Source organism: Tauraco erythrolophus, chromosome 1, assembly GCF_009769465.1.
Source record: "Tauraco erythrolophus isolate bTauEry1 chromosome 1, bTauEry1.pri, whole genome shotgun sequence".
Classification (NCBI taxonomy): Eukaryota; Metazoa; Chordata; class Aves; order Musophagiformes; family Musophagidae; genus Tauraco; species Tauraco erythrolophus.
Genome location: NC_141465.1, coordinates 41,421,994 through 41,494,082, shown reverse-complemented (window position 1 = coordinate 41,494,082; position 72,089 = coordinate 41,421,994). Strand labels below are relative to the sequence as shown.

Here is a 72,089-nt window from a genome sequence, read left to right as displayed (position 1 = left end):
TCAGGCTGACCTGCTAATAAAGGCAACCCCTGGACCATGGAGAGACTACTGAAGCAGAGCAAGGTGTAACAGCTAGATGCAATATTAATACTAATTGTGAATTACATATATTTAGGCCAAGCAATAACATAGAAAAGGGTATTTCCACTGCTGGCTAAATGAGGAGAGAGAGGAGGAAATTGCTAACTTTAATCATGACTTAGTATGCTGAAGAAATGTTTCTCTTCCTATGAACAACAGGAAAAAAAAATACATTTCTCACTTAAACCTATCAATATGAAAAAGACAGACTAAGACTCAATAAATATCAGGGTGATACATCAGACTGGTGAGTTATTTCAAGTAAGATGATGTTTTACTGGGAATTCGAGTAAAGCAAGATAGAGACAAGGAATGGTGGGAAGTGGAATCAGGACAACGATGCCAAAGCTTAGAGCTGTATTCTCATTCTAATACCTGTAGCATCTTACCATCTGTAAACCATACGTACCAAGTATGTGTGATGTTAAGGTTAGCCATCAGTGCGAGGCTTGTAATGAGTCCCTTGGCATTTATAGAGCGACCTGGCCTGTCCAACTTGTGGTTGGAGGCAAAGGAAACATCATTAAAAAATGCAGTTCACCTTAATATACTTTAGTGCTTCACTTCACCCAGGAAACATAAGGCTCCTCTAAAGAGTATGGTATTTGTACTATGCAGTATTAGTAAACTTAGAAGACTCTGCCCATGTACAAAAAGAATTTGCACCAGACTTTCATGAAAAAAAAAATATTTTCAGCACTAAGCAAGCAAGACAGCAGAAAAGCTATGGGATAAAGATTTGAAACAGTGCACAAAGCAGCAAAAGCTATAAAGTCCTAGTTAATATACATGAGAAAATAATTAGTATGCATTGAAGCCTTGGGAAGAAAGCAGATGCACAAGCATTTTTACTGTAGATAAACGCAGTGTGGTTGCTGCTGAATGTAAAATACAGAAGACAACTTTTTTCTTATTATTCTTCGTCATGCTTGATGATCTTGCAGTAGTTTGGGATGGTAATTAAGTAGTGAACTCATGGAAATTAATGTTTTACCCAGTCTATTTAACCTCATTTCCAGGATGTGACTGTATGGGTTGGAATCAAGTATCCCCGTTATATCCCTGTTGTCTGAAGGATACTATTGCTGTATACTGAGAAAAGATGCAGACATAATAATTCTCCATATTTAGGATATGAGAAAATTGTGGGAAGGGCGTGAAGAAGTTCTGTACTAAAGACCAGCGACTAGCCCTGACAGTCATCATCATCATTACAAAAAGCAGTAATAATAATTTCCTTTGATTTTGCTGCTTCCCTTGCTTTTACTGCTCCATCGTACACATTGTTCACTAGCACTCTTCTGAGGATGGTTCAAGATCTCACAGTCTTCTAGCCTTTTGGAAGAAAAGTGAATAAATCACTCTAGCACCATAAAAACCTATGGAGAAGACAGCATCCTTTCCTATTCACAGAAAATTAATGTGCAGGCTACACCAGGAATAGATATTCCGAGGAACTGCTGACATCTTGGTATTTAAACTTACTATAGATATTCACAGTATCTGGAGTAAAATATGATCTTTCCCACTGTCTTCACTGTAACTATTGGATCTATAACTAAAAAGTGGTTAAGCCATAGCAGCTGTTATTTTCTCTTGCATTTATGGTATAGAATATCCCAAGCAAAAGCAGGATTTGGCTTGTTTCAAGATTTGAAGTGCAAAAAATTCATTGTGTGCTGTAGTAGTGGGAAATTTTAGAGGTATAGATCCAAAGATGCAGCCTATGACAAGATGAAATACTCAAGAACTGTTTAAGGCTGACTTTTCTGATACACAGCATAAAAGGAGATTAAATATTTGGTCTGTTCTTTGTCTTTGTTGAAGAAACACTGAAGAGAAAGCAAATTTGGAACCAGATCATAGCCTACACTGGCAATTAGGGTGATTGTTTTGATATCATTTGCAAGTGTTTATGTTTGAACTTCAAATTAAGTCTTAAGGGATGAGACTGTCCAGAATCTAGCACAAGAGCTCAGCTTTCCCCCTGCACGACTGATGGCCACATGCTGGAGGAAAGGTACAAGCCAGCAGAGGCAGAAGGCTTCTGGCTGGAGGAAAGAAAGTGATAGCATGCAGTTCTCTGAAAGGCTGTATAAATCCAACCATATTTCTAATTTCTTAGCAGCCCTGGCAAGAGGCTGAATAGAGGATGTTGACCTGTCTTCCTGTGAAAAGCTTTGCCAGTGCCACCCACAGTCCCTCTGAAAAACAGCTCTGAAACGCGATCACTTGTCTTGCCAAAAGCATCCTTTTCTCCACAGTAGTCCAAACCTTCCTTCTCTCTCTCCTTGTCATTAAGTGAACATTACAAGCCCATTCAGCACTTTCTATTGTTCCCAGAAGCACATTTTTACTACTGAGTTATACAGCAGAAGAGGTACAAGTAGCCACATGTTCATCAACCATCTTAATTTACACTCCCTCCAAAAACAGTGCATTTCTGAAACCTCATCAGTTTCTAAACCAAACTACACATCAGTTCTGACATATCAAAATTGAAGCAAAGCTCAGCAGGACTCATAAATTCTCAGCAAAGACTAAATAGTGAGAGTTTTAATGTCTGTTTAAAGTTTTTTTTTTTAATATGCATATGAAAACCTTGAACTGACATATTTCATCATGAGCAACTAAAGGCAAACTGCAGTTGTCAAAACCAGAGAACAAAGAACAGTTTTGTCATATGTTAATGTTTTGTGATAAATTTGCCACTAGCACATATTATATGGATCTTATCTTTTTGATATTTCGGGCCAAATTGTACCTATAGGAACTGAGCTCCACTGTCATTTTTTGTGCCCCTTCAAGCATTAGGAAAAATCTGTCCTGCTGCTCTGGGGTACAGAGAATTTTTCAGTTTCTTGAAATAAAGTGAAAAGTGAGGAAAGAGGAAGGAGCTATCTCATGGTCTTTGTGCACGTATTGCAAAGAAGAAACTGCAATTTTAATTCAAGATACTGCCTATCAGAATCAGATGCAACTGGAAGAGAAGTTCAGTAGCTTGTCCAAATGTTACCTGCTCTGTATTTTCTCTTTAAAAAAACAAAAAAAATCTACCTTAAAGTATCAACGGAACAAAAAGATATAGAGCACACATATTTAAAATCAGTGTCTTCACAGAGTCAGTGTCCATTCCCCATAGTCTATACTTTGACATGAGAAGTCTCTATCTTCCTTCAGTTTTAGAGTCACCTTTAGATTCTTCAAACACTGATGGAGGTGGCTGAGAAGAGAAATTTCTGCCTGTTGGAGAAGTTCCAACCAGACTCAGTCATAGTACCAAAGGATACCACTTCTGATGTCCCTCATTTCTTTCTCAGCATCTGGTGGTTGATCTGCCAAAAAGGATGGTTTTCTCTTCAGCTGTACCCCTGAAAGCTGCTACTCCAAGGCACAACTCATTGGGTACTATTTGGATTAGCATTTAAGGTTACAGTAATTTGGGGGCTACAGTCATATCTGTGAAATGTCATTCTAAGATAATGGGAAAAAAATTCCATCTAGCATGGAACCATTTCTGCCTCAAATTTAGTTTTTTAAGCCCATATGCTATAGGCAGCCCTGAAAGTCAAGGTGGGAGGATCTATGCTTGCACATGCCTCTATGGGTACACACAGACTGGATGTAACCCCTCCTATCTGAGGTGATCTGCTAAATTAAAGATTGTAGTTTTGTTCTATGTGGTTAGGTTCACAGAAGAAAAGGCTAGGAAGTAGCTACAGTTCATTTGGGCCAGAGAGAAAATATTATTCGCTTTGGTCCAGGATTACGTAACCAATTTACACTGATTGTGCAACGTATACTTCACAGGTGTAAGCTGCTCTGAAAACCCCCGAAGTCAAAAGAAATTTTTCCATTGACTTTAGTGGCTTTGAATCCAGTTCATACTCTACAGTACAATCTGTATTTCGCCCTCAGATCAATAAAACGTGAAACAAAATATTCACTATGTAGTGTAATCCATCCTGCTCCAGCTCCGCAGCAGACAAATGAGGTGCCCTTTATTGAAGTTCACAATGAATAAATGAGACTTTCTATAAGTTTTATATGTTCATCAATGTTCATTACTTCTCAATTGATTTTCTAAGGTCTGAAATATTCTTCTACCGTCATTTAATATATGCCCTTACTTTAGTTTCTTTGACTGCAATTGAAAGTCAAAGGCTGAAAGTTCCCTATTTTTTTACGACTGTAAGATGAAATAGTGTTAATTGCATCCTTCACTAAAGAAAGGTGGATACTTTCTAACTTATCAAGAATTTATAGGCCAGTGAATGAGTTTACTGAATTGAGTATCTCTAGCAATGAAAAATTTCAAATTAATATTACAGAATATTCACAATAAAAACCAAAACTGAAATCCAACTTTATAGGACTGTATTTTAGAAATCCCTTTCTATGAATTATGTGCACTGAACGAAAGTGCTGAAGGAATGAAAATGTCAGCACTATGAGCCACACAGATAACTTAAATTATCTTGAAATTTCAAAGCCAAAATTTCAGGATGGCTATCTGACTTGGGCTCTCTAGAGCAACATATAGTCACAAGAATTATTAATTAATTATTTTGGAAGATAAGCTAGTTTCCACATTTTCATTCACTGTACAGTTTGTGGAACTCACTAATGCAATAGGATATCAGTAAAGAAAATGATAGGTTTCCATATGAAATATGTGAAGCTTTCGGGAGGGTATGTGGTGCCCTGCAGATGGTTAAGACAGTCATCACAGGTTTCCAAAAGTGTGGCTCACAGCTGTTCCTGCCACAATTTGAAATATCTGCAGGCATCTTACAAACTCCCAATGCTGGTGCTTGCTGAGGATCGTATTTCAGCCAGTTGACCTCCCAGGGGTGAAAAAGTTTTGCCTGAGGGACCTACCTGCAAAACACTGGGATCTTCACCCAGCTGTATGCTGCCACTCCTAGTCTTTTTGTTTGGCTGTGACAAAGCTAAAATCTTTAAGCCACTGTGGATGTGTTTTCACAGTGACTTCAAGCCTTGACTCATCGTAAACAGGAGCCCTGCCGAAATCTAACGACTGTGGGTTTCGTCCTCTCTGGGATGAGGCGCTGCAACATCCCGAGTGTGCAGGAGCACAGATGTGAAAACGTGGGCACACGAGAAGGTGACTGAACAGGTGGCTGCTGCTTGATGGCGACTGACGCTTTGGCAGCAAATGAAGATTTAAGCTGATCATGAGTCTACAAGTAAGAAAGGTGTTGCAAGGTTGAGCCAAAGCCGCTGGGAGCAATGCCAGAGGCTGGAGGTTCTGCTTAAACAGAATTTAAGCAATTGCTGCAGAAATTATTGGGGGAGCCTTCTGGGTCTGTTATGAGGTCAGACTATATCCTCATAGCTGATTCTTGCTTTAGACTCTTTGATTTTTGCTTTTTAACATTTTCCAAGGCTTCTGACTCATCTGGGCTGGAAAGCAGATATTATTTGGGACTGGCAACAGCTGCCATGAAGAGAATATCTGCACGTGTCAGTAAGGGATTGCAATACAGAGGCTGCAGGTGTGGTAACACGATGCATTGGCTGCAGCAATGCAGCTGGTGCCAGTTCTCCCCTGCCCACTTGCTGGTGCTCATCCCTGCTGGTTGTTGCTGAAATGGTCCAGGATGAGAATACCTCCCAATTGCTTCATTAGGTAGTGGATCACTTCAATGACTCAAATTTATCATGCAGGCCTGGAAAAATATTGCATTAGAACAACTGAGGTTGTGGATATGGGTGTGGTGAGCAGGATCAAGAAGCTAAAAGGAAAACTGTATGTCATTACACCCTTGGAGACAAAAATCTGCCTAAAGAAATCAAAGAAAACAAGAGGCTCATTTTGTATATTTTCTCTTTTAACTTAAAAGGATTTTTTCTCTCCAGAAGGTAACTAATTAATACCAAGTAAATGTCAATAAAGGTAGCTAAAATGCTTTTTGGAGCAGTCAATCCACACACAAGTCACTCTTTTAATCCAACACTGTTCTCCTTGGAGGGTGAATCTCACTGCAATCTTAATTATGAAACTTTGACAGAAAACTCCACAGTATAGAGGGACTGGAAATTTTCAGGAGCTTGTCTTCGGTGTTGGCTCGGTGTTAAACACTGGAGTCCTCATCTCAGTTGGAATTCCTAGCTTTGATGAATACACAAGTAACTATACAAATATTAATTTCAGTAATAATAGTACCCTTATTCTGATTGACCTCGATCCAAGAATACAAGTCCCAAAGATACCAGAGGAAAATTTAAACGCTCTCTTTTAAACAGTGCTGTATTGTGCTGAAAATAGATCCACACAGATACTAAAAATACATTCGGCATAAGGCTGTGGCTTAATGGTCAACAGTTTCTATCATTGCTTTATAAATCATTTTAGCTATGCTGCTGTCTCCTGAAAGTGAAACCAAATTAATTTTAATTTTAATTCATTTTGTTCGGAATGATTTTTCAGTATAAAGTTTGGGGTTTTTCTTTTCTTTTTTTTTTTTTTTAAAGCACTGCTGTTTCAGGTTTTCCTGGCAAATAGTGCTGAACTCATTCAGTCTGTTTGCCAGAGTTAAGGTCACTGCAGCTTTAGTTTTACAAAGAACACCATTTTTCTGTTTCTCTGTTAATCTTGGCCTGAAAAGACCACACATTACCCTTCCCAATTGAACAGTTTAGCCTTTGTTCTTTTGTTTGGGTTATACTATTAATCTGCTAGGTCGATAGCAAAAATGTGTGAACTGCTAGTGTGCCAGGTGATTGACAGGCAATTAGCAGCTTCTAGAGAACCGTGCTTTGAATTCCCCAGATATGTGACTGCATTGGGAGGCAGAGGCTGCTGATCTGACTTTTTTTGTAAACTTTTGCTGCTATACTAAAAATGAGATCTTTAAAAGAACTAGTGTAACTATTCTCAGGAGCTTCAGCTGCCGGAGACTCACAAAATGGAATCAGAGGTGTGGAGAGCTTTACTGTAAGCAAATAATTAACTTGTATCTATTCAGATCTCTCAGAAAATAAGGTTTGTAAAGCAGCATTAGCTTTAAACTTTATCTGATAAGCAAGAAAATTTCCTCACTGAATTACAAATTTGAGAAACATACTCCTCCAATTGTCAATTTTTGTGGAGAAGATGTAGAACAGATGGGATTAGCCCATGAATAATGAAACTTTCAGCTTGCTAGTTTTTTTGTCAGGTTCTCATTTTTTTCTTCCTGTTCTTAATTTCTTACTAAGATGGTCATGTACTATGTCTTCCGTCAAGCTCTACTGAAAAGTAATAGTGTGAACAGCATCATAGAAAGGTGTCCCTATGCTCTGCATTGGTATGTATTCTGTTTTTTTGAGTTTATACAATGAAAGCATGTACGTGTGTTTCATGATATTCCATTTCTCTGTATATAGAATAAGGATATGAAAGTTATATATCCTTCCCTGACAACATTATAATATATTTTATTTCCTGAGAAGATTTTGCCTGTGCAAAAAGCTCCATCATCTTCCGTGTGTGACTGCAGGTCATTTATTACAGACACACATGCGCAGCAGAACGCTGCTGACTTAGTGACAATTTCTACATTTTTTTAAAAAGGTTGGGGCTTAGTCAGCCACCACCAGGACAGCTCCTTACACCTTTACTTGTTCACATTTATGCATAGAAATCGTGACAGATGCAAGCAGGGAAAAAAATCAGATGCTTCTGAGTTCATGGTTGCTTTGACAGCATGAGAGCAGCTGGCCAAAGCCGTTCAGTAGCAGCAGTGCCCGACTGCACACCCCTCTGATTCGGAGAGTCGGTGCCCATAGACATGCAGAGGTCTGAGTATAACTGCAGGGAGAGAGGGAGAATTTATAAGGAAATTGAAACGGTTCCCTCCCAGCCCCCTCTTTCCACGTCTGCTGCAAAGACCTCTTTTGTATAGGCACAGAATGGTAAAAATCTTGGGAGTTTAGCTTTTGTCCAAGAGACTCAAGAATCGCCAGCTGCAAATAGCATCAAATAAACTTTGCCAGGATGAAGGCATGAGTGGAATGTAGTTTGGATTTGCACCTTTGGCTCCCAAGAGGACTGGCATTTTAAAACCTGAGGCCTAAACCACCGTGTTGTCGCACTCTTACGGTTTTAAAAACAGCCATAAAAATAAGCGTGTCAGAATTACAAGATGTTCGGTAAGGAGTATAATGGCATTGCACTGCAGTCAGGTAAGGGTTGTTTTCAAACAAATGGAGCGCAATCTGTTCACACTTAGTTTCCTGGCTTCTCTTCACCTGTTCCTTTTGCAAGTTGCATGATCTTTTATGTTAAAATGTCCATGTGATAAAAAAAAATTCAGAGTAATTTAGCAGTTTGCTTTTAATCCAACAGCTGCAAAGCTTTTCAGATGTTCTGCAATGAAAATAATTTTATCCAGCTAAGGCTTCTTATTCCATTACATGAATCCCTTTCGGCTCCCCCTCAAGCAAATTTTATTGATGTAGTAATTTAAGTTGCTTCCAATTAGGTCTTGGAAATCAGGTATTCTAAACACTTCCATTAGAAATTCTTGATACTAGTTTAACAAGTACTTAGTTGTACAGCTTTACAGCAGGCATTCTTACTTCAAAAGATGACAACCAGGACAAATCCTGAAATTGATGTTTCTTTTCTTGTAGCATCAAGGGAAGAAATGTGAACAGATAGAAACAAAGTTTGTGTGTGTAGGAAAGAGGGGTCATATTTCTCAGTTGCTATTTATTTCACTTTTTCTCAGACATTTTCATTACTGAGCTATCAGCTGACAGAGCTGAAATTAGCCCCTCTCAGACCTGTTATTCCAAGATAAGTATAATGTTCAGCCTTGCTTTCATATTCTCTTAACTTCCAAGTAGCTCAAATGTTTTAGCTTTCTTTTTCCTATTGATGAGAAAACAGATAAGGAGTTGAAAGGGGAAAAAAAAAGAAATCAAAATCTAAAAGAGGCATAGCAGCTAAGAAAGAGTTGAAGTTTCACATTTTAAATACATTTAAGTATTTTAAATAATTCTAATATTATAAAATCATCTGGGAAAAAACATGACTTGTTCTCAATGAAAAGAATTTAAGATAACGGCTCTGATTCTGCCTCCTATGATAGCTCTTAGAACAGCAACCTGGAGACAACGGTAAGTATTTAGGCCCACGGCAGCTCTGAGTCACTCAGAAAATATTCCTCTTATTTAGGAAGGCATTTATGAATTCATTCATCATTGTTATATACCAAGGCTTGTCTGCTGCTGCAGAAATTCTTTCGTACCCCGCTGAACCGTTACGATTTATCTCAGTTACAGCTGGTTTCATATTCACCAAGAGACACAGCTGTCTGCATCTAATCTTCAACTGTGTTGGGACTGATGACCATCCCAAATCCCACCATGTCCTGCCCAGCTTAAGTTTCATTGAACAGTGCGCCACATTTCCCTTCAGGACAGGGTTTTAGTTGCGGTACACAGCACAGCGCACAGAGATGCTCCGAAGGTCTGCAGTCACCAAAGGCACCTATCAAAGGCAATTGCAGGAAGCTTACCTTTGGTGTGAATGCGTTCAGGGCTTGAGCTGACAAAAGCCTCCAGACCTGTTTTGCAGTCCAGTACCTCTCAGGGAGCTGAAACTAACTCTACAGATCTTTTGGGAGTCTTGCAGTATTTGTCACCCTTGAAGCTTGGCTCTGAGTCTGTTTCTCCTGCAGGCAGGAAGGTCGCTTACTTCTCTCAGGTGTTTCTCAACTTGACGTGGGAAAACAGGCCCCCTGTTTAACGCTCGCTCATGCTCTTGCTCTCTGTTTTATCCTGAATTCCAAAACCTTACCCGCATCAAGTATGCCTGGTCAACCCCAGGGAAGGGCAGCCTACTTTCAGAAGAGGATTAGATCCCATCCAGGGAGCAAATGGTAAACAGACAACTCCTTTCCCTGCTGCCCTGTTGTATGACCTCTTCAGTGTGACTGACATAGCATACACAGTACCACTGCAGTAACCATGATCAGACCCACACAACAGTTCTGCTGCCTGTCCCAATACTCACACTTCAGGTGTTTCAGCCATATCACTCCAACATCTTTGACAGAAAGGTGTCCAATCATTATTTTCCCTCTCATAGGTGAAGGGGGGCAGGCTGCAAGGCAGAGGATCTGCAATGCAGTCAGGAACAGAACCCACCTCAGATACCGTGCCTGAAACACAGAAGTCACCATCCTTCTGTCCTAGGATACATGGCTTCCAGCAAGATGAACTCATCATCGGCGAAAACATGCCCCTGGCTCCTGTCCACCATGAACACCTGTGTCTACCTGTGTGCATTTAGATATTCTCTTGCAGTGGCAAGCCTAACATATTCATTCATTTATGTATCAAAGCTTACAGTTCAATAGCATGAGATCGTGGGTCTGAAAAAGGAAAAGAAAATGGACTGAGAAAGGAAGGTAGGAGAAGTGAAATAAGCAATAGCAGAGATTGTTGAATATACCTTTTGTGATTTTGCTATTACAATTCAAAACTTAGTTGAACGCTTCTGTTTCACTCACTGACAATTCATACATTCCTCATAGAAATTAGGAGTTTCTATATACCAATCAAACCAGTCGCTCTAAGAGTAGGCAATGGCCTACTGGATTGCAGACCCATTTGGTTTATTGCTGGTGAACTGTGTACAAGTCGTGCTCTTAATGAGACACTGAACTACTGTTTTCCAGCTGGTTTCCTGCATTCAGTGTTTCTTCTCACCAGTCAAAAAACTTGGTGTAAGTATAAACTGAACAAAAGAAAAATCACAAAGCTCAGCCTTCCTGTAAGTTGCAATGCTTGTTGCATCAAATTCCAGACATCACTTGGCTTTTTTGGATAGCTGGAAGATTTGAAGTCCTCTTTGAAGCTACTGCCTGTTGGAAAAGCCCAAGAGTACTGCTTTCCATCAAGAGAGTGTCAGGAAGTCACTAACACAGCAGAAAAATCTTGTGTTATCTCCAAAATCCCACCACATCTATACATTTAACACATAAAAATGTTGACTTGGGAAGTACTCCTTCAAGGTACAGAAACAAGCAAGCATTACAACTCCCTGTCCACAGACAAAATATCAACTTAAAAGGTTGTTTAAAGTCCCACAGAGTTTTTCCTGAGTTTGTACACTGGAGTTTTCAGTGCCACTTGCAGGCCTCAAACCGTTTGTTTCCATCAAGTGCTCTGTGGCTCACTCATGTTCTGACTGCATTTTGGTAGGAAAAAACTTGGGCTCCTACACCATCTTCCATGCATTTTCTCTGGTTCAAAACACACTGTACATCCAGCCACACTTCACCTGGTTCAGCAGCAGACTGCAGACCTACTTTTACGGTGGATACCAAAGATGATGTGAGATGCCACGCGAGACTGTCAAGTCCACTGGGATGTCTCTTATACACCAAGGTCATGCCAGCTCATGCCAGGCCAGTGCTCCTATCGTTCAGCATGTTTAGATAGACAAGGTTTGACTAAGGCACCCTCACTCTACGCTTAATTCCTTCCCCTTGTAAGCCAGTGGGCCCCTCTGGCCTTGTGCCAACATGCAGGCACACAGATGACCTAACACGTGGGCATTAAGCTCAGGTCAAACTGTTGGGCAATATGTGCCCTAAAGCCACACCCACTACAACCAGAATTTTGATGCAGATTTCAAGAAATACACCTTCCATCACCTCTGGCTTGCTCCCTGACTCCCCAGTGGCTGCGGGCTCGTAGTTCCCTATGAACTTCCTTCCTCATTGTTCTAACAGTTCAAAAGAAAACAAATCTTCAGATACCCTCCCCATCCTCCCCCCCTTCCCTGCCGTCCATCAGACTCCCTGCTCTGAATTCCTTTTCCCTTACTTGATTTCCACTCTGTGCACCCCACCCTCATGCCTGCACTCACTCACTGCAACAGCCCGCCGAAGCCAAGGCTTCTGCCCATTCCATTCTCCTACCGCTTTCTGCTGGAAGCCACCTCTTCCCACTGCTGCCTGCCCATGTGAGAGGTTCCCAGCCCTGCAGACCATGCTAGTACTTTACAGTAGAAACTAACACAGTATCGCTTCTTCAGTGTTTTAAACACGCTTTCCCATTTTTTGCAACACCATGTTTCAGGTTCAAAAATAGTATGTTTTTTTCAGGGTGAAAAGTAACATGATATAATGTATATAATGTAATAACATAATGTGTATATAACGAATACATTTTCCCACTGGAACAAGGTGCTCAGTATAGATTGCCATTTCAACACATGGCCTTCTGATTGACCACAATAAAAGCAATCCGGTTTTCTGATGTTACAATAATTGCATTTTTATAAAGGCATTATGGGCTGTGTGACACCCAGACACCTACCTTGTGCTATCTGTTCTATGGCCAGGTGAGATGGAGGGGTTACATCAGCAAGATCCTGCATGCCTGCCTCCCTCTCTAACCCTCTGTATATTTTGGTAGGACTTCCTTAGCATGGTAGGTGCATACCAGGCATATTCATTAGCCCAAGCAGACTGCTCCTTCTCAGCCTGCCCAACAGAGAACCAGGCCAGTTTCAGCTGTGTACATATATATTCCACTCAGAGCAAAACAGGCACATTTGGTTAGTGTAACAATTTTTTTTTTATTTCAGTTACTTTTTCACATATAACTTTATGTAAGCTACAAAAATCGTGAAATGCAGAAATGGTATTAAAACTGCAAACTTAAAAGTCTTGATAAAAAAAAAGTGTCTTTCCTTGCTAACAATGACCATTTAAAATGAACCATAAATTGATGAATTCATTTAATAAACATACCATACACTTCTCAAAAATAAATAAAGAACAACATCTGAAAAACCATCAACAACATGAAGCATTTAGTTGTCTTTTTCTCCTTTAAAGACAGAAATGAAATTTCTAGGCACAGTTTTAGGCATTATAGAGGACACAGAGGCAATAGGTTAGTGTGCACTGCTCTGTACAAAAATACAGTCTGAATAAATTACATTGCTAGCCATAAGATTAGACTTCACTTACCAGTCAGTTCATTGCATGTTTAATAATATACAGTTACATGCTAGTCCATATATATCATTTATATTTCAAACACATAGGTCTCTTTATATTTGTTTTTAAAATTTACAAAAGCTAAACGAAGTTGTGCAAGAAATCCAGAAGAGGTGCTAGGTACTTGTCAGCACCGGACGGTATACTTTAAGCTTAAAAAATACAAATAACTAGCCCTGCTTGCAAGTTTGCTAGATATATATTTATCCATATATATTTGGAAGAAAAAACAAAGGATTTGTTGTGTGAGAGAATCATCCTGCCAGTGAGATAAAAGCCAAACAATTGAAATAATGGTGGCATGACACAAGCACAACATACAAAATGATTAATTTGTCGTACATACATTCAAGACACAGACATGGATCCTTTTTGTGGCTACAAAGAAACAAATTGCATCATGATCTATTTAGTTTGAGTTCAATGCTAAGGAAACAGACTGCTTGCCAGAACTGGCAATGGTAACGGAGGGGAAAAAAAGCAGCAGCAGTAGCAACGTAAGCTAAAGGTAGGTACCTAAACTCACATACCAGATGCCCAAACACAAAGGACCTGAGGAGTTTGAGAAGTGTGTTCTAATAGATGGCATTATCTTCAAGAGGGAAAGCAGGTGTTGAGACGGAAAATCAGATCTCTGACTCAAATACGAATGAAGAACTCTGTCTTTAGGCATTCACGTTTGTAGATTTTTCACCTGAACGTCTTTCATATTAAGAGCCAGGTGACTTGCAGAGCTCATGACATTAATTTGCATATGCCTTAGGCCTGACAGTTGTTTTCACTCAAATGGTACATAAAAAAACATTACTTGATAAATTAGTGGATACGATATGGGTTCAGCACTGTACCTTCTTGTCAGCATAGGCAAAGTGCCACCCAACGTCAGCACCAAACCACCGTTCCCCTAGAAAGGGGCAGAAGTCTTCTCACAGTGGGCTCCACTACGTTAACCTAATTCCCATGCCAAACTACAGTGCTCTCTATGCTGCTAAATAAAAGCAGAACTACACAGCTGTTCAGAAATATACAGAGTTAACTACAGATTGAATATCCGCCTTAAGTCAGTCTCAGGAAAAATGCAGAGTTACAAACGCTCTCTGGCACCTGTGAAACAAGCGGATATAATTTTTCCTCCCATCCTTTTCGCTCTCCAGGCATTGCCATACAATCCTTTCCAAGACAAGCTATCGTTTTTCTTCCCTCTAATCTAATTAATCACCAGTGGTCCTGGAAAGACTGCTGATACGGAATATTCTGCCATGGTAGTAAAGATTTAACTCCACAGAGCCTCAGAGTTTTATAAACCACCTCCGTACATCAGCAAAACTTTCACAACAACCTCCTAAAGGCGGCCCTGTGGTCCCACGGTCATCACAGAACCTCTGCGCCCTGCCAATGGTGGCACAAGCCACTGTAGATGTGCTCTCAACATTGAGTAATTCAGCAGTCTTTTTTTCCGTGGAACCAGCAAAACCATTTGTATAGAGGTGGATGGGCAACCCCAGCACATCTGCTTTTGCAGAGGCTCACATAGAATATATTTTAAATTTCTCCATTAAAAAAAAATAGTTATTTTTAAAGTCTAGAATTGTATAAAAATATGTTCATAATTAATTGAAAATACCCAAATAAGCAAATTGTAAACAAAAATAAAAGTGATGCGGATTAAATTCATGTAAAAGTTGCCCCTATTTTATCTTGGGTTTCATTTCATGTGTACAGTCTCTAGATGTTTTAAGTGGGAAACATACTAGAGCAAGGAGTAATTAGATGTACATAATGAGCCAGTTCATTACAATCTTTTGTTTTTAAAAACAAACAGATTACCTCCTGCGGTGCTAATGTTTTAATATGGACACGATGGGGTCTCAGCTGTATTCTTGATGATCAGAGACACTCACGACCTAACTAGGTTTTAAAAAATGGCAGTTTTTTCTTTGCAACAGCCTTAGAAAACAATTTTTAGTAAGTACTAGATTACACGTGGAATGGCAAGTAGTTATTTCATCCAGTTCTGCCTTAACTTGATGTGAACTTTTAAGCATTTCCCATAACAGAGTCTGTACAAGGGCATACACAGAAGACAAACCATTTTACATTTATTTTGTAACAGCAGCCAAAATCGGGGGTACCAATCCAAGACTCTCAAGAATGTGTACAAAGTTAGTATTTTAACCACTGCATCACAGCTCATATTACAATTTTAAGACGAATAATCTCTCTCCCTCTGCATTTATATTTGTATTGTATATATTCATTTATACTAACAAATACCTTTGAAAAATATAACTGAACTTGTTCCATATGCATTCTTTCCATGAAGCTGAATGGGTACTTAGGACAACTGCGATTCGTTCATGCATTTTAGATGCCTCAGGGACAGATGAGGTCTTTTTCTACTTCCCCTTATCTCCATCCTCCCAGCAAAATACTCAGAGCTGAGACACCTTCCAACTGCACAGTCAGAAGCACATGTCTCCGAGTCTGGACTTCCTTCAACAATCTGCTACAGCTAGCACGCTGATGTCAACTACCAAATCACGAAATCCTGTGTGGTTGGTGGCTTGTTTTTGTTTTGTTTTTTCATCATTCTCCCAAAAGACTGTTGAATGCAGATATTAGACAAGTCATTAACCAGTTACATTCACTGCCCTCAACAGAGTCGCTTGCAACTAATTCCTTAAGAGCTTTTCTGAGCGAGTAACAAGGGGCCAACACAGCCTATTGTACAAGATGCCATTGCCTGCTTCTCAGATGCTTGAATCCTCTATGATACAGGGAAACTTCTAAATGGAGCCTATACCAGCTGCTCTCCTGAAGGCAATAGCAGATGCTGGCATTGCATTCTCATTCCAACTAGTTTTCTCACAATAATCGCTGTCACGTAGATCCTTTTGCTTGTTGTCAGTAAAAACGAAGCTCATGTATCAGCAGCTTGCAGCATCTGTCTATGTAAGATCAGCAATCCTAGTGCTTGCAGTTCTTTTAAACGGTTGTAAAAGCTGGTTATAGTGTTCACACACCCGAAAGGCAAAGGCTATTTTATCAACAGAGCAGACTGTTTGGTGCTCCACAAGTGTTCTAAAAAAACTGTGAGTTAGAAAAGATGGGGTAATCCTTTTGTTATTTTTCTCTTCATTAAATGATCCTAGTAATAGTCTTCATAGTTCTTAGGGTTCAGGCAATAAAGAATGGCACCCCCAAATGAAAATATAGTTGCACCCCAAGCCAGGCCATAGCCCCAGTTGAACTCATGGTATATTTTCAAGCTGACCGTTTCGATGAACTTGATTGGGTAAAGGACTAAGCTGCATACCTGAAGCACAACTGAAAGAGAAAAAAAAAGTCAGACAAAGCCTTAATTCTTTTCCATAAAACAAGGAAAACATCACATAACTGAAATTCATGTTAAAAATGCTCTTGGTGCATTTTTAGCTTGTAAGTAAGTACTGCTCTTTTTGAAAAAGGTATCACCTTCATTTCATCCACAGAGAACAGAGCAGTTCTTCCGTATTCCCTCATCGATGAACAAATGTTTTTGCTACGGAATAAAGCTGATCCTTCAGATGTCCATGAAATAAACAGTGAAAGCAATCTTTTCCCAATTCTTTTCTGTCTCTCCTTTGTATTTCAGTTTACAGTCATTATTCCTTCCATAATAACAAGACTAAGATAATTTATTCTACAGCTATTATAAATAAGTCAAGAATAAATGAATATTAAGAAATATAGCGCAGAATCAAATCATTTACTTAGCCTAGAAATAATTCATTGTAGCAGGTGATACATATTTATGTTCAGTACAGACTCACTGAATTACATATTTCACATGCATTACTGTGTACTGTAATCAGAATTAATGATATTGTTAGAGAGAATACCAAGGAATCTATAAAGTCTGATCAGTCATTAAACTTCCAACCGGCAAAACATTGCCTTGTATTATGAATTTAAGGGGTGGGTCAAAACCCCTTCGTGATGAAAAAAAGTTAATGAAACCAATCAAATCCAAGGCAGGAAAAAAACATAAAATCATTACTTTCTACTGCACTGTCTCCCAGAGCCACATCTCTTGCAGCCTGATCCACACGTCTGCAGTGAAATTCAACAAACCTGCTAATTATTGTGTTAACATCAAAAAAAAGCCCACATATAGTAACGTGAAAAGGAAAATACCCAGACGAAGAATCCCAATTTTCACAAGAAGAATTCAGTTTCATAGGCATCCATTCTCTTTTCAATGCAGGTGCACTGTTAATAGTGTAATTGAGACAATTGTTTCCAGGGAAAGTAGGTGAAAATTTCACTTAGTTTGAAGACAAGAACAAGCTGTATGATGTAATGATTCTTCAGGCCTCTAGTTCTGCCACCCACAAAAGACTAAACATCACAGGAATGTACAAAACATCCTTATTGCCCTTCAAATATACGATATGGCCTTACTGCAATGCTCCTTTCTAGCATTTAACACCAGCAATTTTTAAAGACTTCAGCACGCGGCTTGACTCTGCAAACTCCCCCAGCCCCTGCTTACGCTCAGGGCGGACGCATCCACAAAGTTAAGCACATGCCTAAGTATTTGCGGGTCTGAGAAATACTCTGATGAAAGTCCAATGGTATGCAATGTATTGCCGTAACAACTACTTTCTTTAACACTGACTGGGTCATTTTTTACAGTTTATTAGGTATTGTAAGAAGAACAAATGCTATCTAGAGAATTGTTATAAAGCCAGTGCCAATATAAAATGCCTGTGAATAATAATAACAATAAAAAAAAGACTACTTTGGACTACAGAAACCCTTCTGAAATTACACTGAGAAATTACAAGAAAATAAAATAACATTAATTATATTATCCTACTGCTTGAACATGTTGCACACTCAAAATCTGTCATTTTCAGTCTCACATGCACTCTTTAGTGTTGTCAAATGGGCCCCTTTCATTAGCCCTGGAGATTAATGGTCTCCTGTCCACTGGATAGGGACTGGTATGGGGAGATGATTTCCAATGCTCATTACACTTTAAAAAACACTCATTGGAAACTTCTCCCCCCTCCCCCTCCACTTAGCCTACAGACTAGTCCTTGGACTCTTACTTGAGACTGACAATCTGAATAATGTTTGCGTAGTGGATTTTCTGATGTGGATACCAAAATCCATAGGATTTTTTTAATCCTGAAGTTATTGAAGAATTACTTTGTGTTATTCCATTTTAATATAATTTTTGTCTGCCAGCTCACAAAATCCTGTGAAACGCTGGAGAAATTTTGACAGAGTACACTAGGGGAAGCACCTACACTTATGAAAAGATTATGCATTCCGATTCTGCACAATGAAAGCATCATTACACCAAAAATACCAGAACATACGCTCAGCTTTCAGACACATCTTTAAGACCATTCAAAGTCAAAAAAGATTTCCTAAGATGAATGGATATTAAGCAAGTTCTTCAGTGGCTTCCTGAACTGGGGCTGCAGCATCTTTGCCGAGTCAATATAGGAATCGCTCTGCTGTGCGCGTGTCAAGTCCCAACCAAGGAAGCACTCCACCTTCCCTCAGTCTAACACATGAAGTATGCTGAATTTTAGTCTACGGATCAGACTTGTCAAAACAAAATAGTGATTCTGTTGGAAGAGAAACACGCGGCTAAAGGAGCAACACCCACAACAGGTACTTTAGACATTTTTATAGTGAGGGTTTCCGCTTTTCTTATTACTGGTCCAGCTACACTATTGAAAAACTCAAAGGTAAGCGTGGGCAGCAACTGGCAAGTGGAAACAACCACACTTCACAACACTGCCATCACTTTGCACTTTTTTTTGCCTCCCGTCATTGTTGCTCTCTGTAAAGTAGGAAGGGACCTGTGTAGGCTAGAAACAAGTTATGAAGTTATGAAAAGTGACCAGGATGACCCAAAAAGACACTAAAACCAAATGTTTGCAACTACTGATCTGCTTCCAATGAATTTAAAGGAACTCCATGCTATGTTGATCTGCTTATGGGAAGTGTATGTACCGGCTTTCTTCAGAAGCACTAGTCTTTTCCTGCAGAAAAAAAGGCTGCAAAAGAGACCTTAAAAAAAAAAAACCTCACTTCAAAATGCTGCTCAAAAAAAGACCAATCATCTCAAACTAGACTATTCACTTCCAGTTTAGATCCATTTTCATGACTAGCACTATGATGCTTGCAAGACAATTGCACAGAAACAGGAATGCTAGTTTTGTTCCATTTACATTAAATATATGCAACTATATGTACTCACCACATTAAACATGCCAAAATCACAACAAACGCTTTAAAACGTGGAAAATATAATCTTTTTTCCCTTGTTCAAATGTTCGGCTATAACAGCTTTGCTGTCAAAAAAAAACCTTGCAATGTGGCTTTCTAATTGGTCTATATTTATGAAATGGTGGTGCTGGCTAGAGTTCTGTATTTCTGTTTTCTACACCATTCCTCCTGCTCATGCACATGAGTAAAGCACTTCATTAATAACCAATGGGCATTGCAGTTTCAAAGATTAACATGTATGCAAACGCTACCCAGGAAGTTGTTTGTATTTAATACAACCTGTGCAATTAATTTGGGAAGCAGCACGAAGAGAAAGGGGGTTCATGCTTACTTTTAAAATATTGCTAGCTTAAGAACAGTCCACCCTGCTACACAGGAAGACCAGGAATTTCAGCAGGAGGCCCAGCTGGCGAAACACGGAGTTTCTCATGAATGTGCAAGAAAGGGGCACACAAGAGCAGGAAACAAGGACAGACAATGAGAGGGGAGTATAAAAGCACTGTTCTGATACTTAGATACAAAATCAGGAAGTTTGAAGCCCAGCTAGAGCCCAACATTAAGCTGGGAAATGGCAAAAAGGGTGATAAAGAACTTCCACAGGTGCATTAGTTGCAAATGAAGTTCAGAAAACACATTTCCTATGATACATAGGAAAGTCAGTCTAGTGACAGATGATGCACTGTAATGCTTTCTCCAAGTGACATGGTTTGGGAGGGTGCCAGCAGTGCAGGAGCAAGTTAGGAAAGACTTAAGAGTTGTATTTAAGAAAAGGGTGGATGAACTGCTTAGGGACATGGTTTAATGGGGGATTAGGGACGGTTGGACCGGATGATCTCTAAGGTCTTTTCCAACCTAGAAATTCTATGATTCTATGATTCATACCTACGGGGACAGATGAGATTGGCCCAAGGGTGATGAAAGAGTTGTCCAATGTGACCGTGAACATGAAAAATCACAGCGATCAGGAGATATTCAGATGAATGGAAAAAGGTTAATCTTGTGTCCACTGTTAAAAAGGCTAGAAGTGGAAAATCTACTGAATTATAGGCTGGTCAGCCTCAACTCAATCCCTGGAAACATTATGGAGTATAACCTCTTGGAGTCCACCTCCAAGAACATGCAGAACAAAGCAGCAATCAGTAGCGAACATGGCTTCACCAACTAAGGACAACGGTCCAGAAAGCTGCCAGGAGTCAGAATCTTGGAGCAAATCATCCTTAAGAGAAGGATAGGGAGCTAGGTTTATTTAGATTCATGAAGAGGCAGCTAAGGAGCAATTTCAAACCAGCCTACAGTTATTTGAAAATGTAGCTGCAACGACAGTATAAAAAAATACCTCTTCTTTGTAGTGTCAGGTAATCTAAGATAATGGCAGTGGACACAAATCTCAGCATCAGAGATTCAGGACAGACATCAGGAAAGAAAAATATTGTTAACGAAGGTAGCATGACACCAGGACAATATGCCTGGAGAGGCTGTGGAATCTGCATCCTTGGAGTTCTTCAAGACTGGTCCAGACAATACTGCAGCTGATTGATCTAGTGTCAGCGATTGTCCTGCCTCAACAAGAAGGCTGGATTACGTGACCTACAGAGCATCTCTCCTATCACTATTTCTTTGATGGTATGACTCTTTTTGCCAGCCTGTAGCAACTTGCATTACATGCTACCAAAGTCAGTCCTACTTTTGCAGACCATTCCACCAATTTCTGAAAATCAAATGCTGTCCTCCAGTGTATCTGCAGTTTTTCCTAGCTTCGCTGTGAAATTTGACAAGTAGACTTTTATTCTATCTTCCATTTCATTACAAAGTAGATAATAGCACAGAACTCAAGACGCAATCCAGTCGGACTGTGCTCTGACTCTGTCAGAACAGAAAGATACATCCTTTAAGTATTCTCCAAATATTATCTGCTGTCATTTTTTTACCCTCTCATCTATAACAATTTCACTTAGCCACTGCTTCCCTAGCTTACACGTAAAAGCATCCTGTGAAATGTGTTAAAAGCTTAGTAACCTTGACAGGTTATTCTTCTAAACACTGTTAAAACACAGCCCCAGAAGGCAAACGTCTTTTCAATTACCTTTTTCATTTGCTTTTGCAGACTTTCAACAATTACACTTTCTCTTTCTACCCCTAAATTAAGACTCAGTTTGCACTCAGTTATCTAGTAACCATGTCATGAGACTCCTATACTGACAAGTTTGTAAGCTTGTACTTTGAGGATGCAGCTTTCAGGGCCAGTTTGGTTCAGGAGCGCTGACACCCCAGCAAGTATGTGAGCTGGTGACCTCTACTAGATCAAAAATGCTGGGAAGAGCTGTATGAGCCAAGGTGACTCCACACCAAGAGTGTCCTGCAACTGCCTCTCTGTATGCTCCACATTTGTCCATTACCTGAGGTATTCCTGTTCCTCTCCCCATTATAGAGAGCTGACAGTATGTACTTTAAACACATTCACATCTGTTGATCACTTGCTGACTCAGTATCTAAGTTGAATTATTTTTTTTGTCCCTTTGCTTTCTCATCTCTTCCAATCCTAGTCAATCTTCTTCCTTACGTACAGAGTCACTAACTGAAACCTGACACTGAGAAAAAAAAGAAAAATAAACAAAAATAAATCAAAACTAGAAGAAAAAAAATGTCTTGAGCCAACTGTTTGGGCTTTAAAGTGCCTGGAAACCACTTTTCCGTTTCATCCATTCTCCTACACAGTGACGTTTTCTACCTGACACCGCACAGATCATTAAATGTTTCTGGGCAATTCATCCTGTGTCCTTCTTCCAGAGGCAGCTGGTAGACTCTTCAGAGTCACACAGAATATTTGGTCTTGCCAGTAGATTCACAGGTCAGGGCAGGGTTCATCCTCAAAGATCTTCAGTGAAATCCACAGGGGAAGGTTTGAAATCCATGGACAGCAGCATAATGCAGAAACTCCACTATGCTGCAATCTTAACTTTTCCCTCTTCACTAGGGGACTCCTGACATAATTTTTTCAAGATACGCCAGTCCATATTCACCTCTAAAAATAGCTGACATCAAAGATAGTATCTGTAGGAAATGACACTAACAAAGTCGGCCTCAAATCCCAAAAGATTCTCCTCAGATCTGCAGTTAATGAAGAATGGGGCAGGCTGTCTCAGCCTCATCGTCTCTCCTCTTCTTCTATGTTTCAAGTCATGGTTATTTAAAACGCACGTGCATACACACACTCCCAGAGTCAAAGGAAAGAGGCGCGCACTGCTCATGAGCTAAAGCACCAACATATTTTCCTTTTTAGACACAAGTAAGCATTAAACCTCCCTTCCCTCCCAACTTTTGTAGTAAAGACTAGAACTAATTTTATGCAGAGGAAAATGAATCAAGCTTTAAGCCAAACAGCAGGATTTGGGGAACTTTTTTTTTTTTTAAGTGCAATCTTAACTACATACTAAACGAGCAATATGGCAAGATAGGCAGTGCATGGCTGAACAATTACTAAGTTACTACACAGTGTTATGAGAAATTAAGTCAAAATCCAAACAAGAAACGACTACAGAAATCCAATAATCTCACTTCAAAGTTAATTGCCTAGTATGCTTTATAATCTCAGAATTAAAACTAAATTTTAAAATAATGGCACCAGTGCCTTATTTGTTCCACCAAGGAAGCGATGTGACCCATAGAACAAAAATATATGATTTCCGCTCAGGAAATCTGATCCTAGGTTGCATTCATTACCTCAAACCAAATGAAATATAACCTACCAATGTCTCTTGGGCAAATAAAAGTGCATCTTGAAGCGCAGCGGCTCCATCAGAGCAACATTAACAGCAGAGGGCAGCAGGAGCCTTCCCGGGAGCTTTGTCTCATTCCCAAACACCCTGAAAATTCTGTGCTCTTATCTTTCCATATCCTTGTAAGTGGCTTTTTTTAATACATCCTGAAGACTAGCTTCTGTCATCTTCTTCATTACGGGCTATCAGAAGCGGTTTAAAGCTGCTGGCTCCAATGCAGATATGAGTGACAGGATGAAGGCAAAACACGCTTGGTGAATCTCAGGAGAAACAGAAACATCCGTAGCTGACTAAGCCCCAAAACACCAGAACGTACAAAAGGAGATGATTTGATATTGTAATTATACCTCACTGGACCAGTCTTACGGACAACTCAGATTCACAGGTCTCCCTTAAGATTTTGCGACAGTTTATATAAAATGCTCCATTTTCATGTTTTTAAAACCAAACAGGGACTGCACTGTGACAGCTTGTTAAACTACTAAGTAAGCAAGCTGACACAATGAAATTAATTTCTCATGGCACAGGGGCATACATAAACACCTTGCAACATAATCCTATTTATTTTCACATGTAGGGCTTCAAGGGTTCACACTTGAGCATCAATTTTCCTGTTATAAAATTGTAAAAGGAAGAACATTTAAATAACAGAAATGGCTTTGCACAAAGAATAAAAATGGGGACATCGAACAGCACAGAGTCACAGACTAAAAACAGTACTTTGAGATTTACCCTCTGCAGTTTCCCCTGCTGCACGTACTTCACGAAACAAGAAATATAGCATGAATAAACAATTGTTTATGAACAAATAATAGTGCAACTGCAAAACCAATTAACGTTGTGCAGAACTGGTATCCTAAAAAACCTCACTGGAGTTAACACAGGTAAACCAAATGCCTGCGAATTAGTATGCAGAACAAGGCACATCTTCCTTCACAAAAGTGAAGCTGCTCTCATGAAATTTTCATAATGGTGCCAGTAATCTGCTTACCTGCAGCGAAGAGCATGACTGCAACTGGTCTGTAGAACCGCCTCCGAGATCCCACGCAGATAGAGATCAACCCAACCAGGAAAGCTATGAGGATGATGGCAGCACCACCCAACAGCAAAGCAAGAGTAGCTATCTGCCAGTCTAGGGGGAAAAAATAAAATTTCAGTAAAGAGCCCATAGGCTTGACAGAAACAGCAGAATCCGAGGAACACAGAGCCTTCATCAAGGCTCGGGTAAATAAACAACTGTGCTTTGGATTTCTTTTATCCTAATTAGTGAAACACCTTTATGCAACAGATGCAACTCAGGAGCAAAGTGCCACAATCTCCCACGCTTGATTTCAAGGCTTAGTTGGCCTCGTAGGGATTCTGGCTCGAGTAAGACTGAATGATTTGGTACCCTGGTTTTGTCTAATTTAGAATGAGAAATTGAGGCTGCACCAGAATTAGTTAGTGTGTGTTAGCTGACCCCTGGTCTGTTGTAACTTTCTCACAGGAAAGAGTGAAAGTCAAACCTCTGCTTGAGCTGATTAGGGTGACATAGGAAGGGAAATGCATGGAGGCTGATCACAGACTCCTGTCACTTGGGAAGTACCAAGGCCATACAATATGAAAAGGAAAAGAGTATATAAGACCTTGTCTCTCTCCAATAACAGGCATCAAGAAAAAGATTCAGATCACTCCTGTCTATCACTACTACTACGTAGTTAAAGGAAGACGATCTAAAATCAGCTCGTGGGAAAAAGACCTATGGATTCAACACATCTCATTAGTTTGAAAATACTAGCAGTCATATGATATTCAGATTAAATTGGCCAAGTATGTTACATAGTTCAAAGAAAATAAGATTAATTATTTCAAAAATAAATTTAGAGATCTTAAGGTTATTTTAATAAGAACAACAAAAATATCACATTCTCTTTTTGAAAAAAGCAAAATTCAGTGTTTTAAAAACCAGTACACTCAGTCTCAAGAGGGATCTAATCTGCTGAAGATACCAATAGTGCAGCTGTGAGGTTTGGGAATGGAAGGCTGGCAGCTATTATCACCAAAAAGTCTTCATACATTACATGAAAAAGGATGAAGGAGATTAAAAGAAGAAAGTGAACAGAAGAGCTGTATAAGCATTGCTAAAAAAGAAAGTTATTTTAAAAGCGTGTTTGTGCAAGTACACACATTTATTTACATTCCTTTTAGAAATCCAAGCATGTTGTTTACTAATAGTTAAATTACTAAATACTCAACTTTCCAAGCTCTTTACTCCTTGTTTTCTTACTGGACCAAAACCCAAGGCTGGGAACAATCTCTCACTCCCCTACCTTCAGCACGCAATCTCTAACATCAGTTTGCTCTGTGTCTCATCGCTTTACTATTATTGGGATGGAAATATGATTTTAGTTACGGATGGGAATGTTACGAAGAGTGCTTTTTAATGTTGAAATGACCCTTCAGAAACACCAAGCAGTTTGTGTACTGATGATTTAGAAAGTATTCTTCCAATATCAGAGTGCATTACAGACATAAAATACAGAAATAAATAAATAGAATGGACCACTTTGGAAGAACATGAAAGGAATTCTTGCACTGGAAAATTACATAGATACAAAGACTAGACACATAAATTCGTATTGTCCCAAAGTTAAAAGCCATACAAAATTGATGAAATAAATTAAAGTGTCAGATGGGAAAACTTAGAAACTAAGATTTTTGAAAGCTACTATAAACAATAAATTATTAAATGTTATCTTCACATCTATCAGACACCAAGGTCTAATGCAAACGAAAGGTGTGCAACATTAGAGTAGCAACTAAATGGAAAAAAAGTTGAGTATCCCATCACTTTCCAAAACCACACTGGCAAGACCACCAAACAAGTGAAAATAACTAAGACAAAGATGATTTAAGTGTGGGGTTAGAATACATTTTAACTTCCAGGACAGATATATCTGTGGATTTTGGAAAGGTTAAAAAATAAACTACCTTACTATAGTACTGATGTGGGAGGTAAAAGGACAAATGAGTGTTGTAAGACACCTACACTCTCAACTAAAAAAAGAACTTAGTTAAACAAAATTAATTTTGTGAGTAGGAGAACCTACTCAATGATGCTGACAGTAGGACAAACTCGAAGCTCTTAATGTTCCTCACCACTAGCTGAGGACCAGGTATTGAACTCTGTGCTCTGGGCCACAAAGTCTGGAACTGCCTCTTTATTTTAGCTGCAGCCTCTGTTCACAGGAGCGTACAATGCCACCAGCCTTTACCTTCAGCTGCCACTGAGAGGGATTCTGGTTAAAGAACATCCTGAAGGTCAGACATTAGGCACAAAGAATACTGGACTGAATTTCCCTATATTGCCTATCATGGAAACCACATGTTCAAATCTTCTTGTCATTTTAGCAAAAGCCATAGCTTTCAATTTTGCAAGCTATTTGATCTGGTGACAAAATAAAGCTTATGTTAGACTAAAGAAGTTAAACCTTTTGCATGGGACTTCTACTTAACAGCAATTATTTTTTAAGAAAAAAATCCAGGCCACTGGACTTTATACAGAAGAAAAGAAACATCCAAAGAAAATTGAATCACTACCTCTAAAGGAAGAACACCCTGTAAGTTAGATTGCTGTATGTGGTTATATTGTTGTAGCTAACGCAGTTTTCTGTAGTGTTCCTCGGACTACCCAGGAGTGATTTGTAACACACAGCATCAAAATGGGAACAGCAGATTGCTCTGTTACAGAGTGTTACTGGTACACAGAACATAAACATCATAAGCCTACTTTAGGTTATCCAAAATACACTTGCACAATTTCTAGGCATGCACCAATCTTGCAGGATTGCTCCGTTCAGGAGCCTCAGCACTTCAGTGAGACTGCTTGTTCTCACAGAGAGAGAAACATGCATAAACATAAGCAAAAAGGGACCTTATAGATGATAATTATTAGTTTCCTGGATTCAAAACACAGTTTGGTTACATTTCAAGAATGCATATCAGTATTTTTCACAGCACATCTACAGTTTATTTACACTACATATCCACCATCTAAGAAAAATGTTAGGAACTAGCAAAATCACACTCACACAAATCTTAATGAACATTTAGATTTCAAAAAGCCCTATCATCTCACAGTCGTGCCCGAATTAAATCACTTTGTTGGCTGACAACTGCAGACAAAAAGCATAACTTCAGATTTTTTTCAATGTTCATGATCTTAGCAGTATGTTAAGAATTGCACTGATAATGCCACCTATCCCATCTGAACAATCAGAATTCATACCTTTGGACAATCATGTTACTCAAGATAGATTATTAAGAAAAGCGTCACTTAATGTATACTATTTTTAGGTCTGAAAATCCAAATATGTTTCTGTACTGCACAAGAAGCATCACAATGTCTGTAACCATGGGAAATATATACTGCAGTTTTGATGAAGATGATAGTGTTCAGATGATTTTTATTATAACAGTCTGCCTATTAGTTTAGGGATGCGGATTTCAATGTTTGGAGACATATATATATATATGAACCTGGGTATTTAATATGTATTTTCAAAATATATGTGGTGATACATACAGCACAAAATTCATAAAAATTACCATTTTCAGAAAAAAAACTAAACAACCGCCCAAACCATGATGATAATGTTTCTTTTAAGTTAATTCCTCATACAAAAGCTAGTGCCTTTTTGTAAGGACAGCTTGGTGTCACTGCCCTTCGGAAATTCTGGCTGTTTCTTAATGACATGGAATCAGAGTGTTAATTGCACACTGAAATGTGTGACTCTCCTCCCTTCTTCCCCCCAAATGAAATGACCTAAGGCTTTAAGCTGTATATTCATTTTTAATTAACAGCAACTCTATCTGCTCTATTTCTTGGGCAAAATAATACTTCAGTACTAGGATAAAATCAAGAAAAGCCATAAAAGAAGAAGAAAGCATCTCGAAGTTCTGGACTGTTTAATTTAATAAATAGGTCATTTGTTAACACAAAAAAAGAGAACTGCAAAAGGCTAGCATTGTTATAGATTTCATGTTTTCAGCAAGCTCCCCAAAATTGAAATATTTTCTTGTAGAATACCATGTAGATAAAAGAAGTGGACACAAAAACATACTGTGCCATATGCGAAACATTTGTGTATATGGCTCTTTCAGATAGTGCAAATGAACCAAGTTAAACTCTTAAGAAACAATCAAGTATTCCTTTCTTTCATACAATGGTTCTCCACTAAGTCCTCTCATATAGACAGAAGAAAGAAAACACATGCAGCTGTTATATGATGAAGGTAATGACAGATCATCTTCTAGCACTAAACAAAACCTTGGTAAGAAACAAAAACAGAACAATACTTTAAGGCAAATTTTTCTGATACATTATAAACCTTCCATTTATTATGCACCTGCTCTCAGCCAATAAGTATTCTTAGAAATTCTAATATAGCATTTAAATTCAAGAATAAGGAATTTGAAAGAATGTGTCAAGTAAAGCATAGAAAGTCGAGGCAGCCACACATAACAAATTAAATATAACCCACTGAATGTCATAACAATCAACTAAGATAAATAAGACAGCTAGAGATATTCTTAATTGCTTCACACTAAAAACTATTTCTAAGTTTATAAACACTCATCAACTTAGCCATCAAATAGCCGATGAAAGTTTAATAAGTGTAGTGATTACATAAAAACACAAAGACAGAATGTAGTTCTCAGAAGTACATTTGTCACATGATCAGTACAATTTCCTCCTTCAGCACGATCAGATACACAGACTTTTGTGGAAGGCTAAACTCCATTAAATTCAGTGGTCTAGTAGAAAATGCCCCTGTGCATGGCAGGAGGGTTGGAACTATACCATAAAATCATGGAATGGTTTGGGTTGGAATGGATCTAAAAGATCATAGAATCATAGATCATCTAGTTTCAACCCCGCTGCCATGGACAGGGACACCTTCCACTAGATCAGGTTGCTCAAAGCCTCATCCAACCTGGCCTCAAACACTTCCAGGGATGGGGCATCCACAACTGCTCTGGGTAACCTGTTCCACTGCCTCCCCACCCTCAGAGTGAAGATTTTCTTCCTTAGATGGAATCTAAATCTCCCCTCTTTCAGTTTAAAGCCATTAAACCCCTTGTCCTATCACTACATACCCTTTCAAAAAGTCCCTCTCCAGCTTTCTTGTAGGCCCCTTTAGGTACTGGAAGGCTGCAATAAGGTCTCCCTGGAGCCTCCTCTTCTCCAGAAGGATGATCTTTAAAGTCCCTTCCAACCCAAGCTATTTTATGAAACATTGAGGTAAAATAAGTACACCATTAAGTTCTCACATAAAGTTATTCCACAGAGAAGTCAGTCCTTTGGAACCTCACCTGAGCCAAAACAATGTTTTTTTTAAGGAGCTGCTCAGATGAATTCTGGTCTGAATGAAGGAGATATTGGCTAAAGTTGGGAAGCCCGGTGTCCATAAGTTACTGTTCTGCTCCATTTGTCACCACAAGCATAGTCTTTTGAGACTCTGTAGCATATAGTTCTGCACGCTTCAAAGAGAAGTGTTCCAGCACAATCCATACCAAACCTCCAGTAAGTTTCTCTCGCCACAGCTTTCCACAGGGGAGCCTTGTACAAAACCACCAATAAATAAACATTTTCTGCTCGTTATCAGTTTGCATAGTATGCTTATTACTACTAGTTGCTCTATAGATGAACTCTGGCTTTTACATTTTCTTTTTATTTTATGGATTGAGAATAAAATTTTCCTGAAGTGGGGAAATGACTTGTGCGCGTGGATCCTCAAGTCACTTAAACGCTTAAGAAAGTATTACCAGAGCTGTGAGAACCAGCCAGCTGTGGATGAATACCAAATTTCTTTCAGACAGAACTCACTCACTCTACACCAAGGCTTTCTTCTGAAAGCGTGAATTTGAACACATGAAATAACTATGTGAGGTCACACATATGTTAAAAAAAATCTTTTCATAAAAGAGAAAAAAACAATTTTCTGTTGCTTCTTCAACAGGAGATTTACGTATTGAGCTATTCCCTAAGAAATCTGTCTTCATCCACACACAGTAGCATGTGGGACGAAGCCCTCAATAACCCAAGTCTCACACAACACAGGTGGGCTTAACAGTGAGGCTTTCTCACAGCTCTAACTCACCAGCATTTTGACAACGCCCAAACAGAAATTTCAGCATTTTATGCTGGGTGCCAGAATCCAAAAGTGCCTCCTAAGGATCAATTCAGAGGCTCCACATAAGGCATCAGTCACTTTCCATTTACTGTCCAAGACACTTATAGGATGATTTAGTGTTCCTGATGCCGAGTGGAGAATCATTTAGAGCCAGTCAAAGAAAAAGAGAACAAGTGTGGAGATGTGCCCAAGAAACAGCTAACTGGCACAAACCCGGGTATACCTCTGTCTTGCTGAGCGGCAGAACGTTAATGGCGAAGGATGGCAGCTCACTAAGGAAGGAGGAAAGGCAGGCACCTCCTTCGCTGCGATATACCAGGGGCTAGAGGGCTTCTCAAAAACTGCAAGGTCTTTGCTTCCCAGCTCCATCTCCAAACTTGAACCTCTGCTCCTATTTCCCAGAAGAGTTTCTAACCACTAGAGTACACTGAAACCACTCTCCTCTTCTGTCTGTCAGACCCAAGCTGGAAAAAGATTAAGCATGAGATTTACGGGGTCTGTGAACAAATAGGTATCCAAATCTGAGTCTTGCTTTGAAGTGCCTCTTACGTAACTGGCGCCTTCCAACTTTCTGGCACTGTTTATGCACCTTTCCATCGACGGACAAAAATACTGAGCATTACTGTAAAGCAGCCCAGACTCAAGGCTCTCACCTTTGGGGGATAAAGTCCTTGGCAGTCACCTACAGAGCTGCATGCCTCTTGCTTGGGCTTCTCCTACAGCTTTCCTTTTCTCCACAGCAAAATAACCGTGATCAGAGGGGAAGAGGCCGGCTCCATTGCAGGCAAGATAACAGCCCGCTGGCAGGATGCTTTGGGCAGTAGGTGCTCTACCTCCTACCCTCCTGAGCCTCAGCTTCTTGGAACAGTCTCTACAACATTCTTGTGTAAAATACAGACTGCGTTAATCTGCCTGATGTCTCCACTTCAGCTGCCATGTTCATCAGACCATGTGTGGCCCTGAGTCTGCTGGACTCGGACTTTCTGTGTGCTCCAACACCATCACAAGCTTTATCTCCCATCTCTACAGGTGATCAGACTGAACAACAAAAGCAATAAAAATATGTTAAGTGACTGCTGTTGTGCAAAGGAGTGCCTGGGGGGGTTACAGATGTACGAGCAACTTGAAACATAGCAGGTGCTTGCTCATCTGCCCACTGACACACATCTCTCCTGAAGATTAAAGCTTACATTCCTTATTTACACAAAATATACACACTTTGGGTTTTTTTTTTTGGTACAGCTGCTCTCTGAGCCATGGCCTCCCTGTATTTTAAAATCACCGAGTAAAATCCTTTAAATGAAGTGCATCTTCCAGTAAAGAGTTACATACTGCCATTATATAAATCTTTAATTTTATTATTTAAAGGTAACATGCATTGCACATCACTTTTGCCAACAGAGGACTTCAAGACAAGCACAACGCTACAGAAAGTCATGTAATCTATAATTCATTCACAGAATAGTACAGCATGTACTCAGGCATTTCTTCCATTGGATACACGGCATTCTTCTGAGATTAGCTCACTACTATGCTATTTTAACTATTGGATATTCATTCATTCAAGAAAAAAAGAAAAAACCAAACGAAACACACACACCCACAACTCCAAGAACCTCACAAAAGCCTGGAAACCTTAGAATTATGTCATTAGGAGAGAAGTGTAGGAGATGTGTTATACAAGCTTTTCAAGAAAAGCTCACCTTTTCTGACCTCTTCTATATATACTACTACATTTTAGTAATCTGAAGAAGGAAGCAGTACACTCCGCATTGGAACAAGAACATAATTATTTCCCACAGTTACCGATGTTCTTCAAGCAAACTGGCAATCTTCTGCAATTTTCAAAACTCATTCCATTGTTCCTTGAGAAAAAACAATTAGCATTTAAAATAGTTCCAGGAGTACTTCCCATCAAAATGATGGCCTTTATATTATAGAACTGGAACAAGTGAGAACACATAAAGCAATGCAGCTGGATAGACTTTACACTGCCTCCTGCTTGCTACCTTGAATCTTATGTGGTCATCTTCGGCCACAAATCAGTAATAGAGGCAAAGTTGCTCTCTACGAGATTCTAAATATAAAATCTCATTGAATATTTAAACCACTTATTACCCATAACACAAGGAACATCTTTTAACTTACTGGTACAAGACTTCTTTATTAAATAAACAAGACTTAAAGCAACAGGATACATCACTGATTTTAAAACTGCAATGAGCAACAGCAGTAACAATAACCCACTAAGGCTAGAAGTCTTCCCTTATTTATTGATTTTTTTTTTAGAAGAGTATTATCAATGACAAGGTGTGTGGTGCTCTTGACCTGATCAGAAAAATTCACACATTATGCACGAATGTGCTGTAACCACGTCTCTTAGCTGGCTGGAGAAGGGTGGCTGAAATGGTAGTCTCCATCATGCTAAAAGGTCTAGATCTGTACAGGAGTCTTATATACACTGCTCCCAGAGAGCATGGCCTTGGGAAGCCTAAGGCTAAAATATCCAGTCCCTTTGTTATAAGGGGCAGCATACCTTAAAACAGTCTATCTGGGGCTACTGTGAATTTGTTGTTAACAAATTCAAGACATTCTGAACACACCAAAGGAGCCAGGTAGACATCAGGCACATAGAGAATATCAGTCATCATAGAATCACAGAATAATTTAGGTTGGGAAGGACCTCTGGAGGTCATCTAGTCCAGCTCCCTGTGGAACACAGGGCCAATCTCTCGAGCCAGACGCAACTTCAAAGTTACATCAGCTTGCTAAGGGTCTTAGATGGCGAGTTTGAAGTAGTATGGCTTTTGATTTTATACCTGTCTTCAGATAAAGCGTTGGGGATGATTCTTAAAGACAGTAATATGTAAAATGACAGACTGTAGTTTTCAAAACCAGAAGGAATGTTTTATTAATTCCTCCTTACATTGTATGAGCCATTTTCTTCAGACTTAGTAAAATTACATTTGTTCTTATGTTATTTCATAACAAGCTATCAGCCTTGCCGAGCTTTTTACAAATATGTGTCAACATCAACTCTGAGCAATGATCCAGATCTTCTAAGGAGGAAGCTGCTTTTGAGCTAGCAATTTCCCCTTGGAAGAACTCCTTAGATTCAAAACAAGCAGATACCATCCAAGACTACTGAGCCACGTTAATTCAGATATCTGCATCTAATGTATAATTAAGGTTAAATCTCTTCAAGTGCTACCAAATGAGCAGCCTCTGATGCTTTTTTTTTTTTATTTTAAGAACAAATTAGAACAGAATTATGAGCATAAAACTAGACTCAAGTTGTTTTACTGCACTATGCTGTAAGTTAAGCTTACCTTTATGGTTTGTTCACCACTAGGTTTAAACACATACAGAGACCCTGTTTCACTTCTTTCCTTGAGACTGTTTTGTCTTTCAAACATTCACGGACAGTTCTTAAAGAGTATAACATTCTTAAAGAAAACTGAATGTTGCATAAACAAATATACAGGTTGTTAAGTAACAGAGGCACATACTACCATAAATCAGAATGAACAGTTAGCCAGTATGAAACTATTCAAATGTATTTTTTTTATTTATGTTATTTTCACAATTATCCGAAATGCTGCAAAGGAGCCATTGTTTTCTATGAGTAGCTTATACATGTACTGAAGTCAAAACACACTGTTTACCTGCAGATCCAATTCTATGGAACCATTTATGTTTTCCACATCATATTTGTGTATCTTTGATTTAAAGAAGCATAATGGCTGCAATCTATTGCACAAATTCAAGTTTACTGTTATTAATTCTGCAAGAAGATGACAACTAGCTGTACAAGTACAGACACATCAGGCAGTTGTACAGAAGATGCACTTAGTTTTAGGCAGATGCTGTGATAGAAATAAATATTCACACATAACTTAACTCTTCATAAATCTGTAAATGAACCATCACAAATTAGACATAATCCACCTCAAACGAGGTCTAAAAAAAATTTTTGTTTAAAGACACCAAAGGAACACTCCAAACCCCCTAAGTTGTTGTTTTTTAGTTTAGTACATGAGTTTAAAATACAGCTGACTTAAAGATAACTTGTGCATTAGCCAATTCAAGCTTTGATCATAGAAAATAATTTTATGCCTAGACAGCTGGTGAAATTGTAAAGCAGCATTGCTGGATCTCAAGATTTTATCACAAAGCTTTCCATACTGGCAACTTTGTTAGTTCTTCAGCTCCTGAAGTTGCTGTTAGTGGCAATTTCAGAATTTCATCAAGGGATGAAGTAGACAAGGGATATGTAAGAATACCTTTCCAGCTCATGCAATTACAGGAAAAAAAACTGAACAGGTGATTTACATAGACCCTGAAGACTCAAAAAGAAGCAAAGCAAATTAAGATGAGATATTTTATAATCTTCAGATTTCTAAAAATTAATTTGACTCACTATTTTACATATGTCAACCGGCAATATTGTGAACAACTTTAAAAGCAGCACAAGAAGAAACGATTGCTTGCAAGCTATAAAAAAAGCCCTCAAAACAGTGAGTGAATGAATGCAAGGACACATACTCCAAGCACTTGCAATGCTCAAGGAAAACTGAGAGGGATTATTTCCTGCTATAACAGCCAATGTAATCATGCTCTGTACGATTCCTCCTGCTCTCCACTACCATGTTGCCCTTTTGATAGCAGACAGGGGTCCTACGTCTAATTACAACAAAGGTTTTTAATTAAACCCGGAACATGCTTTAACAGCTTCTAGCATGAGCCTGCCCTTGATGGTGCCACTTGAGGTGCTCTCCTTCAAGTGATGATGAAGTAAATCTCTTAAAACCATGGGTGAAGATGCCTTTTTCCTGTGTGTACTACCGCTTTTCACAGCTAGCTAGCTACAAAGCTGCTTGCACTGGTATCAAGCTAAAAGAGCTTTCCTGTGGGAGCTCTCCACTATCTCCAAAATATACCGCTTGCTAGATTCTCTATGTAGAAGGAAAGTGCACTTAATATATATTAAGGCAAGCACACAAAACAGTCTCGAATATGAGCAGAAGGCAAAGGGAGAACAGTACAGTTTCTCATATTTCAGGACTCCTCAGAGTGCAGCATTGTGTGCCAAACATGAGGAAAATGAAGGGTTTATTCCAGTCACCTCAAATAAAACAATCATTCACTTCTTCCCCAGTAGCTTGTGAAACCTGGCTCCACTGGGCTGTAAAGTATCTAAGGAAAATGAGTAAAGCTCATTCAAAGAACTTGAATAAAACCGAACAAGCAGGAATTTTTGCACAGGGCAGAAGAAAGCACCAGGAAAGGGCAAGTTTTCAACACACAGTGTCGAACAAAACTACATTTCATTCCTATCCATCCTCACCCATTCATCTTCACCTTCCCATAATCAGACAGGTGACCAATAAAGCAATGAGAGGGATTAGCATCCTCATCTGCTGTTCCATAAGCTGCCCTGCTTTTCTTAATGTCCCACTTTTGTGTGTGTATATGTGTATACACGCATGTGGGGGAGAGGGGAGATGGATTGAGGGGGGAGCCCAGTAAAGTGTGTGCAGAGGTGGGGGGATCTGAAGCAGTTTCTCATTCAAGCCATCTGAAAAGTCTTTCTGCAGTCAAGGGGATACTATTTCAGGAGACAGAGAGAAGGGGCAAAGGATTCATGTTGCTAAGGAGACACGTAGAAACTGACATTCCTACATAAATTTCCATTTATACTGGGGAAGGAAAAGAAAGCTCTCCAAAGTTTGTGTAGACACCCTGGTAACTGATTGAAACCGACATTTCTTTACAACTCGTTTTGGCATTACATGATTTGAAACAAAACCCCAAACAACATTCAAATCCTCCAATATCACTCCACACAATGACAGGAAAAAAAAACAAAACCACACCACACAGCAGCAAAGGAACATGTGCAGTTTCTCCTCAGTTTTTTTCCCCAGAACCTATACAAGGATTTCAGAGAAGCCAGCAAAAAGGAAAAGCATCTAGAATATACAGTCAGCCTCTTGCCTTCTTTCCCAAAACAAACATCTTGTCCCTGTATGATTTACCCAACCAGAGAGCACAGCGATCCAAATGGATGATTTAGCAGTGCAAGCTTGTGTGTGGGGAGAACAGGGGTGGAGATGAAAACGAGGGTGGGGGAAAAGAGAGGCTGGCTCCATTTGTCAGTGTTTCTTTTGGGACTCCAGAAGTTGCTACCAAGCATAAAGTAAATAAAGCAACGCAGTGAAAACTGAAACAATTATCATACTACAAAAGAATTTACTGAAAAATATTCCGCCAGCATCTTGTTTATGTCATTCACAAACAGTTTTGTTTTTTTAAGTGCTCCAAGCAATAGTGAAATAGCATTTAAAAAAAAAATAAAAATAAAATCTATACCAAAGACCTAGAAAGCTGAAGAACGAATGAGCATCAAGAAGTCAAAACAGGGAGCGTGGCAATAAGGCAAAGGACTACAAAAGACGATGGGAAGGAAGATCAGTACCTGCTACAGACACACAAGCACAGCCAGGGGGAAGGGGAGAGCCAGAGTCCAGACCTCCTCACTGGACAAAGTAACAATCGGACTTTCCAACACTGGTGACTTCGGCAGAGTCGGGGAATTATAAGATCTCTGATCCTCAACAGATTTTCATCGTGTGGGAACAACTGCCACACGGAAAAAAAAAATCACCAAAACTAATCTAAACTCAGTATCTTTTGTGAAAACACAAAGGCAGGTACAAAATCAGTCACCCCTTTCGCTCAGAGGAGCCAGCCTCGCATCTCTCCTGCACCCCAGACCATCACGCATGGAGAGGGACGAGCCGAGCACGGACGCTCCGCGCTCCAGCACACGCTATTTGCAGCCGCCGCCTTCGCCCCGACCCGCACGCCAGGGAGAAGCGGAGCCGGGGCAGCGCAGCCCGGGGAGGGCAAGCGCCGGGACCGGGGAGGCAGGGACGAGGAGGGTGAGGAGCAGGACGGAGCGACTCAGGAACAGGAGGGCCGCAGAACAAAGGTGCCGGGGACTTTTCCCGGCGGCGGCCGGAGCGGGGAGGAGACCGGAGCAAGGCGAGGAGACCAGAGGGAGTGCGGGGCATGGCGGGGCAGGGCCCAGAGCTCCGCTCCGGTCCGGGAGGCTAGCCCCGGGAAAGGGCTGGAACGCGGTACCGGCGGAAACGAGGGTGCAGGAGAGGCGACCCGGGGAATGCTGGCAGGGCAGCCAGGGCACGGGGGAGAAAAGTCTCAGCGCCCGGGGTGGGGCCGGAGGAGCCGGGGGCGGCCGAGGCGCGGGTGAAGGCAGAAAGGGCTGAAGGAGGGACGGCGCAGGGGGCAGGCAGGGGGCGGCTGCGGGGTCGGGGTGCCGCCGGCGGGGGAAAAGCGGAGCCGGGGGCTGGGCGGGGGGGAGGCCGGGGCGACCCCCGGGGCAGCCGTATCTCACCGCTGTGCAGCGTCGACTCGCAGAGCCAGCTGTCCAAGTTGCCGGGCTTGCGGCAGGACTCCCAGAGGGACAGGTAGTACTGGTGGTCCGCCGTCACCCAGGCGGGGCTCAGCACGGCTCCCAGGTCCAGGCACAGAGCCAAGAAGATGCACACCAGTCCCACCAGCTTCAGCGGGGTCAGCACCGAGACGCGCACCTCCTCCATGCCGCTGCCGGCCGAAGCCATGGGGCCCAGGGGGAAGAAGGAGGAGGAGGAGGAAGAGGAGGAAGACGCGCTGCCGCCGGCCCCGAGGGGAACAGGAGCGAGAGCCCAGCTCCGCGCAGAAGAAGCAGCGAGACCAGCGCTGACTAACGGCGGGGAGAGGCTCTGGCAGGCGGCGGGCAGCGCCGCTCGCTCGCTCGCTCGCTCCCTCCCTCCTTCGCCGCACTCCCACCCGGTGTATCAGGTGCAGCAGCTCCCCCTAGTCCCCTCGGCGCCGCCCCGCCCGGCCCGGCCCAGCCCGGCCCGACGCGCCCTCCCCCTACCCGCCCCCGCCGGGGGAAGGGGCGGGAGCTGCCGCGGCGTGCGGGAGGGGGCCGGGAGCGGCGCGGGGGCGCGGCCCCCGCCGGCTCCGCTCCGCCTCGCCGGGGCGAAGTTTGGGGAACTTTCCTCCCGCCGCAGGCTTCGCTCCGCTTCCCGGCCCGCCCCGCCGCCCCTGAGCCGCCTCCTCCGGCCCCGGCTCCGCCGCCGTCCTCGGCCGCGCCGCGGGTGATAGGAGAGGGCACCGGTGTGCCCAGCGGACCCGTGATCGTGCCCGCCGCGACCCCGCGCGTGGAAGCGAAGAGTGTCCCGGCCGGGCCGGGCCGGGCCCGGGCGGGCAGCGGGGTCCGTGCCGCCCCGGCCCCGCTTCCAGCTCCGCGTCAGCGCGCCGCTACGGCGGGGAACCGGGAGAAACGAAAGGCCGCCTCGGCTGCAGGATTAGCGGTGCCTGACCTTGATTCCTTTTCTGAAGTGACCTTTAAATCGCAGGTTGTTAGTGGAAGGTTTAAAAAGTAATTCCGCGTGTCGTTGTTCGTGCGCGGACGTACTTGCAGTTCCCGCTTCTCTCTCCCGGCAGCGGCGTTTCTGATCCCAAATTAAATCTTGAGGAAGGATGAGCGCCTTGCCCGCTTTTCGTTTCATCTCTGTTTATTTTGCTTAATTAGCATTACGGTGCTCAGAATGTCAAGGGGAAATGTTTTGGTTGGTTATTAAACATAGATACTAGTATAATTCACTGTCTAAAGCAGCTCTCCCTCATGAAGATAGAAAAACACACACGAAGATAGAGTGTAATGTCCATTAAGGATTATTAAAAAAAAAAGGGGGGGGGAGTGGAAATTTAACCTGCAGACTTGACAGCAAATGCTGCTTCTTACATTTGAGGCAGAACTATAAAATAGGAAGGGAAAAATCAAGCCAGGAAAGCCATCCTCTAGTGAAGAAATAGAAAAAAAATCTGTCCTATAAGTGCTAATTATTACATCCCTTTTAATATTATTTAGCTTTTTTTTTTCCCCCAAAACTTCTTTCTTCTAACTATAGGGTTGTTCTCATTAAATTCAAAAGGTGCAGGACTAAATCCTAATGCTTTACACAACTTTCTTCCAAGTTTCATTTCACTGTTCATGGTCCTTTAAGGCAGAAACAGAAAGAAAGAATATTATTGACGTTGCAAACTGCTCGGAGCCCAAACAGCTTTGCTCTTACAGCCGTTTATAGGAGTTAGCGTGTGAGGTCTAGTCCTGGTTTCCCAGTGGCATTATGTTAGGGAACGCTTACATGTATTGCAACAATTTCTTCTTTTCTTAAGTATTTAGGTGCCTCCTCTGTTAAAAACACAACAACCGAAGTTCAGTGCCCTGATACTGTAGTAGGTGTATCAGAGTGGCATATACAAACTATGTGATGTGAACAGAAGTTAGGTGGATTTCTAAGGGCTCTAAGCCATAGGTGTTTGTGAATCAGTTAACGCCAGTCTGTCATTAATCCTGAAGAAAAAAGGCATTTCCTTGACCTGTTACTGTGAGAACTTGGAAGGAAATTAAATGTTTGTGGTTTTGGGGGGGGGGGGGGGGGGTGTGTGTTTTTGGTTTTGGGGTTTGTTTTTTTTTAATGTCTGGTATTACTTTGGTAGTTATGTATGAGACATTAATATGTTAGCCAATTAGTTTGAGTCATATTTCTATTGCCTGCCAATTGCAAAATGTTAATCTTTGGGAGAACATATCAAATACATTTCAAAAAATGAGAAAGAATTTAAAAATTGATAAAGAGTATAGATCTCAAACTAAACATACTGTCTCAAAACTGTATGAAATGCAGGATCATGGTCCTGTTCTAGTATTTCATAAGAAGGAGGAAAAATGTCAACTGTTCGCTAGTATATTTGAGAACCTGGGATATTACATACAGAAATAGCTCTGGCACCTATAGTTAATCTTGCCAGCACTTTTTGTACAAGCCTCAATTTGGTTTCACTTTATTAAACCTTTGCTGTTTTGGCTGGAGTTGCCTCTGTAAGATATCTTCCTCAGGTTGATTTTTTTTTTTTTAAGTAGCAGCTTAAGTTCAGTCATACGTAGTCTGAAAAATACATATTTTCACTGTCTACAAAAACAAAACAAAACAAAACAAACCAACTTGAACGGATTTCTCCTTGAGAAGCAGAAAGCTGACATACAGGCCCCCCCCAAACACAAACCCAACCACAACCTGCACACCACACTGCAGTTTGCTATACTCGATAGAGATGCGTTTGCATCTTAAATTCTCCAAGGAGAATTCTCTGTAGTGAGCGCGCTGCATCCACTTAACAGCTTCTGTGTCTGAATGGACAGTGTATCAGCAAATGGATGCTTGGGCATGCTCCAGCCTCCACTTTCTGGCCTTGGATCCTGAAGTACCTAGGAGAGCCCTCTGTGGGAATGGAGATGTCCCCCCACTTTAGAGATGTTCTCCTCAAGGAGGACAGGAGAAACAGTCAAAGCAGCAGGACTGCTTGATCCTAAGGCACCATCAGACAGCAAGAGGTCAAGGATTAGGAAGGCAGCCAGGGCTTCACAGAGGGCAAGGAGGGCTGGGAAGAAGGAGGCAGAGACAGTGTAAATGTCCAGGTGAAGTTTAAGTCTGCAGAGCAAAACGGGAGAAGACAGGAAGGAAAAAAAACCAAAATAGCAGAGTTCATAAGAAAGTAACAGGCATGGTTGCCCCGGAAATTTGTCTTTGACTTAAGGAGTACTATGACCATCTTTCTCCCTTAAGTGAATGGATATGAAATCAACTGGAAAAGTCTCTGCCCTGCCTCCCTGGGGAGTCTGTCCATGGAAGGAGCAGCTACTGAAGCTATTAGTTCAAGTGATAGGAATCTCACTTGAGTCACTATGAAGACCTGACCTTTGCTGATAACATAAGTTGCAGGTCAGTGTAATTTCACACAACGTGCGTTTCCACTGTACAAATTACTCATTTTCGAAATGTCTGAATGACTTGCCTGGATTCAGGTTTGGAGCTCATATTGCCAAATTAAATCAGTTACATGGATGTTTTAAATATGTAAGATACTACAAGCTTGTTAAATATTCTCAGATATTAGGTGCAAAGCACCCCAATTTCTCTTACCAGCAGTAGACAGTTTTGGTGAATCTCGATCAGTCTGTACATGAAATCCTTCTGATGAAACAGAAAAATATACTGTCTCCAAATCTGACAGAGATGTTCATTACTATTTATGAGAACCCGTATGCTAAAGTCACAAAGACCATAGAAGTATCTCAATGGAATTAATACTATTGTATGCAGTAAGAAGTCAGTATGGAGCTAAAACGCGATAAACAAATATTAAAGCTTCTAAGAAGTACTGCCTGCCTCCTCCATTTCCTTGGAGAGGCAGGGATCCTCTGGAAACATGGCTTGTGCTTGTGTATTAAGTGAATATGCCACTGTTAACATTAGTCAGTACATATGTAGGAACAGCTGAATTAAATCAGTCTAAATCTTGTCATTTCCAGACTTCTAAGTGCTACACTTTGGAAAAACAATCTCTTTTAAGATAAAATATATTTTTCTACATATAATTTAAAATAGAATAATTCTAATTTAAAGCATTTCCAAATAGTAGTATTTTTGTAAGATACTTAAGGATGTTGTAAATATTGTAGCAGTTCGTTTCTAAAATGACACCCTATTTCTCAACAGAGGTATTTTTTCTTAGGATATCACTACAATGTCAGCATTTACCCTTTCTCTGTTGTTTTTTCTCCAGCCAGTGCTTTGTCTATTTTAGCTTCCCACCCCACCTTCTTTGTGTCTGACTTCTCTGTTTTTCTTTTGGCACTCTCTCTCTCGTACATTATGCCACTACATCCATAGGTCATAGACTCAAAGAATAATTTAGACTGGAAGGGGATCTTCAGAGATCATCTAGCCCAACCTGCTGCTCAAAACCAGGTCTCATCAGATCAGGTTGCTCAGGGCCATGCCCACTCGAGGCTTGAATGTCTCCAAGGATGGAGATCCCACAGCCTCTCTGGGCCCTGGTGCCACGGTGTTTGAATGCCCTCCTGGTAAAAAAAGCTTTTGCTAATATCCAATCAAAATTTACTGTGTTCCAGCTTTTCCGTATTGCATTGTATCCCATTACCATGCACCTCTGTGAAAAGTCTGACACCATCATTTTTGTGTCCTCTGGTCAGGAAGTAATAAGGTGTCCGTGATCATTTACTTCTTTGCACTGAACAAACCCATGTCTCTCAACGTCTCCTCATACATCGAATGCTCTGACCATCCTCATTGTCCTGTTCAGGACTCACTCCAGTATGTCAATATCTTTCATGTACTGAGGAGCCAAAATTCTGGATCGTGCACTCCAGAAATGGTCTCACAAGTGCTGAATGGAGGCAGTGGATCACCCTCCTGGACCTGCTGGCTACATTTTTCCTTTGGCAACCCAGGATGCTGTTGGCTGCCTTTGCTGCAAGCGTGCGTTGCTGTCTCTTGCTGAGCTTGCTGCCCACCTTGACCATCAGATCTTTTTGTCCTAGCTGGTCACCCCCCAGCCTGTGCTGGTGCATGGGATAATTTCCTGCAGGGTGCAAGATTTGGGTTTTTGAACTTAGTGAGGTTCCTGCCAGAACATTACTCCAGTCTGACGAGGTCCTTAGGAATCACAGTCCTGCCTCCCGGTGCATTGGCTGCTCCCCCTCCAGCTCAGTGTTGTCTGCAGATTTGCAGAGACTACTTGTGCTGTTTTAAGTCACAGCTCCAACAACTGTGTACCTAGTCAAGGGTCCTTCCAAGTCAAAGAGCTGAAGAGACTGACTGGAATGTAATAAACCCTGCACAAAGAAATCTGAGTGAGACAGACCTTCTCCCCTTCAGTCATGAGCAAGACTCTTAGATGAGAGCAGTAACAAGCAGTTGAAGCCCAGTCCATATGTACCAAGCTGCCTCTATTGTCACTTCTTTGCAGAGTCAATAGGAAGAGTTGTGCAGCAGAGGTCCCCTGAGAAGGTTCTAGCCCTTCGACCTTTAAACAAGTACCCATGCAAGCAAGATGTTGATTTCTGTGAGACTTCTTTCATTATGCATGGTATCTTAGGACTAGACTCTGGATAATAGTGGTAGTACTGAGGCAGCAGTTCAGTTATCTTTCCCTGAAGTGGATTAGGCTCTGAATTATGCATGGGTTGAGGTCGCTGCTGCTAGCATGCTTGGTTTTAAATTAGATTCTAAAGCCATATCGCACCTATACTGGGAAGTACATCACCACCTAAGAACTACTGCATTTTCCTTAACCACGGTGAACCCGTCACTGTGCAGCAGAAGAAAACCTTTAGGAACTGACTGTGCCACGCAGTGCACAGTCACTGAGAAAAAAAATTAGGCAGATACTGAAAAAGCATAGGAAAAGTTTATCCTTAGTAGGAAAAGGAAATAGTGTTATTTCCTTGCAAAACAACAACAACAAAAAAAGTCGTTTGAAGACTATGATGAAGCTGAATATGACATATAGCAGAAAATTTAAAAAGAAAGTAGAAACTACTCTTTGCAACAGGTGGTAGAGATACCAAGGGAAAGTGTATGGTTAAGCTAGTGACACACAGCAAATTCAATGTGACTGATTTATCCAAAACTAAGAAGATGAACATCATTACTGCAAGTTTTAATATCCTTTTTTTTTCTGCAGAGGCTGGGATTGTAAAAATGTTATCTCCTGATATATCGCCACCTCATATGGTCAAATGAGCTACTGCGAAACCTCCCAGACATCATATCTGAGAAAGTGTATTTGTTCTGCTTGTTGATGCCTGTTGGAATTTCTTTCACAATGTTTTGAATCTTTCCCCAAATTGTTGTCATTTGTACATCTGACTGAGTGCATTTCCTCACTCATATATTTTAACACTTCTCATATGCCCTCGAGCATCAACAGAAATGCATTTTTCATTGGCTGGATTGATGTTGCTGCTTTTTTCATTGCATTTGTAACATGACATTCGCTTTTGTTCTGTTTTGTGTGGTTTTTTTTTTCCTCCTGGTACTCCACTTAAAATGGTAAAGTGTTTAGAGAGAGCAAACTGACTCATTTTATTCTGCTGTATTAAGAGAATGCCTCTAACTGCAATGTTAGAGCTAATCTAATTAAAATTAATGACAAAAATCAGCGTTTGAAAAAAAAGGGATATATGAGAATTTACAAAACACAGCAAGAATTCAGGATTTTCACTATATCTGTGCACCTTGATTACTTTGGTTAATGTGAAGGTCACCTGGAAAGCCATTCCTACCCACCCTCCTTACTGTGGATCTAGCTCCCCTGCTAGTGGGAAGGACAGCCAAGGCTGGAAATTTCACTGCCCTTCCAGGTGTGAGACCGATCCCAGGTCTCTGCTCCCTCAGGCTTTTACCTTCCTGTGGTCCATTTGGCACGACAAATACCAGGCACAAGACGTCTCCCAGCAGCAGTCCTGCAGTTCCCTCTTCCTAAACTCCAGCCCTTTTGTCTCCTTACATTTCCTCTCTTTCTGTGTTGCCCTTAAGTAGAAATGCAGATGAGGAAGGGCAGCTCATGATTGTTGAGGACAATCCTGGAGGCTAATTCTAAATACCCTTCCCCTCTCCTCCCATTAGTAGTCTAGCAAGGGTATTGTTTTATTATTATATGGGAGAAGTAATCTTTGCACTGCTGCTTTCTAAGCAAATTGTTCAGATCTTTCTCCTAAATGAGGGAAAGGACAGTCTCCTGGCTGTTTTTTTTTGGACACCCTGAGAATCTGTAACACGTGTTTTAGACCTGTCCTATTTCTTGTAATCTCCTCTTCTACCAGATTAACTTCATGCATGTTTAACATTTAAGAAAAGGAAAATTGAGACCTAGCAGTTCCCTTTCCTCCTGCTCCCTCCTCCACATTGTACACTCACCACTTGTTTTTAGCCAAAAAGTGGTGCTCTGCAACTCCAGTTGCTATGTTGTTCATATTAAGACTGCCAGTAAAAGATTTCCATTTGGCTTCTCTCAGTCATATAAGAAGTAGTAAAAATAAAAGTAAAGGGAAGCTTGCAGTCAGAAATACAGCCAAGAAAGGCTTGCAGTGAGCAGTCTTAAGAGCTTAAAATAAATTCTTAAAAGAATTGAACACAAAGCTTCAGCAAATAGGGCAAATTTTTAGAAGATTGAGAAAACAGAGGATGTTAATTAGGACATTTCACTTAATCTGAGCAATGAAAATCCACTGTCAATATCACTGAAAAAACAGTGAGTCACTTCCTAAGTCCGTTTACCACATTCCTGTGTTTCTTTCTTCACTGGATGTCTCCATATTAAGAAATACGGAGATTGAAGGAGGCTGTCATGGTCAATTGAGAGATGTCAAGGCGCTTTTGATGTCTTCGGGATCCTTCTTCACTTGAAGTAAAACATTAGTTATGAAACGAGGGACCAAAAAGCTGGTGAAGAATGTGAAATTAGTAGAAACGATAGTATAATACAACTTACAAAAATTAAATTTGTCATTCAAAAGACAAAAATAGCTCACACTGATGTCCAATGTATTAAATCTACCTTCACTGGAGCACAAAGCATGTACCAGTCAATTCCTGATTGAGAGAAAACCCGTATGTCAAATACAGTGTATGATAGATTGAAGAAAAATCACTTTGACTAACATGAAAATTAAACCCCGTCTCCAATTCTTTGCATACCCCAAACTCTTATTGATTTCAGTTGGATGAATATGTTAGGAATGCAGACTAGGTGCAGAACAAGCGCTGGCGATAAATATCCCATACCTTTTTGCAGTATCATTTCATTCCCCTTTCTCCCCTTTGCAGCCCCTTGAAACATTCGTGTTTTGGTATTGCTTTTAAAAAATCAATAAATTAAAAATAAAAATTCGAGTTCCTTTTCAATTTCAGGAGCGCAGAGGTGCACTGAGATTTTCTCTTTTCTCACTTACAGAAACGTTATGTAATCCCCACAGCTTTATGTCCTTCTGGGACCACAGTGGGATGACAGCCAAGTGCTGGCACCAGCGCTGCTGGTGTTGCCCTGCTGCCAGAGCTTTGGCTGCAGTACGCAGCGTGCGCGGAAGCACGCTAAGAGCAGATGTCCGTGGTACGCCGCGCGTTTTGAGATGATGCGCCGTGCATCCCTCCTTCTCCGTAACGTGCATTAGAAGCTGCCTTTCTGTTTTAAGTAGGATTCAACTGTTGGAAGAGCCCCATCAATGTGAAGAATGAAGGAACCAATTCACAAATGGATGTTCCTGAATGTACAAGAAGCATTGGGAAGCGAGGGAACCCAGTGCAGGGTGCGTGTCTTTGCATGGAGACAACTGCAGGTTGGCAGTGCAGGTCTGGGGTCTGAGAAGAACAGAGTCCTTGGCTGTGTTGCATCTTATGTCTGGGTCTTTAAAAATGGCATTTGGGATCCAAAAACTGACTTGAAACAGTGGCACTATACCGAAAACAAATTAATTCCCAGCAGTGGGAAAGAAGGATGTGATACAGGAGTTGGCTGGGAGAGTTAGTTCTTTTTTTTTTAAATTTATGTCAACTTGTATCCCACTAATCTGCCTCCCCACTGAAATAGCATGCCTGACAAGGAGGTGAATGTCAATGATGTTACAGCACTGTTGGGTCAGCCTCTTATCTGTAGCAATTCACATCACATTTTTTTGGTAGGGTGCAGTGACATAAAGGTGTCCTGATACAAAAGAAAATAATGCCTGGCCTCTTTCGTGCTTAATAGCACCAATTCCCACTCTGGAAAGAGTATTCTTGTACTTTGGGTTAGACATGTCTTCAGTGCCCTGGCAGACGGAGGCAGATGTTTCCCTCTTTGCACTCCATCTGGCAGAGAACAGGGCTGGAACCAGCCTTACAGACTTACAGAAGAAAGTTAGCAGACAGCACAAACTTTTAAACATTGCAGAATTTGGTCTGACTATTACCAATGAAAATAGAAATTAATTTCTAAGTATTTACCCATAATTCCCACTCCTTGCTATTTTGAGCGAATTACTCTGTTTTGTTGTCTACAGCCACCCAAAGTTTTAAATTTATGGGTTTTTTTGTTTGTGGTTGAGGGTTTTTTTTAAGTTTCAGCTTTATGGAAATTGTGTGACATCCTTGAGGGCTGGGATCAGATCCAGACTGTCTGTGCCATAATTATTTTCAAACCTTGCTGAATTGTGTGACAACTTTAGCTTAACGCCAGTATTTCTGTTTAGCACATAAGCATCAGATGGTGCCGCGTATGAACGAGTGTACGTGGACATGATAAACTAGCATCTCCATATTGACTTGGAGTGACTCCATGTCCCTGGCTTCAAAACTATGCAAATTAAGGTTTGTCATACTGAATTTGTCTCCTCTTCCCACTCTAAGAAAGAGTCAAGAAGAATGTGAATTTCAAAATGTAGCAGCAAAATGTGTTGCTTTTTCAAATCGGTTTCTTAATTAAAATTAATGAAATCTGTGGCATTACTAGTACTTCCCAGTGTGGGAAGGACACAAAGGACTGTTTTCAGAATTAGAAATAGCCATGTAATTTGGAGACAGTAATATCTGTCAAATATTCAGCAATCTTCCTATCGCAAAGCACTTTAAAATTATGACTCTGACTTCCACTCTATACATTGGTTTATTTCTTGTCTTAATGAGCCATACACATTTGGTCTTGCTTTTGGTGGCTGTTACATTTACATTTGAAAACTTTAAAAGACAATGTAATTTGTAGCAGGAGTGTAATAAGGTTTTCTGAAAGTGCCTGGATCAAGCTGACCTTTCATACTTGGGAGGCTGGGAACTCTGCCTTTTCCTTGCTTCAGAACTATGTGTTTTTTCTTCAGAAAGAGAACACAGAGAAATTAAAAAAAAATAAAATACAACAGCCTTCCAAATCCCTTTGCACTGCTTTCTCAGAGTAAAGCTGGTGAAAAATTAGGGAATTAATAAATGCAACAAAAAGTTAAGAAAGCTGCAGTGGAAGCTGAAGAAGGGTAGGGATTACATGTCAAGGATCCTGAACAGAAATTGTAAAAATAAAAAAAATAGAACACCAGGAATACCTCAAAATGGTGAAAAGAATTATTATGAACAAAAAGGTATTCAGAATGTGCAAGAAGCAGCAGCAAGGTTGAACTGCTAAACTGAAACTGTGGAAAAGTCAATGCAATACAATGGGTTCCTAATCCCTATGACAGTGTTAAGAGTAATTAGTTGTGGAAACTCAGATATGCTCATGTATTACTGAATTCAAAGGTTTGGATGCTTGACAGTCTGTGTGCTATCTGTGACCAACATGGAAAAGATGGATTACGCATAAACATGCGAAAAATTGGTGCTAATTTAATATGCATATCCTATTAAAAAAGTAACATTTAAAGGAGAACAGAAAGGAAAGCAAAAGGCAACACCTGGAGTTTATTTTTGGTGCAGTTCATAGTGTGATCAGACTGTGAATATAGAGCTTTAAGAATATAGACTAGGATAGATAATAGATGCAAGGCATCCTAAGTTGTCAGAGCAAAGTCTAATAGTAGTGAAAGCTGTAACTCAATTCAAAGCATAAAATAACACCCATAAAAAAGCAGCACTAGAATGTACGTGGCAGCATCAGAGGTGATACCACATCCAATAACACCGATACTGTAAATACGGGAATGTCAAAACTGAGAGAAGCAATGGGACTAACCTCATACCATTACAATGAAGAGCCATAAAGTGGGAGGGCAAAGAATATTTATAGGAGGAAAGACATCAAAAACTGCAAGAGATATAGGAAGACATCAACCTAAAGTTTAAATAATATGTATGTGGAGCAAAAGAGGCAGAATGAAGGAGATGAAATATCACGCAATAACGCATCCAGATCACCTAGAAATCCACTGAAGGGTCTTGAGTAAAATGCTGTTACTGGGGGATTATTCCATATTTCTCGATGTTGTATCAGCAATAATGAAGGATGACAAAATTGAGTCTGCATTTAGGTAATGGTGATTAAATTTGATTTTAAATATAAAATTGCAAGCAGAACAGCTGTTACCACTACTAAAAATACCAGCACACAAGGAAGAAAATATGCTAAAAGCCAGTGTGACTATTCACTAGCCTGCTAACACAGTTGATTTTTTTTTGGTCAAGTTTTCAGAATATTAGGCAATGTGGCATTGTCTATAGGATTATCAGCCATATAAACTCTTCACATAACCACCAAAGAATCTAAAAGATAGTATAAAGCAAACTGTTCAGGTGATTGATATATTTTCAAACCTTTCAAGGCTCTGAAAGGGGAATTACAAAACAGAGGTGATGCTACCAGCACTGTCTTTGCTTTAAACTTCCTTGATGTTTAGAATAAAGGTGCTTAGAATAGCAGTTTAGTATTAAGAAATTAAATATCTTTAAAAATATTTAATTAAAACCTGGAAATTATTATTTTAATGCATTTGTATACCTGAGGACTTAAAAAAAGGTAAAAATCTATGTAGGATTAAAATGAAATTATAAAATTCAAGGGTCTTCAGTTCCTCGGAAGTTAATTTAGTATTGACAGAGATTGATAGAGTGAGGGACAGGAAGGAACCCATTCCAAAAATAGGAAGTTACTTTCTCAGGGGAAAAACAGGTACAGACTGTATCCCGTAACTTCTTTTCTTACGAGAATGAGGCCAAGAAATAAGGACCATCCTCTTACCAGAAGAGTCTCCTAACTGTTTGAAGCAGCCAAAGAAGGCAAAAAAGGAGCAGAATAGTAAGAAGTAAGGAATATTCCATATCTGTATCTTGCATATGTCAAATTTCTGGAAGGCACATTTAGGCTCCCTTTCTATATGTTGAAGAGATCAATGTAATGAATACTTGATTTCCTTTTGGAGAGACTATGAAATCTAAATGACATTTTTGCCCATCTTATACTTCAAACTCGTATAGTGTCTGACAATAGCCATCTGGAAGATGAATTGATAGATTCCAAAATACTATAATTGATACAATATATGTTTTGTACAGCCAGAGAAGAGGATAATGCAGCAGAAACATTTAATTAGGATTATTTTATATTATATTAGCAACTTGGTTGAATAGTTATGAGTTCTTATATTTTGTAAAATGTGACTGCTGTATTATCCATATTCTGCTGTATTATCCATTTTATCACTGTCACAGAAATACAATGACGATATCCAGTGCTGATTTGTTGGTCCAAAGTCTTTCCACTGCAGATCATGATGCACTATTCCTAAGACCTGGATGTTGACTTTGGTCTAAAAAGAGACTTTCAAAAATCCTTGGTAATTAGGTATTTCTTCTACTGACTGTATACTCTAAGAAGCTCATGTTTGTTATTTACTACTACCTGCATACTGAATAATTACACTCAATAAATTGTTTCCTGCTATGCCTTTCTCAGATGGTTGGATAAGATTAGTCACAGCAGAAGGTACCTTCATCCTTTTAAAAAGGCAATCTATTTTTTTCCAGAAACATAGACATTCATTTAGATGAGGAAATAGCCTGATAATCTATTTTGAGTTGCAGTGTTTTTTTAATCACCTTTTAACATACCTATTGGTTGTGGAAAACAGTGTAAATAAAGGGAAAATTTTTTATTTCATGGTTTTACTTTACCTTCAATTCTATGTATGCACATGCATATAAAACACATACAACATACATATAATATGCTTAACTATAATCTGTCTGTAAATACATGTTTTAAGTGGAGGAAGAAAAGAGTAACTGTCAGAAATTCATATTCTTCTGTCTTGGTAAAGCCCCAGATATATGCATACTGTAGAAATAATATGAATAGCATTGATCCCCACTGTTCCCTTCAATTTACTTTATTGTGGTGCTGAATCAAGCATTTAATTTAAGCACTGGTAAAAATTAATGTCTGCGCTTGAGCAGGGAGGTTCTAAAATAGCAACGTGTATCCAGCAGCAGGACCTGCTGAAGGCTCCTATTTAACTACATATCAAATTTTTGGTAATTGTATTCACAGGCAATGAGATTTAGTATAACTCTGTTAACCTTGATGTAGCTCAGAATAAATAAATCAGAAGATATGATGGGTGTGTATATAAACAGCAAAACTTTTCATGATTGACTATAAATTATGTAACTCTGTGTATTAATATGGAAGTCCTAAACAAGTTAAGATCAGATACCTTACCTTAGGCATTTCGAAATGCCTAAGCTCACTTTGAAATGAAAGTAAACTTTAGTTTTCTTGCAGATGGGATTACCTTTGGGTTGCTACTATCCCTGCTCATTTTAAAGGCGTCAGATGAAAAGCATATCCCATGAGGCAAGCTGAGAGGGACTTCAGTGCCTTAAATGAATTATTATTAATATATCTTCTCATGAATACGTTGATACTCTAATCCCACTCAGATTTAGTCATATGAAGCACAACTATTAGCAGGAAACCTGGTATTGCTATTTCCTCTCAGCCTTTGTCTGCCAGCGAAACTTCTTTTACAAAAGTTGATCTAATTGTTTTAGACTTGAGCGTTGTGCATAGATTGCTATTAAATGGTTACAATAAAAAAATAGATTAGAGTACTTAGGTATGAAGCTTGGTGTAGAAAAGATGAATTGTCATTTATGTTAAGCATCAGTCTCTGAAACAGTTATGTCTCTTAGACCAGAGTACTTTTTAAATGCTTTTCCCCATGTTAGAATTCAGTAAGTCAAAGATATAACAAGAAGTACTTTAATCAAAGGGAAAGAGGGTCGCACCATTGGCTCATCAGCACTTGTTTTTTTAATGGCAGTAATTTTTTGTGAATAAAAGTGTGTGCATATGTGTTTATGTACCAGTGGTAGTTACATATACTACCAATGGTAGGCTTATTAATATATCCTTTCAAGGTTCATAATGTACTAAATCTTTCAGCAGCTTCACACGTTTGCTATTTAATTGAGAACAGCCACTTACCAGAGGACTATTTCATTCATTCATCCCCCAACGTTAATGATCTCTTCAAACATGTACCTTGTCTAAAGCCAAGGTTGGACAATACTGTATGCGTCTTCAGCACTGTGCCGTTGGTTGGGGGTTTTTTTAGGTCGACTGGACACCTGACATCTACAGCTCATCTGAGTTCTTTTATCCAGCTGGCATCAGTCCTCCCTGCAATTATATGCTTAATTCCTCTGGAAGCAAATTCATTCCTGGTTCTCCAGCTAGGTCTGAGCTAGAGAGGTCTCTGAGTATCTCACTTTAAAATCATTTGGTTGGATGTCAAATACTCATTCGTATAGTTGAAGAGGCTTAAAAATATTACTTATTTAAATTCTTTCTTGTAGATATGTACAATTAGATTCGTGGTAATTAGGGGCCTAAGTCTGCTCAAGCTAATTTTAATGGCAAAACCCCAATTAACATCACTGGAAAGAATACAAAGCTCTGGTGGCTTTGCTAGTGCCTATGTATACACGCACAGGAATCGCTTCATCCATCACTGACACTCAGCTGTCACTGTCTGTCTAGAATAGGCATCATCCCAGTAAAATGTCGTTTTGTTATTCGTCTTTCAGAACAATCTCTAGACTTCTCGATGGATTTGTGGTTGCTGTTTTATTTTCAGTGTTATAATGTCCTTAAGTGTACATCTTCTAATTTGGGTTATGCTGCTTTCTTTGGAAAAAATAAAATTAATTTCTTCTGGAAAAAGAATGTTATTTTCTTTCAGTGGATAAAAATAAATACAAGTAAAGTAACCACGTCGGATTATATGAATCCTAACACTGGCAGACAAGGGCTCTGTTCAGTTCCCTGTAGAATGAGGATAAATACGGTCAAAGAATTTACTCTGAGCACCGTCTACACGTTGGGGTTCTCCTTAAAGCACGGAAGAAACAATTCTCCACCATCCCTCTGAGCAGCTTTACAATTATGAGTTTAGTCTTCTGTTGAAGAGGAAAACTGTCCTGAGAATACTGCAAGGGGAAGACATCCCCATCTAGCACAGCAAACTGCTGATGTTTACATGCAGAGGGTGCAGATGCTGGTTATCCCAGCTGGTGGCTATGGCTGCAGCCTCTGGCGAGGCTTGGGGTGCCGCACCTGTGAAGGAGGCAGAAATCCACTTTGCCCTTGCTAGGGACGGCTTTTTGTTGGAGGGACAAGGCGAAGCATCCTGCAACAGCAGGGTGAGGAGATGTGCCAACCCCATCAGGAGGCTCCTATGTGGGCAGAGGCACTGGCTGCGGGCGAGCGGCTCTCCAGAAAGCATCCGGCAGCGTGTCGGTGTGTTGCAGGGTCAAACCCCTCAGCAGGCAGGGCTTTCACTCCTCGGAAAAGAAGATCTGTTTTAAAAAATCGATTGTGACCAAAATAAAGGGGTGTTTCTCTGTAGTCACTTGTCTATTGTCTCAATTCTCTTCTTGCAACTTTTACTGTTATTTTTTTGAATTTGATTCTTGCTGTGTAATAATTATGCTTCATCTGAAAATTAGAAAGGAGCTTTTAAGCACTCAACCTCAGCTCTGCAGGGTTAGATATTATCACTTACTGTTCTGATGTCTATTTTAAATGTTTCTTTTTTCTTTTAAACTTCCCTTCTTTGCAACCAAAGGAGATGCTCTTGACTTCATTTTCTCTTCCGCTAAATGAAGAGTAACACATTAAAGATTAACTACATGTGAGGTCAGGCAGAGCAGCCAACATTCCTGTGACTTTGGACACCAGATGGTCTCTAGGAAAATGTTATGACTTATCGGCACGTTTTAGTCCCAACTATAATGAGTTTAAAGAAAATAATGTGATCTAAGCCTGGGACTTAAAAGGAGAGTTGAGTAGGGTATAAGCCACACTGGCTGTTGACGTCAGGCAGTGCTCATAATCACTCACTGAGACGGGAATTTGCAATGTTCTTCAGCAGAAAACCTTAATTTCCTGACTGTCATTTGAAAGGTTTCTTGCAAAAGTTTGAACTTGCATCACAATGAAAACAAGTCATAAAAGATACTTATTCTTTCCTGATTCGATGTTGTATATGATATGCTATTTACAACACACATTTCAAAGGCATGGTTCAGGATTTGAATTAAAGGCTGGTTATACATTTTCTAATTCCTGCTTTTGTGAATTGTAATAGTTACAGGTAGCATTCAAACGAATTTGAGGGCTTATCGTAGGGTTTTGTGCTAATAAATCTAATTCAGTAGTATGTTCTTCAGTGCAAATACATAGTTGAGATTTCCAATATTTGGTCTGGCAGTATTTCGAAGGTATCCATTCAGTTCTAACAAAAACTAAACATATTGCTCATTTCAGTAGGAAATACGTTATTTATAAAAGGTTGGGTTTGGTTCCTGTGTCTAATATTTTAGATTTGGTTACTCAGGAGATCTTTTTTAAAGCCTTTTTTTTACCTATCTAAGTTACTTTTGTTTGGTTGGTTTTTGCTTTGGTCTCATTTGAAGCACAGCATGGCAAAGGTGATTATCATCTATTATGGAGCCACTAAGCTGGCATTACTTAATTGTCTTTGAAGCTATTTACCAGATGCTTACATCTGAAGAGAAAGCTAAAGGAATAACTGCTTGCTTTCTTTTTAGAAATCAAATCAGAATTAATGGTGAAAAATTTAAAGATCAGAATTAGATAAAGGGAAACATTTCTTAGCAGATAAGCAATTAGATAATGGAAAAGTGCTTTCTACTGAAGAGCTTGAGTCACCTGCGTTAATGGTGTTCAAAAATAAGTTAGATAGTTACATTTCTTGTTGGCTTACTGTACAGAAATATTGTACTCCACATAGGGGGTCGTACCACATGATCTGAGAGATCTTCTCCAGCCGAATAATCAAAGGTTTTACAAGAAACAGAAATCATTACAGATCAGTGAGTTTTCTTCATTACCGTTCAACTGGAATATAGTGATTTGCCACAAATACTATTTAAAATAATCTCAGCATCTCTCATTTGGCTAAGTAAAAACCTTTGCAGTCCTTCTACATGAGCTCACTGCTTTCACCCAGATTCCTGACATAAATTAAGGGGTTTCAAACACTGTGGTGTGTGTATATTACTAGTGGTACAGAGCCAATTCAGAAATGGAGAATGTCCCGACGTTCAAAGCCTCACCATGCTGCATGCTGCCTGCTACTATCACTGCTTCTAATGATGAGAGTTTGCAAAAGAAGTCTGCAAAGAGGTTATAGTTTAAATTTAATATACGGTCGATTCCTGTTATTAACATCTCTTTCACTACAAAAAGTGCTATAATATATTTGCTAATATTCCATACATTTAGAACTAAATATATGCATTTAAGGAAAAAATGTACTTTTGGAGACTAAAGAAATTTTCTAATTCCTTTTATTAACTTAGACTCTACATTAGTGAGTTAAAGCCTCTCTGTTAGAAAGAATACGAAAATTACTCAGAATAATAACATCTCCTTATGATGATACTGTCATGGCTTTTTTGTGTGTACAGTGATGCAACAGAGTTACCTTTCTAAAAACTTACATATCTGCTTTTTTCCCCTCAGGCTTTTGTATCTATGATTTTTACAGCCTGTTACTATGCTTAGAAAAATGAATTGGGTGTACTAGTCTGGTTACTTAGTCTTTTGTGCTACTTAGTAAACAGCAATTCAAACTTATACCTCTATGTGAACGTGCAGTTTTTGTCTGCAGATCAGGAGGTATCCTTTTTAAACCGCTACCTCTGGGACTGTGTGTTTACATAAAAGAAAGCCCAGTTATATTTGCAAAAATATGATCGTATTTTTTCCAGTACTTTATAAGGCAGCAATTATGTGACTTTGCACGACAATATAATATTCTCATGTTCATTTGTCGTGTATGGTACGTTACAACCCCATGTTATGTTAACTCTTAGATACAACATGAGTGCACAGAAAAATAAGAAATATAAGCAGAGCTAAGCTTTCACTGAAAACAGGGCTATATATTTAGCAACTCAAGAAAAATTCGAAAGCTTTGGTCGGTTTTGATTTTAAGAGTGTCTTCCTGTTTCATCTACCACTGTGACTTGCGGGAGAGTAGGAGATACATGAGAGTATATTCTCCTATGCACAACTATGGGCTGGTTTGTGCCAAGCCAGGAAGACTTGCCCCATTTGAAGACTGAAAGAATTCACTGACACTTCAAAAGGCTTTCATTTCTCCTGTTTCACTTTGTAAAAATATTCTTGGTCTAAAATGCTGTGTCCGCTGTTGGAACTGAGTAGCCGAGCTGGCAGTGCAAGAAAAATCAAGGCAAAGCGAAAGACTGAATTTACTCTCCCCTGCCAATAAAAAAAAAAAAATCTAAGGAAATCAGGAAATAATTTCATCTCAGCCACTGAAGGAGACTGGGAACATCCTCAACGCTGTCTGCTAGCCCAGGTGGGAGACAAGGACCTACTGCAGCTACCTGTTGAACTCATTCCTCTCTCAAATCCTACATCCTCTACACAGGTTTCACATTCAGCATCTCCTTTTGCAGCAAAATCACTGCTACTTACTGAGGGAAGGCTGCTGCCCCAGGCCTTGGCCCAGGGGTAGAAGCCTCTTTCCTTTTTTCTAGATCAGCCCCAAGGTTAAGAAGATGCTCAAAGCAATGAAACTCCCCACCTGGTAGACATTCTGTGCCTCCTGTGCACATACCTGCAGTTTGCTAGCCCTTGTGTCTGTACGGCATAGGAAACTGCACCGAGAAGCAGAATCAATGATGTTCAGTTGCTCATTAAACCTGGGTTTTTATTAATGCATGTATAACATTTTTATAGGCAAATGTATTATTTACATGGCTGTGAGGGTGAGCTATATTATTTAATCTATACTATATGCATTGCCTTGCAATATTTAGAATTGCAGACACTTCAGCAGCTCTGCTGAATCTGTATTTGAAGACGGTTGCTTCTGCTTTCTTTTCAATCTGAGAAAGATTTTAGAATAGAAATTACATATGATTTCTTCAGTTGTGGTAACAGTTCACCCAAGGTCAGCCCTAGAGAACAGAGCCAAACAGTGCAGCCTTTAAAGCCCAAAGCTTAAAGTAGAATAGCTCAAAAAGCAAGCATTCCAAATAAATAAAAACCCCCAAAACAATCTGAACACAATTCCTGAGTTATGATGTATTAAGCTAGCTGTACTTTTAAGGACCAATGTGAATTGCTTTCTACTAAGCATATCTAAGGATTTTTTTTATTTCTTTTATGCAGATTATGCTGGGGCAGGATGATAAAATCAAGCAAAAATGTTATTCATATACATATATGGAAGATTAATCTCCGAATCCAAATATTTAGCTCCATATTTAGAATACAAATGACATATTCAGATTTTCTTCACCTGCATATATACAAACACACACACGCCATTGTGCATATGCACATGCACACAATTAGTACCCATAAATATTTAAGAATTTCTATATTTAGGTATGGATTTGCTATATAACACTTTGCAAGCCATGTTTATAGAATTACATCTACAATGTAACCTGCAGAAGGACTGCTAATCAAGTAGGAAAAGAAACCATCTAGTATTTGGTGATGAAAATTGCTTTAGAGTGACTGATTGTGCTAATCAATCTTCGCCAAGTAAATCACCACTAAAAGATAGTCGATAATTATAGGATCTTTCCCTGTAACTGAGTAAGAAGAGGAATAAAATAAACTCTCACAGCAAAGCTGTCCTCTTCAGTAAACACAGCAGTTTGCTTTGCTTCCAACATGTTGGAAAGAAATTTGGATAATGTGTCCAAGTTGTCTTAGCTTTCAGAAATATAATTCTTGTGCTGATTGAGCTAACAGTGGTAAAATTGGCCTACTAATGTATTCAACAATCCTGACAAGCCATCTACAAACAGGTTGCAGTCTTACTAATTTCTTCATGATTCACAAAACTTTGACAGCTTTTATAAAAATCTGGCCACTTATGACATTTTGCAGTTTAAAAAAAAGGATTTTTTCTTTCTCCACTGTTCACAAAATTCTCAGATAAACGCAATTGTTGGAGGCCAGTTCCAGTAAGAAACAAGTATTTTGATAAACTTATCATTATGCAGATTATGATGAATAAATATATATATAGCTAAATCATTAAAGTGGTCAGCTCAGCAAAGCAAATTCCCAGGTTTCAGCCACAAAAGCATCCCAAGAAAAAGAATTAATTGTATTCTCATTAAAAGTATAGGACACTGATACAGTGTAAGAACCAATACAAACCATAGCAGAACCTCACGTGAGCAAGACAGAAGCACTAAGAGGTGCAACAGGGCAGTAGTCTGAAGGAGTTGTGCCTGTGCTCTTTGTGAACGGTATTTGTGAGAGTTATGCGCAGCTCTGGGGTCCTGTTAGACTTAGTCTTTCACTTAGCATAGGCAAAAATCTCTTGGCTCAGCTGGCTGGGAAAGCCTCACAAAGCCTCATCCAACTCCATGTCCCAGCATCAGAAGTCCCAAACCAGGTCGTGGAACTTACCATATCTGGGATGAAAGTGGAAGCAAGTTCACACATGGCATGTCAATGGTCTGGATCACTGCTGTGCTTTGATTGCTCTGCGAGCTTCTTGCAGACTTTTGATGCAAACATAAGGTTCACTTTAAACACCTTCAGCAAGTTAAGATCCAACTAGCCAAGTCTTTGGCCGTAATCTGTGAAGGTAGTTGCAACCTTGTGGGAAAAGGTAAGCTAAAGAGTCTACATCAAAGTATACAAGAGCATAAAATATATAATTTCAGCTGAAATATTAAGCAGAGAAATGAACTTCCTGACTAATGATGACATTCAGGGTGCACTGCAGGAGCCTCTTCGAGATAAGCTTTCTCACCATCATTAAATTAATGGGGGATGGAGAAGAATAAAAATTCCATGTTTACCCAAAGCAAAACCTCCTAAACCAGGAAGCAGCCTCCCAGTAAGGAACCTATCATGCATATCTAATTAACCAGAGGATACTTAGATACTGCCGTGATGAGTGCCACGAAAACACTAGGAAAGAAAAAGCTCAGAAAAACCTGCATGCTGTATTTGCCCAACTTTATGTAAGTATCACTTTCAGATATTGTTAAAGCTGTGACTTTATTGTATAGTCATCCATTACAATGAAGTGGCAAAACTTCCAAAAGTTATTTTCTTAAACCAGCTTCAAAGGTTCCTAACACCCATAACATTAAAATGCAGATAACATTTTTCTGGATGAATAGCTCACAGTGCACCTTTGTGTCGCTCCATTAGCCCACTCCACTTATCTATCATTCCCGAAGATGACAGGAAGGTCATATATCTTATTCCCAGCTTCAGAACAAATGCTTGTCTGGCATCTTTGGACCTTTTCTGTCTCCTCTTGTAATTTGTAGCTCCTGAATTCCACCGCGAAGGTATCACATTGCTATGTGAGGGGAAATTTCAAGTAGTCTTGAGAGGTGTTTTCCACAAGCGTACTATCTGTGGTGAAAATCTTGAAGATGGTCCCCTTCAGCCATTGGAACATTATGTATGAAATGTATTGAATGTTAAAGGGCATAGCACATGTCTGATTCTTTTAGATGAAAGTGCTATTTTAATAGGTCAGTGTGAAAATTCCTACCAGCTTATTTCTAAGAAAACTGCTTCTGTGCTCTTTCAAGTTTTTGTTTGGGAAGGTGAGAAAAATAAGGCACAGTTATTCCTTCTTTTTGCACTGGAGTTTAAAGCCTGTACTTTTCCTTCAAAAAGTAGTAGAATTTCCCATTTCTGTTCAGCTTGGAATATGAGCAGTGATGCCTATCTCCTCTTTGTCCTTGTGGAACAAGCCAAAAACCGTGTTTAAAAGCAATACCAGTGTTGACGAGACTACTTTTTTTCCATACTTCATTCTCAACTGTCATTGAATACAAGATCCTGGTTACTGCTTTTGGATGACAGCGCTGACACTTTGTTGGAGACACTTGTTCTACTCTTGAGTTTCTGTTGCTGCTCACTGTCCTTTGTCAAAGCTGCTGCTGAAAACTGGATCTGGAGAAGAGATATTTTGCCACCAATTTATAGCTAGTTTACAGCTCATATTTGATTTTCCTCAATAGGCCCTTTTTTTCCTCCTTCAGCTAGCCTTTGACAGTGCCTTAAAGACTAAATTTCATCCTTCAAAGCCAAAAAAATTTACATTTTTACAAATCAAATCCCACAGTCTCTGAAGGCACTTCTTTCAGCGTATACAATAATAAGTGGTACATTTCCATCTGTGACAATCAATTACATACCCTTGTCAATTATCAAGCTCATCCTGCTGATATTGGCAACTAAGTCAAAAAGACCATTAAAACAGGCGTCATTGGATGCATTAAAATTAAAATTGTTAATGTGCAACAGATGGTTGATGTTGACTTGTTGTTATTATTTACCCACCAAAGAAGTACATGAAAAGAGTTTTAGGAGTCCGCTTGACACAAAACAGAGATGAAAGAAATGTGTAGCTAAGTCTCGGCCTCCCAAATGTAAGTGTAACTTCCCATACTTCTTCATGTCTTCAATTTATTTACATGGTCAGATTTTAACTCCAAGTCTCCAAAATTTTGTTGTATCTTCTGTCATATCCTTATATGACTGCATAAGATATAATCTCAGGTAGATTTTGTGCTCTGCATCTGCAGGTCCTGTAAGGCCATCAGGCAACTTTCCTTGCAGACAATAAAACAATCACTGCAGAGCAGCCTAAAACATTTCCTTTTTCAAGGGCTGAGCAAAACCTAGAGTGTCCTTAATGGAATCAAGAGACAAAGATCTGTCTCTCTTATGGCTGCTGAGAATAATAATCATCCAGGCACTAAAACAATCTTCTAGTTTTTATATTATGCATCAGATTCAATAAGATACAATATTTTGTTTCATGACAGGTAACTGTATTGCAACTGAGTTCCTTTCGTCTTTGTCAGGAAATTTACTTCAGCCTTGGTCTTCCCTGCTCTCAGATTGCATTCTGTTTTCTCAACACAAGCGTATGATTTCCAGTAAAAATTTTCTCATTCTGCCTTTGAGTGTTCCCTTTTCCGTTAATATACTGACAGATGAAAAGAATTCAAATGCTGCAAGTGTGGCAATTAACAAGTGTACTAGCTCTATTTAAAATCACAATTAAGTACCTAATTTTACAATATCTGTATTTGACTATATGGAATAAAAATTGATATGCAAATTGAAAAGCTAAGTAAGATCTGAAATCTCTTCATCCTTTCCATTAAAATTAAGAATCCAAAATTACACTCCCATCTGCCTACTTAAAAGCAGAAGCAAGAGGTTTTCAAAGTCAGTGGTTTACTAGAATTTTCTGTTACATTGAACAAGGCATTCATCCATTAGACTCTAACGACTTCTGCAGATAGATACCAGTGCTTGTGAAATGAAGAGACCTGGATACCTGACAAAGAACTCTAGTTCCTGCGGAGCTAGAAGCTTTTGCACAATAACCTCTCAACATGAACGTTCCTAGACTTGACAGTTGAAAAGACCATCTAGTCCACAACCCACATGAGGCTTATGTCAAGCGATTTAAGCTGAAGAAAGTCTTTAGCTGCCTTATGACCTCCTGGTCCCTATCTCCATACAATAGCAAAATTTCTCCAAATACACATGGTGCATTTGCAAAGTGATGGTGGCATGCTGAGAATGTGCAAGTTCCCACACCGTAGCCAGGGAGCAGGTGGCAGGTTCCTAACGGTAGGACCATGTGCCAATTCCAGTGTACACGTTGTATGTTCACCATCACAGGTTCAGCTGGATTTGCATAACATAACAGGGACTTTTGCAGCTGTTACTGAACTATACTGAAATTTGCTTCCAATTGTTTTTCTTCTTAATAGGCATGTCTTTTAGTCTGCTTTAATCTATCTGGATTATGCAATGCTTCCCTTCAATTTTAGGATGGGGTGTTACTGAAATATTTTTAACAATGAACATTGAGACTCCATAAGTGCAGCATGCAGCAGTTATTTATTTTTTTCGGTAAAAAGTAAGCCTAAAACTTTGTACTCAGATATTAAATGTTAAAAGTCTTATGGAGAATATAGAAAAGTAGACCACAGCACAAGACAAAGCCCATCGAAATCATAATATGTATATTTTTCTGAAGTAAAATGGGTGCGACCTATGCCCTTGTTAATTGCTGCACCAGGGCAGAATATCAAACTAGAGTTTTCCTCATTTTTTTCACTTTTAGGACAGTTTATACAAAAGCTGATAGGTTGTTTTTGGTTTTTGTTTTTGTTTTTGTTTTTAATGAAGAAAATGATAGATTTAAAAAATATATTCAATATGGAAAATACACTATGCTGGCAACAAAATCTAATGTGATGTTGACCTAACCAGAGCTTGCTTTTATCGATTTGGACATCTCAACAAGACTTTTGCTTAATGCATTCTACTCTTTCCAAATCCATAGCTTCTGTAGTGCTGTCTCTCCTGTCTTTTTCATTGCACTTGTACTCTGCAGTCTAAAAAAAATCAAGATATCCGTCCACCAACAATTTACCATGCTTCTGTGTAGATATATTTACATTCTAATCAAAATATGGAGAAATGCATGGTATTTTTACAGCTTCCAGAAATATAATCAGAATTTGGAAGAGTGAGAGATACACAATGTGTTAATATGTGATAATAACAAGTTAATGTTTTTTTTGCAGTGAATGTCTGATTTTTCTGATCTTCCCTGTTCTCTGTCCTTTGGAGGTCACTGAAACACTAAACAGCGATGTAAGCCTTTTTTCCTTTAAACCTTTTTAATGCTTAAGCAGCTTAATATCTTATTTACATTTTTAATTCCAAAGCTTATAGAAGTGGTATTAATAGTAATAAGTACATAAAGTAATTAATAGCTCCACTAAGTTCATCCAAACACAGCGTTTGAGATGTTGTAAAAAACTATTTTACAACAGTATGAAGCTATTTAGAGCTTAGATTTCATCTACCTTGAAGCTGTTACTTGAATACTAGAGCTCTATTTTAAACCCATTGAATTATCACTGAAAAGTTACCAATATAGTGCCAAAAGTAGAAGAATACGATTTACAGTGGTCAAAATATCAGACTTGATAGACAGAGCCTAAAAGCTTACAGCCCCTTTGCTTTCATAGTTCTTTCAACAATATATCCTACAAGGGTGGTACATCTTGTGCATATCATACACTCAGGTAAAAACAAAACCAAAAAACCTCAAAAAACAGTCCTCCAGTCAAAAAGACATAATGTATTTCAGTTTTGTAAATGCTGAGAATTATATGGCTGCTGTTTCAATTTTCAGACTTCTAAGAAAAAAGAATAGCTTTCTCTATGAATAATGCCTGCCTTAAACATAAAGATTTTTACAGGTACTGATTAAAAGCAAATGAACTTAGAGGTCTGAACCAAGCACCTCAGACTGAAGTACAGAAACCAAATTTTTGCAAATGATCTTTATTACAGTATAGTGACTGGATATGTTTTGTCGAAACTATTAAGACTAGCGCATACATATTAAAATGAAACAACCAATAAAGAGATAAACCAACAAGATTATTCTGGAACACTTCAAACCTCTGTGGAAATGGATTAGGACATAGTACAAGAGATGACACCACAGCATAAATAGATTTGTGGTTACAGGATTAAAAAATATTGACTTTCATTCTCCATAACAAGATGAATAATAATACATTAGCTACAACCATCAATAACTAACACGACCATTTCACTAAACTCACATGCTAAATGCGTTGAAAAGCAATATGCTTTTTAAAAAGAAGGTAAAAAAAAAAAGATAAAACAGAGAAAGAAAGGTGAAGCCAGTAAATAGTGCTGCAGGGCACATATCAGTGCATGAGAAGATGACAGCAACACCCTGCAGTGAGGGACACTCAAAATATGCTTTTGTAATAATTTGTGTACTTTACAGTTTTTAATATTCATGTGTCCTTTAGAGGGTAGGAATAACTTTCTTAAGGCTTCTTAATAATATCAGAATTGAATATAATCTCAAATTATTCACATCTAATGCACATGATGAATTGGCCAGTATTCTATTTGCTTTCGGGGAAAACATGAAGATCAGGTTCCAACTTTTTGAGTCAGGATACATACAAACAACAATCCCTTGCCATCTCTCATTTAGGAATCAAAGCTCTTTTAAACAGCCTAATTCAGCCAAAGCCGTTAAATCCACGTTTAATTTTCAGTGCATGTAATTCCGGTAGGGAGTAAACACATGCTTAAACAAGTTGATGAAATGCAGCCTGTATGTGATCCAGTTGAAAAACTACTGGTCAGTTAGTGCCTTTAAAAAACCCCAAAAGGGATGGTTGATTGTTCAAATCTTATCCCCACTCCAAAAGAGCCTGAAAATATGCAAGTAATGTTCACCTTAAGGTCACCCATTGCTAATAATAAAAGAAAGAAACAACCAAAAACTAACACCCCTCCCTTTCAATCTAGTTTATCAGTTAACTACTAGAGGCAAAAGCTAATGTTCAATAAACTAGGTGTTGTCCCATGTAATGGCTGGCTTCATGCAGGTTATTTCTATTATAAACCATACTTGACTGTTTAGAAAATCAATAGCATATTAAAAAAACCTGAAACAAAACAACTGTGGTATGTCTGGAACAGTTCCCATGGCAAATTGGGTGTCTGCTGACACTTAATGACTGATTTTCCCATACACAAAAGGTAGGACTTGCTCTACTTCCTTTACAGTTGAAAGTTGACTACTTGTATTTCTAAGTTTTATGTTTTCTGCTATTGAAATACCATTAGACACACTTTGAGGTCATATTTTTTCAGGTAGCAAAATCAGTTTGGAGTCACTCAATTTAGGATAATTGCAGAAAATTACAGTAACAGAGGCTGATATTTGGTATGTGAAACATTTTTTCCATGACGGAAATCTGTTTAAAGCCAATACAAATGGAGAAGAAGGTTGCCAGCAATCTAACGGTTAATCAGAATTCCATGTACATATTTAATGCAACATTTAGAAAGAGTGCAGAGCTGGGTGAGTTACTAATTATCCAGGGGTTTTGGGGATTTGCATTTTCTTTCCTCGTACTGCTTCAGTAATGCGCTATTCATTTTGCTTCTAAGTTAGGTTAAAGTGTAGTCTAAAAGCTATTGCATCTCCTGCCTGCCCTGTTAAAATTTTATGAGAACTATATTTCACCATCTATCAGTGTGCCTTTTCATGTAGCCAGATGACGAGAAGGTTGGTACGTGGGAACTTGTCTCTGTTTCTTCCCTGCTTGGAAAGCACAGTATAGGCATTAGGGAAGGGTGAAGCGTGTGCAACTGGTTTTCATGGACACGGTGAAATCTTGGCACTTCTGAAAAATATTAAGCCTTCAGCCAACAGGTAAATGTATTTTATTCGACGGGTTCATAAAATGTGAATACTCCACTAACAAGGGACCAGGATAGCACGGTACATATACCCTTACTGGGAACATTATTTATGACTGCTCTTTACATGGGTTGTCTCACAGCTGTCAGTTATGGAAATACAGACTGGAAAAATATATGGCAAGTATGGTTTCAGTGTGACAACACTAGCCCTGTTTTGTCAGAGTACATTGAATCCCTCATCTTTAAAAGAAAATAATGCAATTCCTGTCACTAGATGAGTAACCAGAAGTATTCATGATTAGATGATATTAAAAACATTTTTCTCTTGCAGTTAACCTGTTACATTAGTGAGGTCATGAATATATAACTGTCTTTAAATCATGAATTGAACTAACTAGTTAAAAAAGGAACACATTTCATATCTACATCTTATGATAAGCTGATCTATAGGTATATCTATTTCTACATGTAGTAAATGTGTGCATGTATATAAAAAAGTGCTTTCAGCATGGTACAACTTACCTGTATTTCCTGCACAAGTTTTGATTTCTGCCTTTAATAAAAGGTGACAGTAAAATTGGTCTGATTCAGCTGGAATTGCAACCTGCTCCTGAACATGGCAGTCTCTGAGGCATGTTGGCTCACTTGCTCATTTGAGAAGATTCACGCAGGAGCTCACGACTACAGCTGATCCAAGAGGCAGGAGTCCAAACAAAATACGTTGTGAGTTTCTGACTGCTCTGGACTGGAACCCCTCACTCCGAATCAGGGATGCTTTCAGCACGTACACCACTCTAAGTATAAAAGACAAAGATACCACACAGAGAGGGAGAGGGGAGAATCAAACAGGGGATCTGCCTGGGTCTCAAAAGCTCTGAAATCACACCTGAGCAAGACAACTTCTTGAGCAACAAGTGTTTGGGAGGCTGGGAGCAATGCTCGTCGCACCCCATGGCTTCACAGCACTGCACGCACCGATCTCCTGTCCCATGATGAAGAAAGAAGTGGTCGATCTTCATCATGGCAGCCACTGCCGTGGTGCAGCTGGCTCAGGTCTCACCCTTTGTAGATAGAGGGGTTGCTTGCAGGTGCTATGGAAGCATTTAGGCTCATTGCAAATAGAGACTACGAGAGGAACTGGATTCCTATGACCAGTGCTTAGACACATGGCTCAGACAAAGCAGAGTGAACAGAAATGGAAGGGCAACCACACCGAAAGCTTCCTGATGCTATTGTGTACAGAGAAGGGACAACCGCACACTGAATATGGCGACAGCTGAGCCTCACACCAGTCCCTCATCCCCCTCCACACCGTGTCTTCCTTTGGGGCTGCTATGCCCCAGAGCCTGCTGGAAGAGCTCCAGGTGGAGATACCTGGGCCAGTTCTGCACCCAGCAGACCTCACTTGGGAGAGGCCTCCTTCACCTGACACCTGTGTCTCATGTGGAATTTGCTCATCTCTCTGAGCTGAAGCCATGGAGCTAGACCCACCCTAAACAAAATTAGACATAGCAATTGCAATGCTGGCAACTGCTCTTTATGTGCCTGTCTACCCGGGAAGAAATTTGGGAGGATGGGGGTGGAAGGCTGATGCAGATATTCCTATTCTAGTCTCTGCATAGGTTTTTAATGCAAATGTATTGAAACAACTAAATTTCAAGTGTGGTATATGTTTAACAGCTAGTAAAGCTAACTGCCTTCATTGGAGACAAATAAATCATTGCAAGCAATTTAGCAGGTAAACTTGACCAGGAACTTTGCTTCTGGTTTTCTTTTGGTTTTTCATCAGAATACATGAGTTGATAGGGCTGATTTCATCTAATTTCCATTTGGTAAAATGTCAAAGCTGCCAAAGTATATTGATTTGTCATTTTCTGAACAGGAAAAAATGTGGATTGTTTTGAAATCAAATTATCTTATATTTTGAAGATTATTTATAGTAAGAATTAAATCAATACAAAGAAAATATGACTGAGAGATCCTTATACTTTAAATCAGTAGACATCTACTGATCTCTTTGTATGAGACTGTTTCATCATCTCTGACCCAGAGAGAAAAGTAAGTCAATAAGCAACATATACTCAGTCACAGGCAAAGGTGGAAACAGAATCTACGTTTATTAATTTTACTAGGTCACTTTCATCCTCCTCACTCATCATGCAAATAGATCTACACCTATGCTTGGGTCTATGCTAGATAAGCATAAACCACTTTCTAATATAAGTAACATAAGTAAAAAATCTAAACTAGAAATTCACTGACGCCAGATTTCATAAATCTAATACCAAAAGGAGTGTTTTTCCAAACCCAGACATCTGTACTGGCATTGGAGTACTGGGGTTTGCTCAAGTTCTCTGCATGGTTGCTAATTCTTATGAGGCGCAAGAATATATCTAAAGGCATAAAATCTGAATTTTAAGACTCTTAGTATGACTTGTGTAAAGTAAGTGAAAAATGATTCATGACTATGCTTTAATGTAATCTCCCCAAAAGAAAAGAAAAGCCCTATTCACTGATTCCCTGAATCACCGCCTGCATGCTTAGGCTTAGTATCTCGGTGTTCAGCGCTTGTGGACACAGAGATAACGTTCTTTCAACCCTTCAAACATGTTATGTCAGGTTGCATCATGTCATATGTGAAGTGACTTAATGGGATGCGACACCGTGTAGCCCAGCACCGTGCCTGGTCTCAAAATCCGAAGAGTGAGTTGAAAGGACTCTCGGACACACCCATGGTGATTTGAATTCCCGGCTCTGGAGACAGTACTGGGCTTAAATGTGACATCGATTTTAGGCAGGTTTCCTTATTTGTGTCATACTGTTCTGATGGAAATCAATGGCACTGCCTCAAGATGATGATGAATATTTGCTCCTTACGAGCTTGGCCATATCATCTTCTTTGTTGCAGAAAGCGAAGAACAAAGGGGAGCATCACTTTATATCTGTAATGAAATATACTGAGCACAATATTTCCCTGCTCACGAAGCAGCTCTACTGTAACCCAGTAGAGACAGCTAAAGATTCAGCCTTGAAAGAAGTAGCACCTTACTTGCACTAAAATGGACATGATTACTGTTTTAGCAAGTTGCATGTGATGTTTGTAACACTCATGGTTTGACTTCGGGGATTCAAAGAAGTACATTAATTGTGTTGCTACCGTGGTATTAACTCCTACTTTTTACTCGTACATACCAAAGTATTTTACCCATCTCTGTGGAGAAGGGCTGAGCTAGAAGTCCATCACAAGTGCATCAAAAAACCTTTCTTGCCAGATAGCAAGTATCCAAATGCAAAACTGGCAACTATTCGGTAGACTGCTAGAAGCAAGGTCCACTGTCCTCTCTTCTCCTCATTCCTCCTCTTTATTTTTTTTTCTTTTTTATATTTTGCTTGAAATGTTGAACTGTGTAGTGTCAGCTTTGGGGCTGTTACTTTTCTTCATTTCCCATTGCACTCCTGACCTTTCCATGCGGGAGCCAGAAAGAGAGAGGTGCCATATTCCTCCAAAAACTGTTCTTTCGCTTAGATTACCAGAATTAGAGAAGCTTCATAAAGGCTCAGATGCTGACACATCGCTACGGATTTAACAGCACCAATAAAGGACACTCTCTCATCAGTCACCGTGGTCGTCTCCCTCACTGAGAGAAGTAGGGATTATAAAGCTGCCATCATCTTGCAAATTAGGAACGCACGGCTCTCCCAGTGAAGCGAGACTAGCGCTTTTGTAGACAGTACATCTCCTGCTGCCTAAATAGGGACGCTTATCCATGTGTGCTGAGTACCTAAATGTAAATGGTATCTTTTCTAATCTATTTCCTCACACACAGCTGCGCAGAAACCTTCAAATTAAGGGTACTATCCAGTTTCATAGGTGAAATATAGAAACTGATGGTAACACAATCAGCTCCAAAGAGGAAAGAAACAACATTCATCTATGGATAATCTTGTTAGTTTACCACATTCTAACGATAATAGTATATAATAATGTATAATAATAATGTGCTATGATAACAATATCTAAACAATAAAATAAAAATTGATATCATTATTAAAGATAAAATAAAGATACTTAACTGTTTTCTCTTTCTAGAGGATAATTCTCTGTGTAAGTACAGTCTTTTTTTCAAGACTCCATTCTCATGTTCCTGGCAAACTGTTGAAGTTTGTCTTCAAAATTACTTTCTGAAACTACTTTCAGTGATTAGGGCAATTTATCTTATGCTAACTGTGCTCATGCAAACCCCAAATGAGCTGACTGATACAAGAGAGTGATATTGTAGGACTGGCATCTAGGAAACCTGATTAATAACAGTTTTACACTATGTCTTATTAAAGACAGCAAATCCTAGCTTAGGAGATGGAGACTCTGTGTGTTGGTTAGGATAAAGCAAAGGAGTAAGAAAAGCAAAAGTTTAACATAAATTAAAACTTTAGGTTTGCTACTAAACACTTCGCATTTCTTACTAACCCTGCTCAGATATTCACCTATTGGAATTCGGTCCTCTGTGCGAGAGCTGGTGATCCCCTCTCTGGTACCCAGATGGGTCAAACATAACTGCTTCTAAATTTACATGTGTTAAATAATTTGCAGAAAACTTCTCCCTTGCTCCGTGACTGTGTAATATGAAAATACTTCATTGTGATTCTTTGCAGTCTTAAAGCTGGGTTTCTGGGACAAGGTCTTAGAAAGAGGAGAGGTTTCAGTGGTAAGCCAGGAGACAAAAGTGGATGAGCACTAGTGCTGTCGCTGCTGCCTTTCCAGCCATCCTCAATCCACAACCAAGTTTTCAAAAGAAACCGTTGATTTATGTTGCTGTTATGTTCTCATGTTCAGCTTGAAGCCCTGCATGTATTTGTTCAGTCAAGCACTCAAAATCGGTGGCCCTTGCTGAACATTTTGGCTCCAGCCTCCTTATGGCTCAGGTTTCTCCACCTGTTAACCCAGGAGGATGCTTAGGCATCTGACTTAAAGTTTGCAAGAATTATTTCACTAGAACTAGTAAAGTGCTTTGAAGTTCAGGCTTGTGCCTTCAGTCACCCGTTTTGATTGCTTCGTTCTCTTACACTGCCTTCAAATTAATTTTCCTGATGAAGTAAATCTCTTCATCAGGCCTTCTCACAGTTAAAAAAAATACACGCAGACAGAAGGTGGGAAAGGCTCCCAAGGCCCATATGTTATACAGCATGTTTCTTGCATAAATATGTCATGGGTATTTTAGTAACCTGCTGCCTTCTGGCATGAGATGTATTCAGCTTCCCATTGTTTGCACAGGCAGTTGGAGCAGGGGAGGGGGAGGATGAAAATCCACAAAGGGAAGTCTCATACCCTTCGTTCTTGTCAGGTCGTGTTTGTTTTTGGGGGAAATACAGTTATTTTTTGATTTGCCGATGTTCTTAATGGTATGAACCACAGTCTTACAGTAAGTCATATACCAGTATATCAATTGCTGTAAAGCTTAGAAAAAAAGCAGAACAAAAGCTAGTATTGTGGCAGCTCAAATAGGAGAATCTACTCATGCACCTGTCCGTCTTTACTTCTACTCTATTTGTATGCTAAAGAGGAGACTGAATTTAAATTCACAGCTTTTCTCTTTTTCTTTGAAATGGGCATTCTGAAACATGAACATCTGAGGAGATAAACATTATTTACAGCTTTGATTTACAATGGTTAACCATCATCTAATCAAGGAATGTGAATTTGTTGTCTGTTTGGTTACCTCCAACACTTGTAAGTCCTTATTTATCAGCAGAAACCACACACTTTTAATTTAGTGCGTTAATTTATAGATCTTGCTCAAATCTTATTTAACAGACTGATTTATAAACATTAGACAAAATGATCCAAATGATAAGTGTTAACTTTGCCATCAGATTTATGCATTCCAACTAAGAACATGGCTTTATTTCTTTGGTTGGTTTACAAATGATAACATTAATTAGTTCTCTAGCTGTCTGATTAGAAAATATCTTCTATCCTGGCCATTAAGTTCTGATTTATCTTTTTGACGTAAAGCTATGTCTCATAATTTGTTTCCACAGAGTTTTGATTTATTAATGCAATATGCTAAATTTTAAAACATAAATTTAAAAAGCTCTGAAATAGATGCAAAAAAATTTTGACTGGAAAATAATCCTTGGGAGCACAAAGTAGACTTTTTTCACAATTTTACTTGAAGCTTAGGGAAACTATTGAAGGAGTTTGCCAAGAAAGTTTGTATTTTTTATTTTTTCTGCATAAAAATTCTCCAGATTTTAAAGCACTGGCAACTGCAGAGACAGATGTGTAATTCCAGTGTTACAAGCATTGAAGTTCCAGTATTTGATCTGACTGAACCAAGACAATTAGAGGCTACTGGGCTCAACTTAGGGAACTGGGACACAGTTTGGTTTCAATACATCAGCATCTCCAGTGTTTTCCTTCTTTGGGAGAACAACCAAAGTATTTTTTGACTTAGCAGGAGTTGTATATGCTTTCCCCAAAC

At 39.6% G+C, this 72,089-nt stretch overlaps 1 protein-coding gene across 1 annotated transcript; it reads right to left on the bottom strand.

Moving 5' to 3' along the window:
* Positions 1–16,231: 16,231 nt before the first annotated feature.
* TMEM47 (transmembrane protein 47) lies at positions 16,232–37,997 on the bottom strand. Its single transcript, XM_086608708.1, has 3 exons — positions 37,772–37,997; positions 24,171–24,311; positions 16,232–16,439 (listed from the first exon to the last, which is right to left on the bottom strand). The coding sequence occupies exons 1-3, from the start codon at positions 37,995–37,997 to the stop codon at positions 16,261–16,263; spliced, it is 546 nt and encodes a 181-aa protein (XP_086464834.1). The 3' UTR covers positions 16,232–16,260.
* Positions 37,998–72,089: the final 34,092 nt, after the last annotated feature.

Coding starts and splice junctions, on each gene's coding strand:
- TMEM47 (XM_086608708.1), bottom strand. CDS start 37,997: ATGGCTTCGGCCGGCAGCGGCATGGAGGAGGTGCGCGTCTCGGTGCTG. Junction 24,312..37,771: donor CGAGTCGACGCTGCACAGCG/GTGAGATACGGC, acceptor TTTTCCCCCTAG/ACTGGCAGATAGCTACTCTT. Junction 16,440..24,170: donor AGTCATGCTCTTCGCTGCAG/GTAAGCAGATTA, acceptor TTTCTCTTTCAG/TTGTGCTTCAGGTATGCAGC.